Source organism: Zingiber officinale, chromosome 1A (genome assembly GCF_018446385.1).
Source record: "Zingiber officinale cultivar Zhangliang chromosome 1A, Zo_v1.1, whole genome shotgun sequence".
NCBI lineage: Eukaryota > Viridiplantae > Streptophyta > Magnoliopsida > Zingiberales > Zingiberaceae > Zingiber > Zingiber officinale.
This window is the reverse complement of record NC_055987.1, coordinates 174,354,481-174,426,569: the sequence shown is the minus strand read 5'-3', so window position 1 is coordinate 174,426,569 and position 72,089 is coordinate 174,354,481. Positions and strand designations below refer to the sequence as shown.

The window sequence follows — 72,089 nt, the reverse complement described above, 5'->3', positions numbered from 1 at the left end:
TAACATGTAGAAAGTTGTCGGTTCTCTCTTGCAATAGACAACCGGCTAAGGACTGAGAAATGTATCTAAATAGGATTAATTAGACATGAACCTATGTTGTCCTTACACAGAAGTGCACCTATTATTATGCCTTCCTCGGATATCAACGTAGAAGCCCACGACTTATTAATCTATCAAGATACAAGAAACTAATCACAAAATCCATCCTACTCTCTTGAATATTCCTATTTCCTCTTCAAGATTATCTCTCAAACGTCCTTACACGGGCTTGCACCTGTCACGTGGATCCCTCGGATGATCGAGTGAGAGTTTATCTTTACAAAGTCCATAAGAAATCCAAACAATTAATCAAGAATGAGAATTAAGCACGAATCACCATTAATCATTCAAGATCTAATCGATACAAGCAAGATAATGTCATTGAAACAAGAAAATGGCAAATCCATAAGAGATTACATCAATCCATCATACAAATACTCCCTTCATCCTAGAATACAAGATCTACTCCATGAATCGAGGAAGAAAACCCGAAGAAATAGAGAATACAAGCATTTCTTAAATCTCCAATCCAAGAAACCAAGAAAAGGGGGAAAGAGAAAACTTATCTACGAAGAAGCTTCGTCTTCGGATCCAATCCTCGCTCCGGAGCCGGAATCGTCAAGAACTCCCCTTGAATCGCCCAGAAATCCTCCCAAGAATGGGAGGAAACCACCAAATCTTGCCATCTCCCAAAGGGGGAGAGATCCCCTTTCAATTCATGAAGGAGGGTTTAAATAGAGGAGGGAATCGGGCGCCACACGGCCCCGTGACACGGCCGTGTGAGATTCACACGGCCATGTCCAGTTCCTTCTTTGCCAAAGCTGCACGGCCGTGTGGTGCACACGGCCACAGCCTGCTTAGTCTCTGGAAATGCTACACGGTCGTGTGGTGCACACGGCCACAGCCTGCTTAGTCTCTGGAAATGCTACACGGCCGTGTGGTGCACACGGCCACAGCCTGCTTAGTCTCTGGAAATGCTACACGGCTGTGTAGATCCATACGGCCATATAAGGCTTCTGCTCTGGTTGGCTTCAAATCTTGACACGGCCGTGTGAAGTTCACACGGCCATGTCATTCTCCACTTCTGTTGGTGCCAAACTCCACACGGCCCGAGCTCCATAGCAGTGCAGGGCCGTGTGAGGTACACGGCCCGGTGCTTTCTCCCTTTGTTTCCTCCAATGCTTTCCCAAAGATGTAGATTCTTCACCAAATCGACTCCTGTGTACAGAAAATGCACAAAAAGCAGATCTCCGAATCAAAAGAGTAAATATGCTAAAAGGAAAGCTGGAAGTATAAAAATGCATAGATCAAGCATGCTCAAAGTATGTAAATGTGCGTAAAAACATGCATAAAAGAGTATATAATCTACGCACATCACACCCCCAGACTTAAACCTTTGCTTGTCCTCAAGCAAAATGCCGCAGTCTAAATTCATATGTTCAACAACACATTCATAAAACTTAGTGCACTTTCCTAACTCTATCAAAAAGTTTCATTAGAAAGCATGATCATAGAAACAAGTAAAGTATGGTTCAAGCATAAGAATCTTGTGCACAGTGTAAAAGTAACTCAACACTCTTCAAGTTTCAATCCATGTCCTAGTCAAGTCGTCATCAAATTTGAATTCCTAGTGTTTCCAGTGAAAGACAAGTAACCAGTGATAGGCACTTACTCACCATTCACTTGGTTCATATTTCTCAACTAATCCAAGGTCTCAAAGGTGTGCTCAATCTCAAGGGAAGCTAAGCAGTCATTTCCCCAGTAACCTAACTCGGTCTCAAAGGGGTGACTTGCTAGATTCCACTCTTGACAACTGTTTTTTATATCCCTTATTTTTTTTTTATAAGTGTTTGCATTGTGCAAAACTTATTCACAAATGTACTTTTTAGCACACATGTTGGGATATTTTGATTTTTCCAAATGAGCTTTAATGATTTGAGCCTCATCCAGTAACCAAAATGAAAGTTGAGAAATCACCATGGAAACCAAGTACTAAGCAAACAAGATGAATCATGACTATTTCAATGACATCAACTATTCAAGCATCAAGCACAAGTGTAGTGAAGATAAAATCCTTAAGGTTAAATCAAAACTAAAACTCATCACCATAAGATTCTCAGCTTATTAATGCTTCCCAAGATAGAAAAAAGAACTACACAAAGTTTACTACTAGCATCATTCGAACACCATGAATCAAGACAATAATCGTGCTAACATTTCACTTGAATCCAAGAAAGCATATAAGTGAAGATTTGATGTTCTCCAAAATTTTTTGCCATGATTATTTCAAAAGCAAGCAAAATAAATCAACAAGCAATGAAAATAAGAACCAACATGAAAAACTAACAAAAACTAAAAACTGAAAACCAAACCATGACAGTAACACCCCCCGACTTAAACTTTTCATTGTCCCAATGAAAACTAAAAACAATGTGGAGAAGATTTATGAAATTTAGAGAAGTTACCAAGTGATGAGCTCCAAATGGTTGACATTCATATTTTAAAAATACTCCTCTATCCAATGCTCACATTCCTCTACAACTTTGAATTCTATAAAAATAAGATAGACAAGAAAAATTAAGTAGAGGATACATGTTTATTATAAAGAAAGAACTAAAGACATAAAAGAAAATAAGGAAAATGAACTTGGGTTGCCTCCCAAGAAGCTCTTGTTTAAGGTCATTAGCTCGACCACCTCATTAGATTCATCGAAATCTCTCTCTTGGAGGAGTAAGATATTTTAGAACCTTCTTACCAAGGGTTCTTATTATGGAGGGAACTTTCAATATTGGAGTTAAAAAGTGAAGTATCGCCCTCTCCATCTTTGCCTTCTTTAAAGTTCTTTCAGGTGGTCGAAGACGGTTCAGTATGAGCTTCCAATTATTGGCTTCTTGAAAACCTTCACACCAAAAAGAAAAACAAACCTCCCACAAGCATGTTATATAAGAAGGAACTAAAACCATATTAGTATGAATTGAGTATGTATCAAAAAATGAATCACATCCAACAAAATCAATTATAGGTACATCTATGAAATTTTCTAAAAGATCACTAAGAATACTAACCTTGCATTGTTGAGATGTACCTGAAAGTTCTAAATAATGGGATGTGACTTCTTCAGAATTATATAGTGTCTCTAGCTCAGACTCAAATGGTGGTGCTGCTGAAAATGGTGATTCTTGGCACTTTGCTTCCATTGCATAAGTCCCTACACAATTATCATCAACCAATTCTATTCTTACACATTCCATAGTATCAATTGGTTGTGTGACCAAAGGAGGTGATCCTTGGGACATATCCTCCATAGTACATGTCCCTACACTTTTATCCACCACATCATCATCATAAGTAGTGAAGAGTCCACTGACATCAATATCATCAATAGAGGAATCAACAACTTTATTGGAATTTTGTAGTAGTAGTCGTAAAGCTAAGATTCCCCGTTGTACCATTAGCTCTTCAGAATCTTGTGTTGTGGCCTTCATCTGATTGGGAGCAAGAGTATTTGAGTTTTGGGAGTCCTCCTAAACAATTGGCTCATCAAATTGTGAACGATGTGGTCCATCTAATGAAGAATCATCCTGAAATTTTGACAAACTCTGATTTACTTGGGAAGTATACTCAACATTTTGTATGTAGTTGTAGTCCGAATTTTGTTGATTCATCCAAAAGTGATTATAATGTTGAGGAGGGTCAGAGATCTGCTGCTGGAATAATGACTGCTCACTCTGCTCTGAATTTAGCTGGGGTTGAAGGTACTGAATTTGATGATCTTCCCAGTCATAGCCATAAGTATCAGGAACTTGCTCATATGTATCTTGATATTGAGGTTGAACCAAACACTGAAGTTCCGGAGTTATAGCAGTCTTTTGAAAAAAATGGCAAATAGCAGCTGGATGAGATGTGCTACCACACACTCCACAAAGAAACTCAAATTGATCATCTTCTGAATCATAATATTCATCAATGGAAGATCTTGCGCTCATGGGTGTGAAAAATTCTCTTGAAGCCCTGCTTGACATGTTAGTGCTCAAGATATCTAAAAAAAAATTACAAGCAAAACTAAAAATGCAGAATTAAAGACAAGAAATAAAATGCATAATGAAAAGCAAGAAAGAAAATGCAGAATTTAAATTGCATGAAAGAAAGTGCATAATGAAAACAAGAAAGAAAAGATAAAAGGAAAAAGAAAAATGTCTAGAATAATTCATATGCTAAAGATTGCAAGATATGTTTACAAAAGAAAAGAAGAAAGAAACTAGATCAAAAGAGAAAACAGAGAAAAGTTAGATTAGAGCGCTAGAAATCAAGAATGCAAAGTTAGAATTAGAATTAGAATTGCAACAAAAAGAATTGTCAAGAATGTTATTCAAGAAAAGAAAAGCTTATAGAAACAGAATTCTAAAAAAAAAAAAAATAGTTACAACTATGGAAATGTAAAGAAAGAAAGAAAAGTTATGTTTAGTCTAACTCAATTGAAAATTCCTAATGTTATAGCGCAGTCCCCGGCAACGACGCCAAAAACTTGTTCGCTCTCCGCAAGTGTACGAAAATGTCGCAAGTAATATAAAAGATTATCGTATCCACAGGGACTGGAATAAGCACTAGAAATGTCTCAATGCAAATTAGCTAAACAACTATCCAATCGTTTCAAAAGCAAAGTAAAGGTAAACAAATCTAATCTTAAAGATCAACAAACAAGAATTTAGTGTTTTGGGTTATGATAAAGGGAGATTCTAGGAGTTTCGGTTTCTTTGTAGGATTTCTCGAATGTAAATGGTTCACCAATTCTTATCCCTCAATTGCCTAACATGTAGAAAGTTGTCGATTCTCTCTTGCAATAGACAACCGGCTAAGGACTGAGAAATGTATCTAAATAGGATTAATTAGACATGAACCTATGTTGTCCTTACACAGAAGTGCACCTATTACTATGCCTTCCTCGGATATCAACGTAGAAGCCCACGACTTATTAATCTATCAAGATACAAGAAACTAATCACAAAATCCATCCTACTCTCTTGAATATTCCTATTTCCTCTTCAAGATTATCTCTCAAACGTCCTTACACGGGCTTGCACCTGTCACGTGGATCCCTCGGATGATCGAGTGAGAGTTTATCTTTACAAAGTCCATAAGAAATCCAAACAATTAATCAAGAATGAGAATTAAGCACGAATCACCATTAATCATTCAAGATCTAATCGATACAAGCAAGATAATGTCATTGAAACAAGAAAATAGCAAATCCATAAGAGATTACATCAATCCATCATACAAATACTCCCTTCATCCTAGAATACAAGATCTACTCCATGAATCGAGGAAGAAAACCCGAATAAATAGAGAATACAAGCATTTCTTAAATCTCCAATCCAAGAAACCAAGAAAAGGGGGAAAGAGAAAACTTATCTACGAAGAAGCTTCGTCTTCGGATCCAATCCTCGCTCCGAGCCGAAATCGTCAAGAACTCCCTTGAATCGCGAAATCCTCCCAAGAATGGGAGAAACCACCAAATCTTGCCTTCTCCCAAAGGGAGAGATCTTTCAATTCATGAAGGAGGTTTAAATATAGGAGGAATCGGGCGCCACACGGCCCTGCCTGCACTGCCTTCACCTCTAGATACCTGGCACAGTAGTGTGGTGCACACGGCCATGCTTAGTCTCTGGAAATGCTACACGGTCGTGTGCACCACCTGCTTAGTCTCTGGAAATGCTACGGCCGTGTGGTGCACACGGCCACAACCTGCTTGCTCACGATAGTGTAGATCCACACGACCATATAAGGCTTCGCTCTGGTTGGAAGTCTTGACCGTGTGAAGTTCACACGGCCATGTCATTCTCCACTTCTGTTGGTGCCAAACTCCACTCGGCCCGAGCTCCATAGCAGTGCAGGGCCGTGTGAGGTACACGGCCCGGTGCTTTCTCCCTTTGTTTCCTCCAATGCTTTCCCAAAGATGTAGATTCTTCACCAAATCGACTCCTGTGTACAGAAAATGCACAAAAAGCAGATCTCCGAACCAAAAGAGTAAATATGCTAAAAGGAAAGCTGGAAGTATAAAAATGCATAGATCAAGCATGCTCAAAGTATGTAAATGTGCGTAAAAACATGCATAAAAGAGTATATAATCTACGCACATCACCCCCATTCTCATTAAATGTGGCAATTAAAGAGAATAGATTTGTAACCCCCATGAGGTGACATACTTTGATGATGTGGCACATCATCATTAGTCATTCTAATGCCAAATCACTAATGATGTGGCAAATAGTCAAGTCAAACTTGACTCTTCCTCTTCCTCTTCCTCTCAAGTCAAGTCAAACTTGACTTAATCTCTCTCATGGTTGATCTAATCCAACCATTTAATTCAAGCCAATTTAATATAATGAATCTAATTCATTTAATTAAATTGATTCAATGAGTCATAATCTAAATTAGACTCATTGAACACATGAATCAACTTGAGTCCAACTCAATTAGCCCACTTAGGATTACTCTTAATCCAATTTGATTCATCACATGAATCTAATTCTCTTGGTTCATCATATGAACCTAATCTCCATCCACTTGTTCTTTGTGTGTGACCCAATAGGTTCTTGTAACGTTGGCAATGCCCCTAAACCCATTTAGGACCTTAAGTAATGAGCGGTATCTAACAACACATCATTACTAACCAAGTTACAAGAATGTTGAGATCCAACATCACTTTGTGACTACTAATTGTGACTCCTCACAATATATGACAAGTGTCCTTCTATCCTAGATATCTAGATTGATTAATGTGAGGCATAGACCGTGTCATCCTCTAATCAATCTAAATCTTGAACTCCAAGTAGACTCACTAAAACAAATGAGCTCAATATCTCATATTGACTCATTTGGGCATGACCATGCACTTCGTGGTCTCACTCTATCAAGAATACCGATGTCTCTCCCGTCATATAGGAGGGATAGATCCCATCTACATCACTCACATCCCTCTGCATAATTCGTTACATACCCAGTAATCGCCTTCATAGTCCACCCAGTTACGAGTGACATTTGACGAAACCAAAGTACATAATTCCTTATGTAGGGAACTATGGTGACTTCAGGTCTAAGGACTAGTAGTCATACTAATAGCCACATGAGAAAGTATATGACACTCATATAACGATCCATGATACTTTCTCATGGTGGGTCATTCAGTATACATTCTCCAATGCATACTCATATGTCAACTTGATATCTCCATATCCATAACTTGTGAGATCGAGTCATCGAGTTGACCTACATGCTAGTCTTATTGCATTAACATTGTCCCTGAATGTTAATACTCGACTAGGAATGATTAAGAGTCGTGTTCCCTATATCATCTCACTATCGATTCAACCAATCGATTGATATAGGTAAGAACCTTCTACTCAAGAACGTTATTATACTTAGTTTATTTGGCACTAATACAAGTAAGTATAATAACCAAAAATCAAATGCCTTTATTTATATAGAATATGATACAACAAGTCCAAAATACAATCATCAAATGATTGACTCTAGGGCTCTAGCTAACAGAAAGTATGTGGACATGGAGTGGCAACATTTCTAGATGCCATGTTTCTTGAGTTTCAACTCGCTCTGATACCAATTGATGGAGGAAGAAGATAATATAGTTGGGAATAGAAGAGGAGTGTAACAATTTAGAGGAGAAATATAGCTAAGAAAGAAATGTAACCTTTTTTCTCTATATATTTTTCATGATACAATTTGGCTTATATAGCCATGACAAAGGAAGTCCATAAACAATTTGGTTCTTCCTACATTAAATACATTATTATATCCAATGCATGTACTTGACAATTTAACTCATTATGCTAACTTAATTAGGCACTAGATAATTCAATCCAACCTGACTTGATGAAGACCAAATCAATTTGATTTTGAGTTCCAACAATACAATTTGGTTTAGTCTTCAAAGCATGCAATTTGGTTTAGACTTCCAACATTTTTTTCTCTCAAAAAATGTAGATCAGTTACATTGACCCCCTAGTGTCGATTCCACAGATATGAAGGGAGGTACATACAGGTACACAGATATCAAGTGCATAGTCATTTTTCTCTCTCAAACTTTTACAAATTATGATTCTCTAGATAATCTATTTTGTTAATTAGATCAGTATTCGATTTTATAGTCCCTATGAAATGAAATTGATAACTTTCATCAATATAACAACTATACACTTATGGTCTGTACACAGAGCAAAGTAGAGGCAAATTTGAAGTTTGAAAGGGCCATAGACTGGGCCTCCCATACCGGGTCAATGCATTAAAGAGGTGCCTAGATTCCTACTGGAATTGAGGAGTCGAGCTGTGCTTCAAGCCCAAAGCAGACTTAGCCGCCAACCCAACTTCATATTGCTGGACTGATGGACCTTGGATATCGACGAGTCTTAACTATTGGATCACAGACTAAACTACCCAGTTCAAATTGAAGTTGGAACTATTGTAATTCAAGATTCCATCACAGGACATCTCCGTTGTTCTATTTTAGATGAATAATTGAGAATGTGTTAAGTAATTAGGGATCATTAGGTGTGGGATCAGTTGTGTGGCTTTTTAAAAATAAGGGGGGCATTTTTGATGATATTATTAATTTGAGACGTAGTTTTTAGCCGAGGTAGAATATAAAATATAATAATCCTTGGATTCTTCGTAGTGTGTTGGCAATGAAGGCATTATACATGTCCGTGCCAGACAATCAAGAGCAGACTGTCAAAGTTGGCTCCGTCAACTATGCTACACAACGAAGAGATAAAGAGGTCAATTTATGTTGGCTATATCAACACCTTTGATTGACTCATTCAAACACAGGCTGGTCGATGCACGCGTTGGGTGAACGTTCAAACCAAAGAATAAGATAAATTCGAAAACTTAACAAGGGCCACCGGGATCATTGTCTCTTCCTCTCGGGACTCATGATGTACAACTCTAACTCGTCAAGAGGAACTAGCATAGATTATTCTCTAATAAGCAGAGAATTGCCTATGCAATCATAACCAAACAAGTAGGAGCAGTTGTAGAAATCAATCGATCAGATTAGAACAACTTAAGATGATTGAAAAGGGAAATTATGGAGGAGAAATTTCGTGTACAACAGACAATCTGCAATATGCGAACTGAAAATCTGGGGGATAAGAAATCACACCTATTACACCCTTCTTGACTGGTAAAGCTCCAACCTTGACTTGGCCTCCGGCAGCAATTCATCCAGCCTCTGGTCCTGCACAAGGTGCTGCTGCTTGGAAGCCCACGACAGCGCACTGAGCACCTCCGTTTCCGCGAGCTCATGGCTGTCCGGCACATGCTTAGCAATGTAGCACAGCAAGATCAAGGCCTCTGTCTGCACCTGCTCTCCCAAGTACACTAACTGAATCAGGTGCCTCGCCCCGCCGGCCTCAATCATGGCCTGTGAATGGCTGACGTGTAGGTAATTCTCCGTGCACGCGAACTTGGTCAGGGCCACCACGGCCTCCCTCATCACCGCCACATCCTTCTCGTCCAACAGCCGCACCAATGGCGCAATGATGCGCGTCTCAGTCGCCCGGAACGTCCGCGAGAGGCAACCGAACGCCGTGATGCTGGGGATGAGCAGGTCGTTGTACTCCCCCTCCTCGAGGATCTGCAGGAATTGGTCGATGACGGCCTTGGCCGCTGGTGAATTAGGCTTGAAAGCAGACTTCCTGAGGTCAGCATTGTGCTCCGCCACGCGAGTGATCTCCATCAATGCCATAGCGGAATTGTATCGAACATCTCCCGTGCCTTTCTCGAGGAGCACAGCGAAGCAGAGGAGGGCCCTGGATTCGGTGATGTTCCGGCATATGTCGGCGTTGCCCTTGGCGAGCTGCCAGAGGGCCTTAGCGGCCATGGCTTTCATGTTGGCTTTGGTGCTGGGATCCTCCATTTCGCGGGCCCTGTGGCCGGATACGAGCGTGGAGTGCTGTTGGGTTTTCCAGGGGACGGTTGCGCTGGAAGATCCAGCATTGTTTTGGTGGGCTAACTTGGCGGAGGCCACCGTCGACTGCACGACGGAATGGAATTGACTGCTTTTGGACAGGCCTCCGTCGGCGTGTGGATTCCGGAACAGCGCTTGCTCGCTGGCATCGTCGGCAGGGAAAGCAGAGCCAACAGCGGTATTGGTCGCAAGCACGACGGTGTGGATGGACATGGCCTTGCTAGGGATCGCGTACTTGCTGTGCTCTTGGACGGTCTCGAAGGCGAGGTGGCCTACGAGGAGGCGAACGACGTTGTTCTGGGCGAAGACGTCCTGGCATTTAGGGTTATTGGAAGCGAGCTCCGCGACTGCCCAAGCCACGACGGCTTGGACCTTCATGGGTCCGTCCTTAAGGACCTTGGCAAAGGCGGTGCAGGCGTTCGCCCCAACAAGAAAATCAACGCTCTCGGGATCGCGACCAAGGAGACCGAGGGCGCGCGCGGCGTTCTCCTGCGCCTCCGCCTTGCCCTCCTTGAGAAGGCGGAGCAGCGGCGGCACGCCGTCCTCTGTGATGATGAGCTGGGCGAAGTGCTGGTTGTCGCGGGCGAGCGAGATGAGAGCGGCGGCGGCCTCGGAGCGGGCGTCCGGATGCCCGGTGTGGAGCGCGGCGATGTTACCCCAGATGAGAGTCAGGATGGGCTCGTTCTGGGCGATAGGGCAGAGACCGTGGAAGTGGTCGTCGTCATCGTCTTCGCCGGCGGGGGTGGAGACACGGATGAGCCAGTGGACGTCGGCTATGGAATTGTCGATCTGGATGCCCATCTTGGTGAAGGCGGCGCCAGGGATGATGCTGAACAGGCGATGCATCAATCCGCTATGGAGGCACTTGTCGACGAGGGTGAGAGCCTTGCCGAGAACCTGCTCAGTGTCGTCCATGATCCGGCGGGCTGGCCGCTCGTAGACGTCAACGCGGGCGGCCTGGCGGAGGACGGCGGCCAATTTTTCGGCTTTCAGCTTCAACTCGAAGCAGTCCTGCTTGTTGGTCTGCGCATCGGCCGCCAACTTGCTCACCTGATCCGCGAGCTGGATCGGTTTAGCCAGGATCTGCTTCGTCCCGTCCGTCATCGCGTCTCCGATCACGTTATTGCTTCAGTTACTGACTTTCCTTGTTGGATCTGATGCAACAGCGCCCTGGATGTGTTCTTTCTCGGCGAACGGAAGAGGGGAAAGGTGGAAGATGAGATGAGAGCCAGGGCACCGCAGGCTCGTCTTCCTCTTGGTCCTCCCGAGTAGATCGACTCCAAGGTTTCATTCAACTCGGGAGGGAGACTGAACCAAGTCAATGATGCTCTGCTGGGTAATAAGACTTGTGTTTCTTTCTAATTTGTCCATCTAAACATCAGTAATTAAAAAGAACCACCTCTCCTTTTTTAATTAAAAAAAATCGATATTCCTTTTCAATATATCAATTTTTAAAAAGACCTCCTTATTTTTGTTCGCCAAATTTATTTCTCATTAGTCTGCCTTACGAAAAGAAAAAAAAAAAACAAACAAACGATAGCAACCCATTATTATCCGTCCAAAATTCACTTCCTTGTTGGCTACTGTTGACAAAATCTCCCCTAGACATGTCAACGAACTTTCATGGAGTAACACGTATTAACAGGAGTGGGAAGTATTCAGCAAAGCCCTTCAAAACTCAAGTCAGCTCCAAAATGAATGTGAGAAACGAGATGAGGGCTTAAAATGGAGCCCTCGATCAAAATGCCGAACAGAATGAAAAAGACAGAATCCCTTTAATGTATGTCATGGAGTTTACCTGTTATGAGCCTACCTTTAAGTTGTGCCGATAGCAAGATCCTGAGGTATACGAATGCCAATAAAAAGGATGTGTTCACGGATGGGGCAGGCAGGGAGGCCATGACTTGCTCTTGTACTACTGTTCCGGTCAAAAATTATGGATAATTAAATCATGTGAAAGAAATGAAAAGATTTGAACCATATTCTGAAAGAGAGTTAGATGACATCGAGAATGGATTCTGATAGATCACTTCGATACTCAAATTAAGATTTACTTCAGTATCAACTAGAGGAAGAATAAAAAGAAGAAGAAGAAGAATGAAGAAAACTTAGTGAAGCTGAAGAGAGTCCTCTACACTTATCTTCTTTAAGATTTATATAACTGTCAGAAGAGTATTTCCATGTCAAAAGTAGTATTTTTTCCATCATCCTCATATGATCCACTGAAGGAATTAGCTAGATTCGACAACTGTTAGTTGTTTCTTCATTTATCAAGTGCCACGTGTTTGAAGGAGGGCAACCAGAAACCAGAGATCTGGCAACCACTTAATGTTAGGATCTCGAGCGCAAAATAAACACAAGCGCAGCTGAATACATTTTTCGATTTCCTTCCAGAAGATCCAAGCGAAAGAAACCGTATACTAGTTGTGATAAGAGTTATACCTTTGTTGCATAAACACAAACTCCTGACGGAAACTTTGTCCTCATTGGATCTCAGCACGACAAGTGTTCACATATCTTTCGGTATCCACATGAATAAGTTCTGTCTGTCTTACGAACTCACAAATTTATAGAAGAAAAATCATCTAAGGTTATGCTAGCAACCTTCTTATGGAGTTTCGGTCAAAGATGGAAAAAGAAAAAGAAAAAGAAGAAGAGCAAGAACATAAGTATATTCATGAAATGAATCAAAACCTCTTTTGTGCCCATTCAATCAAATGCCTTAATATCAATTACCTTAATTGACATTAATATTTATCTTCATCCAATGCATGATCAATTCAAAATTAACCACCCTTTTGCTCTTCATCCAATGCATGATTAATTCTAAATTGAACACTCCTCTTCCTTGATGAATTCAAATTCATCAAGTCACTCAATGAGTCTAACTCATTAATCCTCATCAATCCAAATTGACTCAATGAGTCTAATTCGAATTGGACTCAATCCAATAGTTGGATCTAATTGAGTCTAACTTAATGAGTCTAATTAGGATTAAACTTAATCCAATGATTTATCATATGAACTCATCTCCAAATTAACATGTTCTTTGTATGTGTGATCCAATAGGTTCCCGCATTGGCAATGTCTCTAAAATCATGTTAGATACATACACAATGAATGACATCTAGTAAAACATCATTGTTGCCCAAGTGATGAGAATATTGAAATCTAATATAACTTTCCTGTGTCTATTGTCTTGTATGACTTAATCCTTCTATTCTTAATATCTAGATTGATCAATGAAGCATAGACCGTATTATCCTCTTATCAATCTTTGTATTTCTTGATATCTAAGTAGACACACTCAATCAAATAAGCTCAATATCGCATATTGACTCATTTGAGCATGTCCATGCACTCTTATGTCCTACTAATTAAGGAGCCCACAAATATCGCTTCCGTCATATAGAAGGGATATATCCCATCTACATCACTCACATCCGTCAGCATAACTTATTTTATACCAAGTGATCGACTTTATAGTTCACCTTATTACAGGTGACGTTTGCCAATATCAAAGTACATAACTCCTTATGTAGGGAATTATAGTGACTTCAGGTCTAAAGACTATTCATACTAATAGTCACTATGAGAATGTTTATGACACTCATATAACGATCCATGAAATATTCTCATGGCGGTCGTTCAATACATATTCTCTAATATATACCCATGTGTCAATATGATATTTCATATCTATGACTTGTGAGATTAAGTCATTCGTTGACCTACATGATAGTTTCAATATATTAATATTATCCTTATATATTAATGCTTGATTAGGAATAGTTTAGAGTAGCATTCTATATATATCTACAATATCTTATAATCAATTCAACCAATTGATATATTGTAGACTAGAATCTACTATCCTACGACATTATTATACTTATTCATTTGGAATTGAACTGAAGTAAATATAATAACAAACTTTACATTTTATTAATTAATGAAATATGATACAAAAATATCTTTATCAATCATATCATAATTAGTACTAGAGATAATACTAACACTTAATTGTAAGTACCCTGTGGTGATTTTGAAGTGATCAACCAAGTTAAGTTAGGTCTTGTTATATTTTGATACCCTGTGTCTAAGTGTATAGGAGCTTAGGAGCATAGAAAGTCGAGTGAAAGACGCAACTAGCGAGAAGGACGACACGGGAAAGAGTCGACAGGCTAGGTGCATCCGAGGGACGAGTTGTTGCAGAAGAGTACGCTGGTGGACGAGAAGGAGGCACCGACATTTCCAAGGGACAAGAAGCCGGAGCGGAAGACTATTCAAGAAGGCTGGAAAATGGGTTCGGGTGAGCCTTATTCCAGATGACCGAAATCACCAAGCGAGTAGAGTACGCTGGTAGACGAGAAGGAAGCACACGGAAGTTTCGAGGGACGAGAAGCTGGAGTGGAAGGTTACTCGAGAAGCCCAGAAAATGAGTTTGGGTGAGCCCTATTCCAGATGGCCAAAATCATCCAAGCAAGCAGAGTACACTGACGGACGAGAAAGAAGTGCGCGGCGGTTTCGATGGATGAGAAGCCGATGTGAAAGGTTGCTCGAGAAGATCAAAAATTGGTCCGGATGAGCTCTATTTCAAATGGCTGAAATCACCTAAGTAAGCGAAGCCGGAGTAAAAGACCCAAACCCAAGCGAGCAGAGCCGGAGCGAGAACCCGGACTGAAAAGTCAACAGGGGAAGGATTAATTGTTAAAAATTATTTTCTTTGTAAAACAATTTCGATAAAATGGCACATTCCTAAATAATATGATTAAAACCCCTAGAAATTTTTTCTAATTTTTTCTATATTTTTCCTTATTTTCCTTTATATTTTTTTTGATATGATCAAAGGGGAAATTAGAGGAGTTATGTTAAGGGGGAGTTTAAAATATTTAATGTTTTTAATTATAATTTTCTAAATTTTCTATCTTGTACGTAATTGCATAAATCTAAATTATGATCATTTTAAATTTAAATTTATTATTTGTTACCCTACCTTAACTCGGATTGATGCACATCAAAAGGGAGAGATTATAAGTACCCTGGGTTTGTTTTGATATGATCAGCCGAGTTAATTAGATCCTTTGTGGTTGATGTCTTGTGTCTGAGTGTATAGAGACTTAGGAACATAAGAAGTCTGCAGCTCCTCGTCCTTTGGATGTACTGAGCCCATCGATTCGCTTCTCATACCATCATGTGTGTTTGATGTCTTGTGTCTAAGTGTGTAGGGACTTAAGAACACAAGAAGTTGAGCGGAAGATGTGGCGAGAGAGAAGGATGGCACGAGAAACGAGTTGACGGACTCAGTGCATCCAAAGAACAAGGAGTTGTGGAAGAGTACACCGATGGAGTGAGAAGGACATGCATGATGCATCCAAGGGACAAGAAGCTGGGGAGGAAGCCTGCTCGAGGAGAAGGTCGAAGTTGGGTTCAGATGAGTTCAACTCTGGACGACCAGAACATCACTCAAGCGAGCGGAGTGAAAAATGGTCAATAATGGAAGTTAATCATTTTCTGATGAACAATGCTAGAGGTGCCTCGGATTGGATTGGAAGCGCCTTAGATGAATAGTGATGAAGGTGCTTTCGATGAACTGGAGGTGCCTCTGATGAACAGTAGTTGAGGCGTCTTCAGATGTTTGGAGGTGTCTCCAACGAAGCAAAGCTTGCATAGATGTTGCAACGTGGATAAAACTTTATCCACTTGAAGACGCTCTAGTTTCCTTTGGAGGCGTCTCCAAACCACATCAACCAACGATAACTTTTACTAGAATGCTATAAATAGTATCCTGGAGCTAAGAGTTTAATAACACAACTTGTATTTCATTTCTACATTCTATTTTGAGCTTCCAACGTCTGTAAGAGGCTACTCCGCATTAAACAAAGGAGAACTTTAGTGCACTTTACTTGGCTTAGATTAACAACTACCTAGATTACAACCAAGTAATTGTTGGCCTCTTATTTTATTTAATATTGTTTATTATTTTGATTAATTAATGTTTCAATGTCCTTGCTAAATATCAAGCAAGAGAATTATCTAACTTAAATGGTAGGCTATTCACCTTCCTCTAGTCGGTCCACGACGGTCCAACACAATCCACATCTCCACCTCGTCTTTAGGTGGTATTCCATTAGGCCTTCCAATAACAGAAATCTTCACTTTAAAAAGAGGTGGTTTGACAGTATTGTACCCTTCTTGATGGACCATTAAATAAAACTTACACAAAATAAAATGAGATGAAATGTTTCAAGATTTAGTCTTAGATTAGTAGTGCTAGAGAAAAGAGAATAAATGAAAAGAAATAAAGAAAATGAAAAAAAATGCTCGACTGGTGGTTATACCAATTTAGAGTACCCCCGCTCTAATACTAATTGAAGATCAATGAAATTTGGTTTGGGGGGGGGGGGGGGGGGGGGTGAATAACATTCATTCGCTTTTCTATAATAATAATGTAGCGAAAACAAAACTGAAAAAATAAAGACTTTTATTTTTTACTTAGTTCACAACCCGCACTGTTAGTCCAATGCCCGCTATCCTTGACCACTTCAGATAGATAATTCACTATTAGTCTATTTCTTGAACGAGAAAGAGACTCAAGTTTTCACAAAGATTGGGGTATGGTAACACGTTTACTGCCCCTTTACAAGTACAATGTAATAGAACCAAATCAAAACAAAGTAAGATGATAAATACAGCTATAACAAATAAAGTGGTCGATGTAGCTTAAGTCAAAGTTGTAAAATGTCGTCACTTAAATGTATGTGCATAGAATAAGAGATTGGAAGGAAGATGGATGATCAGAAGTTCTGTATTGAAGCCTTTATTCATAGGGCTTTTACAGTGTTCTCTAGGCACCTGGACTAGCCCCAAGCACCACCAGCTCAGCCTCATCTGATCTGATTGTGGCATAGTTTATCTATCTCCGAGTACCTGGATCTCATTCGGGCACCTAAATGCCGACATGGTATCTACTGACGAAACTTTATCTGACTCATTTTGGTGTTATTTATTCCATCCTAGGCACCCGGACCCTGTTTGGATACCTAGATGTTGATGTGTCATACCATATTGCAGACCAACTAGGCTCTGCATTGTCATCTGCGCACATGGCTAGATTACCTCTTGATTTCAAGTCCCTACACTATAGAGTTAGCACAATAATATCATAAGTAAGTTGGACAATAATACAACTATCTGATTTCGACTCAGGATTTCCAGTAAAATCTTTATTCGGACCAATGCCTAGCTATTGTTCCCTTAAAGGGAACTCATCCTTACCTATTCTTCTTTTTAGATGAACATCTCCTCTCAAGAGAATTTACTTGATGCCAAACATTTAGTTCTTTAGACTTATTTACATTTGATCCTTGACCCCAAGGTCTTCCTTTGATGTTCGGTCCTTGCTGATCTATCGACTTGCTAGACGTCTGGTGCGTTAACCCGTTTAGTCTTTCTGCCCAGTGTTCTCAATCTTCTAAGACTTCCACTTTACTTAGTATTTAATCTACCTGACCTATTAGGGCTTTCAGCTGCCTAGTATCTGGTCTAGCAAACCTACTAGGACTTACACTTGCCTTAACTCATATGACTTCACTTGTTTAGTCTTACTGGGATTTTCTGATTGTGCTACCTGCACACTTGATCGACCTTCTTTAGATCACAATTGTAACGTCCCAACTCCTGGGAACTAAGCTGTGAGCCGGATCGCTACATTAACTATTGAAGCTACTGTGCTGTACTGTGCGGAAACTGGATAAAATAAAATTTCACTAACTGACTCTATTAAACTGACAACTGGTACACCCATGCTGTTATAAGGAAGGGTTCAAGACCTTTCCGGTTGGGGTATATGTACTAAGGAGGATACTTGACCTCCCATCTGGGCTAGAACTCAAAGCTGACTTCCCAGCTAGCTGCTATTCGATCCACGGATCGATCAAACTTGTCGCGATTCTGTGCCCTGCTGGATCGGTCTGCGGACCGATCCAGGTGTGTCTGCCGCGATTCTGTGCCCTGCTGGATCGGTCTGCAGACCGATCCAGCAGAGGCTGGATCGGTCTGCAGACCGATCCAGCAGAGGCTGGATCGGTCGGAAGACTGATCCAGGTGTGTCTGGATCGGTCTGCAGATCGATCCAGGCACCTGGAGACGCTGGGATGCCTACTGTTCGATGCTGGGTCGGTCGGTTGACCGATCCAGGGAGATACAGTAGGCTACTGTATCCATCTGGATCGGTCGGCTGACCGATCCAGGAAGAGGAGTAGCACTGGATCGGTCTGCTGACCGATCCAGGTTCTGATAGTCTGAAACGGAATCAGAATTTCTGATTTCCAACACTGATTCATGCCAAAAATCTCATACACAAGCTCTAGATACATGAAAACCACTCTAGCATGTAAATACTAACATTCTAAACATGATAAACTAAACAAGACATAGTTTACTAAGCTATAACACCTAGTAACAAGACTAAGTCATAAAACTAGACATGTTAAGTACTAAAACTGAAATAAAAGCGTATAGATCCCAAGGATCTTTATTCCAGACCCCTTGCACACACACATCATCGTAGCATCGCCCTCCAGCCTCCGCTAGTCCACTTTTCTTTTACCGGTATCTGCAGTATAAGAAAAGTAGCATCTGTAAGCTAAGAAGCTTAGTAAGAAACCATCTATCTCACAAAAACATGCAACAATGCGATTATGTTTTTAAAACATGCTGTTTGAAAACTGAACTGAGCATGGCAACATGGCATGACATACAAACATGTACTGAACTGATCATGGCATACAAACAAGCGGAGTATAGCATACTGTATCTAAAACTAAGCATGAATACTGAACTGGTCATGCATATACATCTAACTGGTCATGAACTCAAATCATGAAACGTAACTGAGATAATTTAACTGAAACTGAAACTAAGTTAGTGTTTCCATCCCTGATTACATATTTGGAAAACTATATATAATAATAGATGAAAATACTAAACATGATGCTGGGGCCCTGGCAACTGTGCTTACTGTGCGCGCATCCCTACGAGACCCGGGATTGCAAGTTCTGAATCCAGCAGGGTTACTAGGTTATCTGAACCTAGGGACGACTGTGGGAGTCCAGCCCATGGATATCTGAGCCAAGCACAGTGCCATCTGAATAAAAGTAAAATACTGAATACTGTTTTATTTTACTTTGTTGTTCTAGGTTATCTGAACCTAGAGCTAGGTTATCTGAACCTAGAGGCTACTGTGGGAGCCCACCCAATGGATATCTGATCCATATAGCTGTAATAACTGATAATAAGCTGAATAAAATATTTCTAATACATTTTACATGCTGTTAGGACGCCTACTGGTGCATCCTTCTGAACTGGGCATTCTATCGAATACTTGGTGTGCACTACAAGCACACCCTAAAACTGAAAACTGTAGAACTACTGAACTAACGCCAAAACTAATAAGAGAGAGCAATTATACTGCAGGTGAGGGGTTTCTTACCTCCTGTTCGTAATTTCTTACGATTCTATTCGCTAGGATTCCGGTGGAGATGATCTTCTCGACGATCCGCTCGCGTGTTCGCGTTCCTCTCACGGAGTAGAACCTTTTTCGTGTTGGAGTCGTCGCCGGAAGATGTTCCCTTGACCCTTGGCTTGGTGTGTCGTGCGTGAGGAAGAGGGGAAGAAGGAAGAAGCGGCGGTGGTGTTGGGAGTGTTTCGGTGGAGAAGGATGTGCCGAACCAAAATAATATAACCCAACCCCAACTTAAGTTTATATTTATATTAAGTGGGTAACTAGGCCCAACTCAAATATAAATATAAATGTTTCCCTTCACTTTCAGCACGGTCCTACTGGGTTCAACTGGTTACTAGCATTATCCCTTAAACCATAGGTCTCGGGTTCGATTCCCGCCTAAGCTATTTTGCAACTTATTTGTTTTTGCTACTTCCGGTACTCCAAAAATTATGTAAAAATATCCTAAAAATCTAGAGAAATCATAGGATATTTCTAAAATAAATTCGGGAATTTTTCGGGCTTTACAATCCCCCATACCTTATAAAAAGTTCGTCCCCGAACTTAAAACAATTCTGGGTACTTCTGCATCGGTCGGTCCTCCAGATGCGAACAGAACGCAGCTGAAGCACGGAGGCTCATTGATCGGTCTCCCGACCGATCCAGAGGTGCATCCGAGCCAGTATCATCTGGAACGATCTGGGGCTCAATCACTGGGTGGCGTCTGGAATATGCTTCTTCAGGATGGAGACATGAAATACGTTGTGGACAGTGACATCTCCTGAGGTAGCTCTAGCTCATATGCTACCTTGCCCACTCTTTTCGTGATAAGGTATGGTCCCACATATCCGGGAGCTAGCTTGCCCTTCTTCCCAAAACGCATGACTCCCTTCATAGGAGCTGCTCGAGGAAAACGTATCCCCAACGAAAACTCTAGGGGTCTCATGGCTGTATCAAGATAGCTCTTCCGACGGCTGGTCTTGTCTCTATCCTCCGCGAATCTGTGATGGGCTGTGGTATCCGCTACTAGATCCTGCTGAAACTCTAGTTCCTTCTGCTCACCACTCTCATACCAGCAAATTGGTGATCTGCACCTCCGCCCATAGAGTGCCTCATAAGGTGCCATGCCGATAGTGGCCTGATAACTGTTGTTGTATGCAAATTCTGCTAGACTCAGATATTTGCACCAACTTCCCTTGAAATCTAGGGCACAAGCCCGGAGCATATCTTCGAGTACCTGATTTACTCGCTCCGTCTGACCATCTGTCTGAGGATGGAAAGCTGTGCTGAATTTTAACTGGGTGCACACTTCCAGAAGTGTGATGTAAATCTGCTGTCTTTGTCTGATATAATGGTTCGTGGGACTCCATGCAGCCTGACTACCTCCTTGAGATACAGCTGAGCTAGCTGCTCCATGGAATAGGATATTCTAATGGCTAAGAAGTGGGCTAATTTAGTCAACCTGTCGACTATTACCCAAATGGCATCAAAACCATTCGTGGTTCTGGGTAATCCCACTATGAAGTCCATAGAGATATCCTCCCACTTCCATTCTGGAATCTGGATCGGCTGCAGAACTCCTCCTGGTCGCTGATGTTCTGCCTTAACCCTCTGACAGGTTAGACAGATGCTGACGTATCTGGCGATATCTCGCTTCATCCCAGGCCACCAAAATCGTTTCTTTAGATCCTGATACATTTTGGTGGAACCAGGATGCATCGCATAGGGAGTCCTGTGAGCCTCGTCTAGAATCTGTTTTCGTAGTTCCTCCTGATCTGGAACACAAAGTCTGTCACCACAGTACACTACCCCACTGGCGGACACTCTGAACTCTCCATTTTCTGATTCTGCTAACCCTTGCTTGATTTTCTGGATTTCAGGATCCTGCTCCTGAGCTGTCTGGATATCATCAAGCAAGGTAGATGCTAAGGACATAGTGGAAAGCTGCCCGACTATAAGCTCGAGACTAAAAGCTGTAATCTCCTTCCTTAGGGGTGGTGACATAGTTGCTAAAGATAATAAGGTAGCACTGGACTTCCTGCTGAGTGCGTCTGCTACCTTATTAGCTTTCCCCGGATGGTAGAGGATATCTATGTCATAATCCTTGACCAGCTCGAACCATCTGTGCTGTCGCATATCAGATCCTTCCGAGTAAAGAAATACTTCAGACTTTGATGATCTCATACACTCTGCGAGCTCCGTACAAATAATATCTCCAAATCTTGAGAGCGAACACCACCACCGCAAGCTCAAGGTCGTGAGTAGGATAGTTCCTCTCATAATCCTTGAGTTGTCTGAGGCATAGGCGATCACCTTGCCTTCTTCAGTACCGCTCCTAATCCCAATTTAGAGGCGTCCCTATAAGCTGTCTATGTTTTCTGGTATAGCTAAAATAGAGCACCGGTCAATCTCCGTTTAGTTATTTTTCTCATGATCCTCATCCGAAATTTCTTGTTCTTCCGGTGAGAGTCAGCTGGGGAGGCTATCTGGAGAAGTCCTCTACGAATTTCTGTAGTATACCAGAAAGCTTCGATTTCACCGGCGTTCCTAGGTCTCTTCCAGTTACTTACTCTATCTTGTGGGATCTACCATAACACCATCCTTGGAGATGATGTGACCGAGAAAGGCTACCTGGTCTAGCCAAAATTCACATTTCGTGAATTTGGCGTACAGCTGGTTCTGCTGAAGGATCTGCAAAACTGTCTTCAGATGCTCTGCATGGTCCTCCTGAGTACCTGAATAGATAAGAATGTCATCGATGAACACGATGACAAACTTGTCTAAGTATTCTCTGAATACTCTGTTCATGAGGTCCATGAAAGTAGCTGGAGCATTTGTCACGCCGAAAGGCATGACTACGAACTCATAATGTCCGTATCTGGTCCTGAAAGCTGTTTTAGGTATATCACCTTTCTTGACTCTAACCTGGTGATATCCTGATCTAAGGTCAATTTTAGAGAACACTGTGGCTCCCTTTAGCTGATCAAACAGGTCATCTATCCTGGAGAGAGGGTACCTGTTTTTAATTGTGACCTGGTTCAAGGCACGGTAGTCTATGCATAGGCGCATGCTTCCATCCTTCTTCTTCACGAACAACACAGGTGCTCCCCATGGTGAGTGACTAGGGCGTATGAAACCCTTGTCAAGAAGCTCCTGAAGTTCCTTCAGTTCTGCTGGAGCCATGCGATACGGTGCCTTGGAAATTGGATTTGTGCCGGGAATGAGCTCTATCTCAAATTCAATCTCCCTGTCTGGTGCTAAGCCTGGTAGCTCTTCAGGGAAAACTGCTGGGTAGTCACAAACGACTCGAACCTCTGATAGCTGTTGGTTCTTGTCCTGGCTGGTGTTGACTACATTTGCTAAAAATCCCATGCATCCTGAATCCATTAGCTGCTGTGCTTTCAGTGCTGAGAGAAACTTCCTGGCTTTTCTCTTTAGTTTTCCCACGTACTCAAACTGTACTCCTGCTTCAGGTTGGAATATGACCTTCTGTTTATGGCACTCTATAGAAGCGCCGTATTTGATCAGAAAATCCATTCCAAAGATGACATTGTAGTCAGTCATTTCTAGCACTATCAGATCACCAAAAAGTTCTCTGTCTGCTATAATGACTGGCACTGCTCTGATCCAGTGCGTAGATGTCATAATGTCTCCTGAGGGTAGTGTTGTCAGAAACTGACTATTGAGTAACTCTGGAGGTGTTGCTAATTTCTCGGCAAACGCCCTGGATACATAAGAGTGGGTTGCCCCAGTATCGAATAAGACAGTTGCATTATGCTGTAAAATACTGATCTGACCTGTGACAACTGTCGAGGCATTTGCTACGTCCTCTCTGGTCAGTGAGAAAATCCTGGCATTCGTGTTAGCTGTGGGGGCTTCTAATCTGCCCTGACTGATCTGTGGACCATCTAAGGCAGCATACATCTGGTGTAGCTGCGCTGGCTGAGCTCCATACTGTATCGGCTGAGGTTGAGGAAGACTGTTCTTGTTCGGGCACTGCTTAGCCATGTGCCCTTCCTGTCCACATTCAAAACAACCTCGCGTACCCTTGCGGCAAACTCCTGGATGATGTTTCCCACAAATAGCACACTTGGGATGTCTGGAATGTTTTCCAGCCGGTCCCCCTTTTGGGTCACTGCCTGCCTTGCGTTTCCCCTTCCAGTTGGAGTTATGTCCCTGTTGTTTCTGCTAAGTACCTGTGCCAGCTTGTCCCTTGGCCTCTGTGGAAACCTGCTTCTGCTGGGTGATGCTGTGCTGATAGTGCTCAGTGATCAAAGCACTACTCACTAGCTCCTCTGTGGTTTGTGGCCTATGAACGCCACCAGCCACATTCATTGCGATCTCTGGTCTGAGCATCTTCAGCATCAACCGTACTCGTTCCTTCTCTGTGCTGACTAGTTCTGGACACAGACGGGCCAACCTGTTGAATTTCTTCACGGCTTCCTGAATTGATAGGTTGCCCTGACGAAATTCTGTAAACTCGTCATAGTGTCGGTTCATGACTTGCATGTGAAAGAATTCCTCGAAGAATTCTTTCTCGAAGTTGGCCCATGTCATCTGGTTTACTGGCCACTTCGATTTAATCCGCTCCCACCACATGCGTGAGTCTCCTGTTAAACAGAATGAGGCACACTTCACCTTTTCGTGCTCTGGCCAGTCTAGAAGCTCCATCGTGCTTTCCAGTGTTTTAAACCATGTCTGAGCATCCCATGGTTCGCTGGTGCCTGAGAAGTTCTCGGGCTTAATTCTCTGCCACTGGATAAGGTAAGCTTCTCTCTTAGCCCCTGTTACTGGGATTAGTACTGCAGGTGAGCTGGCACAACCACCGTGATTACTGGAGTCGTGAGGTTCAGTATTGGAGTGACGGGGAGTAGTCTGGTGGTTAGCCTTTAAGGAGGCTATCTCCTGCTGCTGTTCAGCTAACTGCTCTGGGGGAGGCACTGAACTGCCTGCCTCTTGCTGGGGCTCAGCCGCTGATGCTTTCTTAGCCGGACGTCCTCGTACCATTTTCTAAATAGCAGAGAATACATATATATAACTAGGCTATCATGTTATAGTTAACTACTGGTAACATGTTAAATACTATTACTGTAAACATGAATTAATTAACTACCAACATGAGAGCAAACATGAAAGCACATATAACTGATATGAAAGCTGAAAACAAAACTGAGTGAGAGATGTTCTTACTTGGAAGCTGTAGGCACAATGCTGATGTGTGTGTAGGAAGTGAGGAACTTGCTCTGATACCACTCTGTAACGTCCCGACTCCTGGGAACTAAGCTGTGAGCCGGATCGCTACATTAACTATTGAAGCTACTGTGCTGTACTGTGCGGAAACTGGGTAAAATAAAATTTCACTAACTGACTCTATTAAACTGACAACTGGTACACCCATGCTGTTATAAGGAAGGGTTCAAGACCTTTCCGGTTGGGGTATATGTACTAAGGAGGATACTTGACCTCCCATCTGGGCTAGAACTCAAAGCTGACTTCCCAGCTAGCTGCTGTTCGATCCACGGATCGATCAAACTTGCCGCGATTCTGTGCCCTGCTGGATCGGTCTGCGGACCGATCCAGCAGAGGCTGGATCGGTCGGAAGACCGATCCAGGTGTGTCTGCCGCGATTCTGTGCCCTGCTGGATCGGTCTGCGGACCGATCCAGCAGAGGCTGGATCGGTCGGAAGACCGATCCAGGTGTGTCTGGATCGGTCTGCAGACCGATCCAGGCACCTGGAGACGCTGGGATGCCTACTGTTCGATGCTGGGTCGGTCGGCTGACCGATCCAGGGAGATACAGTAGGCTACTGTATCCATCTGGATCGGTCGGCTGACCGATCCAGGAAGAGGAGTAGCACTGGATCGGTCTGCTGACCGATCCAGGTTCTGATAGTCTGAAACGAAATCAGAATTTCTGATTTCCAGCACTGATTCGTGCCAAAAATCCCATACACAAGCTCTAGATACATGAAAACCACTCTAGCATGTAAATACTAACATTCTAAACATGATAAACTAAACAAGACATAGTTTACTAAGCTATAACACCTAGTAACAAGACTAAGTCATAAAACTAGACATGTTAAGTACTAAAACTGAAATAAAAGCGTATAGATCCCAAGGATCTTTATTCCAGACCCCTTGCACACACACATCATCGTAGCATCGCCCTCCAGCCTCCGCTAGTCCACTTTTCTTTTACCGGTATCTGCAGTATAAGAAAAGTAGCATCTGTAAGCTAAGAAGCTTAGTAAGAAACCATCTATCTCACAAAAACATGCAACAATGCGATTATATTTTTAAAACATGCTGTTTGAAAACTGAACTGAGCATGACAACATGGCATGGCATACAAACATGTACTGAACTGATCATGGCATACAAACAAGCGGAGCATAGCATACTGTATCTAAAACTAAGCATGAATACTGAACTGGTCATGCATATACATCTAATTGGTCATGAACTCAAATCATGAAACTTAACTGAGATAATTTAACTGAAACTGAAACTAAGTTAGTGTTTCCATCCCTGATTACATATTTGGAAAACTATATATAATAATAGATGAAAATACTAAACATGCTGCTGGGGCCCTGGCAACTGTGCTTACTGTGCGCGCATCCCTACTAGACCCGGGATTGCAAGTTTCGAATTCAGCAGGGTTACTAGGTTATCTGAACCTAGGGACGACTGTGGGAGTCCAGCCCATGGATATCTGATCCAAGCACAGTGCCATCTGAATAAAAGTAAAATACTGAATACTGTTTTATTTTACTTTGCTGTTCTAGGTTATCTGAACCTAGAGCTAGGTTATCTGAACCTAGAGGCTACTGTGGGAGCCCACCCAATGGATATCTGATCCATATAGCTGTAATAACTGATAATAAGCTGAATAAAATGTTTCTAATACATTTTACATGCTGTTAGGATGCCTACTGGTGCATCCTTCTGAACTGGGCATTCTACCGAATACTTGGTGTGCACTACAAGCACACCCTAAAACTGAAAACTGTAGAACTACTGAACTAACGCCAAAACTAACAAGCGAGAGCAATTATACTGCAGGTGAGGGGTTTCTTACCTCCTGTTCGTAATTTCTTACGATTCTATTCGCTAGGATTCCGGTGGAGATGATCTTCTCGACGATCCGCTCGCGTCTTCGCGTTCCTCTCGCGGAGAAGAACCTTTTTCGTGTTGGAGTCGTCGCCGGAAGATGTTCCCTTGACCCTTGGCTTGGTGTGCCGTGCGTGAGGAAGAGGGGAAGAAGGAAGAAGCGGCGGTGGTGTTGGGAGGGTTTCGGTGGAGAAGGATGTGCCGAACCAAAATAATATAACCCAACCCCAACTTAAGTTTATATTTATATTAAGTGGGTAACTAGGCCCAACTCAAATATAAATATAAATGTTTCCCTTCTCTTTCAGCACAGCCCTGCTGGGTTCAACTGGTTACTAGCATTATCCCTTAAACCATAGGTCTCGGGTTCGATTCCCGCCTAAGCTATTTTGCGACTTATTTGTTTTTGCTACTTCCGGTACTCCAAAAATTATGTAAAAATATCCTAAAAATCTAGAGAAATCATAGGATATTTCTAAAATAAATTCGGGAATTTTTCGGGTTTTACAACAATTAACCTTAACTTTGAATCTTTACCAATATTAAAATTATATTCGATTATCTAGTGCTCCCTGCACCTTCATACCTCACCATACATCATTCCTAACATAGGTTGTAGGTCTCTAGAGGAGGTGCAAGTAGTTGTTAACTGTCATCAATGCAAGTTGCACATTATTTTTGTAGGATGGATTTGTGGTCACTACCCATTATTATTATTATTTATATTATTATTATTATTATTATTATTATTATTATTATTATTATTATTATTTATTTATTTATTTGTGTCTTGATATTCGCGTACAGTGTACGTTGAATATTCAAGGACATGAACTTACATTACATGCCTTCTTAGATAGTTGTGCTACTATTTCTACTATTGATAAAGTCTTACTCACCTCTTTTATCCCTCCATCTTTGATTAAAACTACTAATACACCGTTGTTAAGTACCCAATTCGACTACCAACAACTTAGTTGCCATTAGTTTGTGAAAAATGTTCATCTACGCTTCTATACCAATTCTGGTGTTTTCAGTAACCCCCTTACCCTTTCTCAACTTTAGGCTCGTCCGATGCCTCATAAATCAATTTCTCTTATTTTAGGTCTTAATTTCATTATTTCTCCAAAACGTGCTCTTTTACTTACTAAGGATTATGTGATTTTTCTCTCTACGCCGATTACTTCCCCTATCCTTTCCGCCTACCCATTTGAGGTTAGTGCTGGCCAACATGGTGGAACCCCTCCACCGCCTATTTCTTACAACCCTATGTCTAATGCTTGTCCCTGTCTGATACCCAATCAATGTAAAACCAAAAAACCCACAGTTAATATATCCCTACAGGAAAACTAGATATACTTAGCGAAAGCCCAAATGATGACTTATCCCTTGCTGAGTTTTGGAATTCTGACTCAGACGTAGATACTTATTATCAGGACTATTTTAAAGTCACATACTTATACACTTTACTAAGTTAACAAGATAATCTTGAAGCTGTCATTTCTAGACTAGAAAAAATAGAAATCATAGGTGAAAATCCAACCAAATACTGGGAAAAAGATAAGGTGTATTGTAAATTAAATATTATCAATCCTAACATAACCATCAAGGAGCAAGACCTCAAATACACTAATTGGGAAATGGAGGAATGTAAAATGCATATTACTCAACTCCTGGCTTTAAAAGCAATACAACAATCTGACTCTCTAAGTATGACTCAAAAAATGCAGAGCAACTTTGGCGATATGCTTCAGAGAAATATAAAGAAAAATGTCATCTTACTTCTCTTGACTATGAATTATTAGCAATCGTTTACTGTCTCGCTGGTGGAGTTTTAGGAAGTGGGTTTCCTAAGGATAACTGATTTAAATCTTTAGTAATATTAGTAAAAGCATCTTTGATATCACTAGAATAAAATTTTCTAGAAGTATGTTATTCTAACTGTAACAGTTTTGTTTCAATTAAAGGTAAGTGATAATGAAGGGAAGTGACAAGAGTTATAATCGTATTGTTTTGTTGGACCTATATTTGATCCCCTTTTTTAGGAAGTTCAAGATGATAATATTCGTCATCTTTTGTGGTAGAGAAGTGTTTCTACAGCTTCCTCATAATGTGAATTTTCATATTTTAGTTTGTTCATTTATATTTCAATTCTTCTAGTAATTGTTGTAGAGTATCTAGTTTGTCATATAATTGAGTTTTGTTGCTTACAATTAATTCTTTTGATTAAAGTAGTACTTGTTTAGAGTCAGATTCTAAGTTTTAGTTTTCTTTAACTGGTACTTTTGTAAGTAAAATTTGGGAGACTTTTATGTAATCTTGATTGTGTAAGAATTCTACTAAAAGTTTTTGCTATTGAAGTTGATTAGTAAGGACAATTTCTATTTTTAGTTCGAGTAGTTGGCAGTGGGATTCTACTGCTAACCCTAGACTTAAGAGTAAGTCAGTTACAGAGTTAAGATGTGCTTGGTCAGAGTGTAAAGTATGCACCAGTAATTTGCTTCTAATATAACACGTATGTTTGTTATTATCTAAAGTTACTACAGTTCTTGGTTGGATAGCAAAATCTAAATAATCTAGTTTTCTAGTAGTCATACAAAAGTTTCTATAGCCAAAAATCATATGGGCTATGATACCACAATTTTCCTTAAATTTAATGTTAAACGTCAATTTATACTTCAATGTCAAACTTTTAAGGTCTCAAGTTAATGCCTTAAGTTATGTTGCAAAGAGGTTGCTCTGCTGTTGGAAGGAAACTCTAAACCATACGGGTGTTTGTTTCTATTCTCTCAATCTCACCAGTGAGCCTCACTTAGTAGAGAGTCTCTAGAATGGTTTAGTAGTTCTATGGCTTCTTATCCTGGCTTTCTTCAGATCTTATGATAGTCATCCGCTGATTGCCTTACTTAGCTTGCACAAGTTTTACATAGCTACAGGCTACAATTTCGTCTTCTCTTTTAGCTAGTTATGTTTCTAGAAAGGTATACTCTAAAAAGGACCGAGGACTTTTAATTAAGAGAAGCAGAAAACAAAGCCCGAAGGCTTAGAGTTAATCTCTTTATTCAACCATAAAAAGAGAGCACACAAACATAGTAAAATTTATAATAACTTACATGTAGTTACACTACTACTTTAAGCAAAGGAGATATAGGAAACTTGAGTACTACTACTTACAAGATGAGTAGAGCCTATACAGTCGGAGAGAGAGAAGAATAGAAGAAAGAGAACTTGGGAGAGCTTAGGAGAGCATTGCTTCACTGGTAGTTGGTTGCTTGCCTTTGAATATGGGAGGAAGGAGGTTTTTATAGAAGGGAGAAGAGTATTCTGGATGTTGAGTCAGACTGGTGGTGAGTGGTTTGGTTCGTCATGCATGACGTCTTTATTCAAGAAGTGCTTGCTGATGCCATTGCTTACGTTTTCTTCTTGTTGTTGTTATTGCTTCCGTAAGCTTTCCATCATATTGATTAAATTAGCCTCCTCAACTGAGCCCATGGAGTGCGGTATAGTGGAGGTAGAGGCCGCTGATGGTATTTTTGTCTTCTGTTTTTCAAACCAAGCTAAATTTTTTCTTTTGGTAAAATTGGCAGAGGTTTGCATGTTGAGTAGAGTACATGAATGGGAAAAAGTCTGTGCCAAATATTTTTGGCCAATAGATCTTTTCTATGAATGCTCCACTGGCCAAAGTATACTCAATATGATCTTGATAAGGATCTTGGAGCCAAGAACTACCTTAAAGAGAGGCTCTTCAATGTTTAAGTTGTTCTTCTATTATTTTTGAAGAAACTCATTCTTTGTCAGTATTTGAAGGATAATTTTCAAATGAAAGTAATTGAACATTAAAGGACTTGTACGCCCAGCCTAATTAAGTGTTTGGCAGGTTCAGAACATGAGGGTCTCCATTCTGGAGGAGAACTAGCAAAAGTATATAAGACAAAAGTTTCTTTTTCTTCAAGAAATGTTTTAATATTTTTTCAAGTAATTTTGAAAAATCTTGTAAAGAATCTAAGTCATGTACCCATAGTTGTTGTAGAAAACCATAAGTCATTAAAGTAAATGATGTAATAATTCGGCCACGGTAATTCTTTTGTTGAAGCTTTTCATAATGAATATTTGCTTTTCGGAAGGAGTAAAGTAGCTGACATCTGTAGCCTAAGTCGATCAAGTCCTATTTAGAACACTATGGAAAAGCTTTAGTACAAGTAATTTTGTATGTATATTCTTCTTCATAAGTGATTGTAATGCTTGGTGTTGAATTTTGATGAAACAAGTTAAGTGCTTCTTCTAACTCTAGAAAATGTTTGAAAGTAGAAGTATTACCAAAGCTTTGGATGTAAGTTTTTACATCCTCTGGCAAAGTATTTACTGAGAATAAAGTATCTTTTCTTCCTTTTGTAGCTTGAAGTACTTCGAGTGATTGGTAAGTCATCGATTTTTATAGAATCGATAATAAGTTTGTATCCAATCTAGGAGGAAGTGTAGCTGCTGACATCAAGTAAGTTTTATCTTCTTGGATTTTGCCATATGTTTGAAGTAATGGGATTATAATAAAGTTAGGGCCCACAGTAGTTCTCAAGAGATCATATGATTCTTCTATTGAGTAAAAGCCTTTATAAGAAGGCTTATTTTCTTCTGGGAGAAGTACTTTTACTTCATCCCAATTGGCATATAGGCCAGCATAAGGACCAGACAGAATAGTATAACAAGAGAACTTTTCCCCCAATGGTTTTTGTAAGATGGTCAAGAAGTAATTTGATAGAGCATTAATAATGGCAATTTTCTGACTAGATATGTCTGAAGAAGTAGGTATGTTCCAAATATTGTCAATCAGACATTGTTGTATTGGATTAAGTTGAGTTCTTACAGAGAACTGAAAAGTATCCTCTTTTTTAGTGAATTGGGGAAGTTCATGTATGCCGAATTTCATTGTGTGGAAACCATAAGTACGAACTTTCTTTTATTTATCCATCCTAAAAAGAAATCAATTGAGTAAATGGAATAATGTATCAGCTAAGGAATTATCAGTTCCTTTAATATGTTCTCATTTAATGTGTAATCCTTTGTGAAGAATATCATCAATGAATTTGATCCATCTTTTGGATCCAAGTTCTTTTCGAGTATCTTTTGTTTGCTGACGATATTTTACTATAACTTCACAATATGTTCTCAGAGTAATTTCTGGTTTACTGCAGATAAAAAGCACAAAAGGCTTTGAGATAGTAAATGATTGCTAATAATTCATAGTCAAGAGGAGTAAGATGACATTTTTATTTATATTTTCCTAAAGCATATCAGCAAAGTTGCTATACATTTTTTGAGTCATACTTAAAGGGTTTACTAAACAAAGCTCCACCCTAGTCAGTTTCACAACCATCTGTTTCTATAACTAAATAGTTTGAATCTAAGGTGACATTTGGTTTAGGGGTTTGGAAATGAGGGAATGGATTCATTTCCAAATCTTATGTTTGGTTGATAGGAATGGAATCAAGATTTTATAATGAAACCCAAAAATTTGGGTATGGATGAAACCCACCCTCTCTTTTGGGTTTTGATGGAATGACAATAAGAATTAAGTTTTGGACGAAAATACCCTTAGTATATTTGTTTAATTCTTCTTTCATTTCACTCTCTTTCTCTTTGTTCTCTCTCATCATACTTTCTCTTTCCTCATTCTATCATCACACTTTCTCTCTCAATATACTTTCTCTCTTCTTATTCTCTCTTATCACACATTCTCTATCATTTTCTCTTTGTATTCTTTCCCATCACACACACTCTCTCTCCTTATTTTCTCTCTCTTCATTCTCTCCTCATTTTTCTCATCATAATTTTTCTCTCCTCAATCTCTCTTACCATACTCTTTCTCCATGTTTTTTCTCATCACACTTTCTCTCTCTTTATTCTCTTCCATCACACTCTCTCTCCTCATTTTCTCTCATCATACTTTCTCTCTCTTCATTTTTCTCATCACACTTTCTCTTTCCTCAATCTCTCATTTTCTCTTATTACACTTTCTCTCTCTCCATTTTTTTCTCATTACTTTTTCTCTCTCAACACACTTTCTCTCTTCTCAATCTCTCCTATCACGCCCTCTCTCCTCAATTTCTCTCATCACACTTTTCCTCTCTTTATTTTTTCCCATTACACTTTCTCTCTCATCACACTTTCTCTCTCATCATTCTCTCTCATCATATGGTTCTCTCACATTCAACTTTCTCTCTTATCTAATTTTTTTTTCTTATTTTCCTCTAAGTGTAAAAAAGAAAATTTAGGTTCATTCCGATTGAAAATATTCAACTAACCAAACATTATTTTTAAGAATGATACCCCAAGCTCATACTCATTCTTATTCCACAATACTATGATACTTATTCTCATTCTGATTCCTAAGAAAGAACCAAACGCCACATAAGGGAGAGTTAACATTGGTAAGTGCTGAACCATATTTTTAATTTGCCTAACAAGCTCTAGGTCTTGTTGATTAAAGCTCATGACAATTGTCATTAAATCTTTTGTAATTAAACACCATTCTAGATTGATCTCGTTTTTATTATGCTCTTTTATTGGCAATGAAAGTAGGACTCCTATGCCTAGAATCAGATCGTTGTATTGCCTTTAAAGCCAGGAGTTGAGTAATATGTATTTTGTATTCTTCCATTTTCCAATTGGTGTATTTGAGGTCTTGTGTCTTGATGATTAAGTTGGGATTGATAATATTTAATTTGCAATTATCTTATCTTTTTTCCAGTATTTGATTGGGGTTTTACCTATGATTTCAACTTTTTCTAGTCTAGAAATGACAACATCAAGATTATCCTATTGACTTAGTAAAGTGTGTGAGTATGTGGGTTTAAAATAGTCCGAGATTGAACGAAAAAATAAAATTTATCATGGTTCAATATTAACGGTTCAATGGTTGAAAACCATCATTTTGAAAAATTTCAACCCAGAATCTTAACATTAAAAAATGATTACATCTTATAGTTTAAAAGGGTCAATTATGTTCAATTCGTGATTCACAGCGATTCAACGATTTTGTTTATATTTTAATTTAAAAAATTCATAAATTAGAAAAAAAAAAAAAGTTCTTAAACTTTTTTAAGTTGACTATATATCCTCTTGGGATATAGGAAAATCAAATATCAGATAGTTTGCTAACTTTTTAACCTTTATTATCTTACTCACTTTCATTTCATGATCGTTCCAATAATGGTAGTTTCTTTTGTATCAAAATCTTCTACTTGTCCTCTATAAGTTACATTCTTTGTATTATTTCAGTAGCTCTCATCCAATCATTAAATAACACTTTGATTTTTAAAGAGTTAGGCGACAAAGTAGATCATTTTCATCGAAAATATTAAGTAACACTTTGATTTTCTAAGAGTTAGGCGACAAAGTAGATCATTTTCATCCAAAATATTACCTTTGGAGTTAAATATTTGTCTATAGTAATGATTGGCAGTAGATAAGTTAAAATCTTTTTGATATAATAGAAAGAATGTGATAACTTTGATTCTTCTGTGATCATCATCATAAATTATTAAAATTAAATTAGCTACCTATTTTACTGAAATAAAAAGAAGTCATAAAATCTCAAATTTCTATTTGAAACTTAAGATCCTCGTAGACATTTCTTCCATTCTCATAATAAAAGTTATGCTTCTATGACTTTTAATTTACTTAGTACTAATTTTTTATGTTTTAGCCATATTATTTTTTAATCTGTATTTTTAAACTATAATATTTGTAAATATTATATAAATTATTTCTATTAGTTTTGTACTATAAAAAGAAGAAAAAAAAGGAAAAATAATAATTCCAGTTAATCTCATTGACTATCTCTGGGGTGATCGATCCGACCCCATGAAATTTTTCCACCGGCCACCAGGATAAATCGGGAAGTGCACGCGGCGGTCAGCCTAGAAGCGCAACATCCTTTTGGTTACATCCCCATTTGGAGGAAAAATGTCATGCCCCGAGGGAGTCCCTGCTAGAGGAAATTTCAGCAGCATCTCCCATGTACGAGTGACAATATGAAACTTCCTATAATGCCCTCAGTGCCACATATTCTTCGGTCAACACGACCGGAACAATAACAATATATATAAAGCAAACATCCATACAGTTTAATAGTAAAGAAAACAAACATAAGCAACGATAAGAAAAACATCTCAAATATCCTACTCCACTACACTCATAAAACTCAAATCATATTCCTACTCAACTACACCCATAAAACTCAAATCACAATGACGCAAATAAAATCAACTCACCTCTTCTGCCGTCCAGGCAGGCATGTAGCAGAACATATCCAAATAAAACGCAACGGTAATAAAAGATCATACAAGATCCAAGTGTCAAAACCAGAACAAGTCTAAAACACAGTCTAGATAGTATAATAAGAAAAAACAAAACAAACATCCTTGCGATCTACAGGGGGACTAGCGACTGGAGATCTCCGGACAATCTCAACCTGAAATAATAATATCAATGGGGTGAGTCAACTCCTCAGCGGGTAACTACTGACATGCATAGTAAAAAATAAATAACAAATAACACTAATTATGCTTATAATCTCCTGATATAAGAATGATAAATGCAAACTGAAAGAAATCGGGAGTATCTGTACTAACCAGGACCTGGTGTATGGATAACATGGTCGTCAGACCGAGAGTATCAAAAACCTTGTATGCATGTCAAACATATGCATCCACCAAATATGCAGCAAATAAGTGCAACAAACACAAGTAATAAATGCATCACTGCGTATGATGCCAATAAAAGTCCTGGTCACCCCTACTGCCAGTCAGTCGTCTCACACACGATGGTGAGACCGAGTGGGTAGGGCTGTGACAACCGTGCACTCTACCATCACTGCTCTTGATGGGTGACCGAGTGGATGGGATGTTGTCGGAGTACACCTATCCTCCTTACCCCAAATCATAAGTGGAGGAGCACAATGCTCTCATCTCCCTGAGCCAGTCCAGAGGAGGGATCCTTGTCCTGCTACAACACTGCGTCACACTACCCATTAGTGGACCAACGGAGCCCTTGACAGAGCAACCTACTGCAACACATCCTGCCTGATAAAAACCACTAACCCATGAGTAGTTGTGTGTGCAAATCCATGTAACTGGCGATGTGCTCAACAATAATGAAGCCAACAATCGCACAACATGCAATCATGCGAGATGATGCATGCCACTAAGCATGGAAATATTCTGATCATATCTATCTCTACCAAAATGTGTACCAACAATATATGGATCAAATAATATGATCTAGATACACCGGTCAGGTATGGTAAAATAAATTAATGTCCTGAACATAATAAGACATGGTATGTCATTACCTTAAGGTCATATATAATCAAAGGAACATGAATGCAATAACAAGAAATAAATACAGCATGCTTAGGTAATAGATAATGACATATCGATGCAAAAATGAACATAAATATTACTATTTGTTAACTATTACTGAGCATATCAATATGACATATCAAAATAGATAAGTCAAGGTACCCGCCTCCAAAAGAAAGGTCCAATCCGGTCCAAATCCTACGTCGAGATGCTTGTCTCGCGTCAAAGTCTTGTGTCACCAGTATATATACATTTTTATTTAGCTACAACTCAAATGAATAGTTAAATAAAAATCCTTAAGAATAATTTAGGGAAAAACCCTAAACCATAAACCTCAATCTACCTAAATTAAATCCAACGGTTAATTAGGATTAGTTACCTAATCCCCAATCAACCCATTAGATTAATAATCCAAACCTAAATAAATCTACCCACAAACCTAATTCATCTAGTATAATTCACCTACAACAAAGAACAAGTTCTTACACCTTACCTCACTGCTCTAAAGCTTCTGTCGATAGCTACCTACGGAACAACCAAACGTCCATTCCTCTTAGAATCAGTCCAGACAACTAAATTACAGCAAGAAATTTCTGAAACCCGAACCTTACCTCAATTCATAGTCCCTCTTGATGCTGGAACAAGGGGAGCTGCTGATTGGAGTGCTGCCGGAACCAAACGAAGACCCCACAGAACAGAATTTTGGATCCACAAAAGACAACCTTGTTGAATTTCTTCCCTACTGTTCAGTTCAAAGTGAGTTCAGAAGATCACTAATCCAACCAACAACCTAATTAATCGCCTACCTTCAAGATCACCATGACCACAATCCACTGCGTTGATCAGAGCAGAGATGGGGAAGAACTAGGGTTTGGCGTCGATCCACTAGCACTAGAGGAATGGTTGCGGTCGACCGTCAGTGTGAGGAGGTGCGACGAGGTCAGCGGGGTTGGCGATCTAGATCAAAGGGGAGGCGCTCGGCACTGTGGCTCGCGGCAAGAAGGAAGACTAGGGCACGAGCGACTGCAGCTAGGGCACAGTAAGACCGGCAAGCGAGAGGTAGCGCAGTGCGGATGTCGATCGGCGCAAGGAGGAGACGACGCGATCGAAATCTAGGGAGAGGAGGAAGCTTCGGGCAGTGGCGAGAAGAAAGAACAAGACCCTTGGGCGAGAGGTTTTGTATGCGAGGGGAGGAGAAACCATCGCGTTGCCATCGGTTGAGGAAGAGGAAGAGGTGGTTGGCGCCGATAAGAAGGGAAACAATGTCGGGTTGGGGGAAGAATCGGGCGGAGAGTACTTAGGACGCGGGGTGCAGGTCAGGGAAAGGAAACAGTGAAGAGAGGAAAATGAAAAAGAAAAAGAAAATTCAATTTTTCCTTATTAAAATGTGGTAATCTAAACAGATTTTCCGTGACATAATATTTATCCTCGTAACTTATATTATACCGTCTCCGAACAAAATTTCAGAAAATTTTTAAAAATTCTGAAAAATTTCCTTATGGTTATTCGGCCTTTTCGATATTTTTATAAAAATTTCTACAAATACGTCGTAATTGTGGTTCGAACTATGTGTACTTAAGTGATAACTTGAATACTTACTGTGCCACCATGACCCTGAGAATTTATACTATAAAAGAAGGATTAAGCAAAGAAGAATCATTTAATGATAGTAAATCATCATACTATATAACTGATATTTCATGTAAAATATCTAATTTAAGTGAAAGATCTAAAACATATACATCTAAATTAATATCATGAATATAATAAAAATATTTCTTCCATTTTTATTTCATTGCTAACACGTAGAAAGGAAATTATTCGCTTATGCTATATTCGTTTAAAGTTAAAGTTATACTATACAAATTTATTACAATTTAATGAGAAATAGAAAATAAACACTAGATAATTATTTATTTGCATTATTAATTTTTTAAAAATTTCACAAATATTAGTATATATATTTCATTAGTTCAAAATAAATATATATTAATATTATTATATTTTATAAAAAATAAATCAATAATTCTCTATATTTCAATGAACCTGGTAATAATTTTTAGGTTGAATTTTGACTTATTTGAATATCACATGGAAATATTTTTTAGTCTAGTTTTATTAATTTTATAAAAACTACCATATCATTTTATTATATTAGGATGCGACCATATATAAAAAAACAAGTAGTAATTTTAATTGCTCTAATTCAATTTTCTAAAATTTTCAATCTAGCAGTATAAATTTTAAACAAGATATATACATCGAATATAGAAATATAAACGACAAATAATATTAGAAATATTTTAGAAAATCGATATTTTTATAAATTTAAGCCATCAATGGAGATATTTTATTAGTCATATGTACTTCAGGACGGATCTAGAAATTAAAATTACACTGAGCTATAACTTTAAATAAAATCTTTATCTTAATATGTATAATTTGCTCTCAAATAATTAAAATGAAAAGTGTTGACTAAAAAAATTATAGAGCACTCAGTTTAACTTTTAATTTTTCCTTCATTTTAATCTTATTAGATACATATCAATATTAACTCATATTTAATATCAATTGTATACCCTTTTTTAAAATAATGATACAAAATATATATATATATATATATATATATATATATATATATATATATATATATATATATATATATATATATATATATATATATATATATATATATATATATATATATATATATATATATATAATTTAATTAGATATTAAAATAGATATAAAAAAAGATAAATACACTTGTTTTATATGTGTAGAATTATCTACTATCGATTTTTTTTGAGTTCATAAAAAAAATATTTTATCATTTTAATAGAATCCTAAATAACACGAATAATTAATTTTTAAAATTATTTAAATTAATTAAATAATTTAATCAATTTAAATCATTTAATTTTATTATTATTAAATCTTTTACAATTTACACTCTTAATTACTTGACAACTTAAATTCATATTTTAATTGTTTTTCTAATTACCAATAAATTAAAATTATTCTTAATCAATCAAAACTTTTCTTTGACATTTTGAATTACAATACTTAATTATTTAATCTGTATTTTTTTTTTTACCAGCAAAAATTTATTTGTACTCATATTTAATTAAACTTTTCTTCTTTACCCTTCATTTTTCCCATCGCGATGCAAACCAGTGGAAACTCTTGTTGCTTTTTTGCTTTCCCTTTGTCTTCTCCCTCAACATAAACTTCAAAACCTCGGAGAAAGGAAAACTTCCGTTACTTTTTCTTCTTTCCCCTTCATATTCTCCCTCGCAATGCAAAACTAACGTAAACTTCAGAACATTGGAGGACGGAAAATTTTCGTTGCTTTTTCTTCTTTCCCTTTCATCCTCTCCCACGTTTTAGCGGATGGTGATCGCTCAATAGAGACAACCAAGGAATGATCCAAGAAGGGATGGGCTATAGCCCAGGACAACCCTTGCTTGGATCCGTCTCTGCTTCATCAAATACCCGATATGTTAGTAAATATTTTTGGATTAACTAAGAGTTATCAATCCGTTAGTTACACTTTTATATATATATATATATATATATATGAATTTGATAATTCTCACTCCAAATACCAAAATATAAATATATTTTATTATTTAATTTACTAAATTCTTTAATTATATTTTTTTACTTCGTTTTTCTAATTTTTAAATTATATAAGTGAGTGTCTAGTTCAGGGAAAGACATGTTTAACAATTGGGCATTTAATTTACAACCAAAACTAAAATAAATATAATTGAGAGAAATAATTAAATCTAGTTAATAATTCTCTTAATTTAGTATAAAAATATTTAAATAAATTAGAATCGATACCTCTATTAGTCAATAAAAATATGAATAATTGTGTTTGAAAATAATTAACTCCAAACTCCACCGTGCTCAGTTTTAATATGTTCTATAACCATTCTCCGATTGAAATTTGTAAGATGCATTATAATATTTGCATTTTGGACATAATACAGTTTGTTTAATTTGTTTTCAACAAACAACAACGAATTTTTATTGTTAAAAACACAAGTCTTGACTGGCGCACAAAAGTAGGAATTAATATGCTTATCGTGCTTCTCCTACTCCCCTTGCGAGCGCACCAGTGCCAAACAGGTTCAGTTGAATCACCAAACACACTAAGAACAATAATAGTGAGATCACAGAGGGGAGGACCTTCTCCAAATCCATTAGATCTACATCTAATCTACCAATTGCTTATTAACTACTCTCCTTAATTCTCATGCCTTAGCTTGGTATATAAATCTACCTCCCCTCATCAGTCATGCATCTCATCGCAGCTGTCATCACCAAACCACACACCACACTCTTCTCACTGCCCTCCACCCAACCATTGCAGCCATGGCTTTCCTACGTTACCTCTTTCTCTCCCTCGCCGTCTCCTCTCTCCTCCTGCAATCCGCAGCGCAACTCGCCGATACGGAGGACGAGGTAACCGCCGATGCCACTGTGCCGGCACCTGTCCCAGCTACCGAGGTAAGCACCGACACAGCCTCCGCGCCGTCCCCTGTTCCGACTACTGAGGTAAGCACCGATACCGCCTCTGCGACAGCCGCTGTCTCAGTCGTCGCCGCCGCACCTGGAACAATCCAGAGGACGACCAAGGAGCAAATCCTTGCTAGTATCCCACCTAACCCAACGGAGAACACGGTTCCCTTTCTCACCTCCCCTTCCGGCAAGTACACTGCGTCTCTCCTCCGCCGTGAGACCGCCCCTGGTGCCGGCGGCTTCGGGAATGATTTCTGCTACATCCAGGTGGTGGAAACCAGCACGGGGCACAGCATGTGGGAGTCGATGTGCGGTCCGGTGAGCTCTGAGAATACGTGCTCGGTGGTGTTCACCGCGTACGGACTGCAGGTGTTCGACGGTAGCAAGCCCGTGTGGGACACCGGCGCGCAGTCCGCCGGCGACAACTACCTTTCCACGCTGGAGCTGGTCGACCAGGGTGATATGCGCATACGCGATAAGGATGGTGAGCTGGCGTGGAAGGCGAGTCAGGACGTGCGCGCCAACCAGAATTGCGGCCTCCCGGGATCTCCAGGGCTCTCTCCCGTCCTGCCTCCCTTTGCGCAGCCCATCGGCGGGAACGACAAGAACCTTCCCTTCGGGCAGCCGGCCGGGGCAGGGGCAGGGTCTGTCAATACAGCATACGGTTCAGGACTGCCGGAGCAGCACACGGTGGACGGGGCGACTCCAGTGTTCGGCTTCACCGGCCATCCGCTGGTGGACAACTCGCCGTATGACAGTGGGTGCACCGGCGGGACGATCGGGCTTTTGGTCAGAATTGGAGTTTCCCTGTTTATCGGTGCTGCAATGGCTTAAGGATTTAAATCATTCTGCTTCATGCTTCTCATCCTCTATACTGTGTGCGTGCTAGCTCCATGCTTTTTTTACGTGTTGATCGATGTTGTGCTGTTATTATTCTTGTTAGACGACATGTACTCACTCGATGATGATGATAATTAATTTCTCTTTGCTTCTTGTTAGAGATAATGCCAAAGTGCTTTAATTTCCTTGATAATTCTCATCAAAGCTACTTTGGTTAATTAATTTCCGATCGCTCGTTTTAAAATTTTAATGGATTTCCAGGAAGCTCGAGCAAAGTTTGAAATGATATAGAGACTCTAACTTCCTTTCCAACGAGCTGCTGCCCCACAAAGGATCAACTGATAGTTCTTGAAAAAATTTAAGCCACATGAATTCTAGACAATCAAAATAAAAATTGTCATTATTTTTCGTGTAGAGCTTGTCGATCCAACAATCCTACGGAAGAAGAAGAAGGAGGTTGGCCTTCCGGAGGAGTTATGATTGATGGCGCCGAATCCTCTTCGTCAACAGGGAACGAAGAGACGTCTCAAAGATGCCTTAATCCTCTGGGGACCAACCCATTATATAGTACACATCTATTATCAGCCCATAGATAATTATAGATGTGGGACTATAAGTCCATATATATACTGAACATCTATTATCAGCAAATAGATGATAATAGATGCGGGACTATAGGTTCTACACATATGAGATCCACATTCAATTATCCGAAACCCACTAGACATAACTTAGATCACTTTAAAGGGTTAAGATCGTATTCACGTGTATAACTTACAAATAAGCCCACCTAATAGATATAATTATATCCAATAATCTCCCACTCGGGCTATATGTGAGTTGTGTTGGATCACTGTGGATGTTTTGATGTGATCAACCAAGTTGGTTAGGTCATGTTTTGTGTTTGATCCCTGTGTCTGAGTGTGCAGGAGCTTAGGAGCGCAGGAAGTCGAGCGGAAGACGCAGCTAGCGAGAAGGACGGCACGGGAATGGAGCCGACGGGCTCGGTGCGTCCGAAGGACGAGAGAGCTGCTGAAGAGTACACCGGTGGGCGAGAAGAACGTGCACGACGTTCGAGGGACGTTAAGCCGGGGAGGAAGACTGCTTGAGGAAAAGGCTGGGAATTGGGTTCGGGTGAGCTCTATTCCGGTTGGCCGCAATCACCCAAGTTATCGGAGCATCGGAAGCTGAAACAAAGTCAAAAGGAGCTAAAGAGCAAGTTGTAGGCGCCTTAAAGGAAGTGCTGGAGGCGCCTGCGCAGTCCTCCACATTGGAGGTGCCGTCAACAAGTGTTGAAGGCGCCTTCAACAATAGAGGCCCCTTCAACACTGTTGGAGGCGCCTCCAAACTAGTCAAACTGACCGTTCGAGCACAGGATAGAATTTTATCCACTCACCGAGCTGGAGGCGCCTTAAACCTTATTGGAGGCGTCTTGGACCCTCGGGATAGACTTTCTAGGAGCTATATAAAGGCCCCTGGAGCTAGGAAATAAACAACAACTCAAGCAATCAACTGTGTAGTCTTTCCTAGCAATAGTTCTAAGCTTCCAAAGTGTAAAAGGCTTCCCCGCCTTCAGAGAAGGAGATTCTTCAGTGCGCTTTTTCTTACTGCCTTGGATTAACAACCTTCTTGGTTGTAACCAAGTAAATAGCTGAGTCTCTTTTTCGTTTCTGTTAATTTATCTGTTATTATTTTACTATTGCATTTTTGAGTTGAAAGCACGAGGAGGGTATACTTTATTTTTTTCAGGCAATTCACCCCCTCTTGCCCGCCTCCGCTGCACTAACAATTGGTATCAGAACCGGACCGCCTCAGAAGGACTAACCGCCGACTGAAGCACAACGATCAAGACAATGGCCGGAGCGAATATTCATCCCCCCAAAGTTTGACGGAGACTTCGCGACGTGGAAACGCCGGATGGAGGTATTCTTTAAAACCGACTTCGATATTTTACTAACTATGAAATATGGTTTTGAAGTTCTGAAAGACAAAGAAGAGCATCAGTGGAGCAAGCTGAATTTGTCGCCAACGGAAAGGCAGAGTTCCACCTGCTTAACGTGCTACCACCATAAGAGGTAAGTCGGATCGGAAGCTACGACTCCGCGAAAGACCTCTGGGAAAAATTCCTGGAGCTTCATGAAGGTACCTCGGAAGCTAAGCTAGCGAGACATGACATCCTCCGAACCCAGTTAACGAACCTTCAGATGCACCAAACCGAGAAGGTAGCGCAACTCCAAGCAAGGATTAAGGAGTTAATAACTCAACTAAGCAACCTTGGAGAAGAAGTAACGAACCGGGACTCGATTCGGTACGCGCTCAACGCTTTCCCAAGAACTCCAGAATGTGCGTCCTTAGTAGATGCGTACTACATTTCTAAGGACTTCGAGGTAAGTACTTTAGAAAATTTATTTTCTACTTTTGAACTTCACGAATCTCGAGTTACAGAGCCCAATGAAGTAGAGAAAGCAAGTCAGAACATTACCTTAAAGACAAGAACAAACGATTCTGACTCTGAAACCTCGATCGACCAATCGAAAGCGGCACTACTGGTAAAGCGTTTTAATAAGTTTTTTAATTCTAATAAATTTAGATCGCAAACACAGAGGCATGAGCGAAAGAGAAGAATAGTTCGTTGCTACAACTGCAACGAAGAAGGACACATCAAGAATGACTGTCCAAAATTAAAGAAAAAGGAGAAAGAGAAGAAAAAGACAAAATACAAGAAACCAGAATCTTCCAAGTACAAGAATCTGAAGGCGACTTGGTCAGATTCATCTTCTTCCGAATCAGACATCGAAGCCTTCTCCGGATTAGCACTGATGGCCAACCATCTTCCCGTAGATGACTCAAGCTCAGAGATGAGCATAGATGAAGGGGGAGGATCATCAGAAGAAGAAAGCGACGATGAAGGGGGAGAATCACCAAGTCAAGTAAGTAGGGTACGTAATCTAACCCCGACTCAATCTTTTCAATTTATTAAGTCTTTTTCCAAAGATTTATTCAAATTAGAAAAAGAAAACCCTGAATTGAAATTGAACCTAGCAAAAACATGCCCACTAGAAATGTATGATAATCTAAAATTAGAAAATGAAAAACTAAAAGTTGAAATTGAGAAATTGAAGAATAAAGATGCATACTTAAATAAATTTCCAAAATCAAAATTGAGAATTTATGAAAAATTAAATTGGTATATTAGAAAACATCAGGGATAACTTAGGAAAGTCCCCAGAAATTATGTACTTCCTAAATTTTTGAATAACCTAGTAGGAAGGAATCTATACTGGATTCCAAAATCTTTGCTAGATTAAATTTTTTTTAATTTTATTAAGACTTCAGAAGAAAAATTAAACGTTAAAATTTCTTTATGAGGCTTTGTCTAAGAAAAGTGGTTGTTGCTCCAATAACCAAGAAGGCCTAGTGCCTCGCCACAACCTGTAAACTGAAATATTGAAATAAAATATTTAATTAACTTTCTGAAAAAGCATTAAAACTAGAATTAAGTAATACTTTAAAAGTTTTCAAATATTTTTCTTAAAAATAAAAAAAAAAAATTCTATTTGCTTAGATTTTTTTTTTCAATTTACTTAGAATTTTTTTAAAAAAAAGTCATTTCACTTAGATTTTTTTTTTCAAAAAAAGTCAACTAACTTAGATTTTTTTTTTTGAAAAAGTCAATTTAGTTAGAAATTTCTTAAAAAGTCATTTTACTTATAATTTTTTTCCAGAAAAAGTCATCTTATTTAGACATTTTTTTCAAAAATTCTATAAATTCAGTTTACTTAGAAATTTTTGGTAAATAATTTTTCATACTCTTATCCCGTTTTTGCTGTGATCAAAGAAGGAGAGAAAAGTACAAGTTTAGGGGGAGAGAATTTTTCAAAACTCTTAGTTCTTAATTAAATAGTTGTAATTTTATTAATTGTAAATTTATGCTTAACTTGTTAATTTAGTAATTTTCTTTAATAATTACTGTTTGTCTATTTTTGAGCCCTAACTTGAACTTGGGATGATGCACATCAAAAAGGGGGAGATTGTTGGATCCCTGTGGATGTTTCGATGTGATCAACCAAGTTGGTTAGGTCCTGCTTTATGTTTGATCCCTGTGTCTGAGTGTGCGGGAGCTTAGGAGCGCAGGAAGTCGAGCGGAAGACGTAGCTAGAGAGAAGGACGGCACGGGAAGGGAGCCGACGGGCTCTGTGCGTTCGAAGGACGAGAGAGCTGTGGAAGAGTACACCGGTGGGTGAGAAGAACGTGCGTGGCGTTCGAGGGACGTTAAGCCGGGGAGGAAGACTGCTCGAGGAAAAGGCTGGGAATTGAGTTCGGGTGAGCCATATTCCGGTTGGCCGCAATCACCCAAGTTATCGGAGCATCGGAAGCTGAAACAAAGTCAAAAGGAGCTAAAGAGCAATTTGTAGGTGCCTTAAAGGAAGTGCTGGAGGTGCCTGCGCAATCCTCCACATTGGAGGCGCCTTCAACAAGTGTTGAAGGTGCCTTCAACAATGTAGGCGCCTTCAACACTGTTGGAGGCACCTCTAAGCAGGTCAAACTGACCGTTCGACCAAAAGATAGAATTCTATCCACTCACCGAGCTGGAGACACCTTAAATCTTATTAGAGGTGCCTTGGACCATCGGGATAGACTTTCCAGGAGCTATATAAAGGCCCCTGGAGCTAGGAAATAAACAACAACTCAATCAATCAACTGTGTAGTTTTTCCTAGCAATAGTTATAAGCTTACAAAGTGTAAAAGGCTTCTCCGCCTTTAGAGAAGGAGATTCTTTAGTGCGCTTTTTCTTACTGCCTTGGATTAACAACTTTCTTGGTTGTAACCAAGTAAATAGCTGAGTCCCTTTTTCGTTTCTATTAATTTATCTGTTATTATTTTACTATTGCATTTTTGAGTTGAAAGCACGAGGAGGGTATACTTTATTTTTTTCAGGCAATTCACCCCTCTCTTGCCGGCCTCCGCTGCACCAACAAGTTGTATGTGAAATACAAGTAAAACTTTAATTGATATCAAACTTTATTGATACAAAATACCCCTGTAAATAATCTGATCCATTAACTTCATTGGTATAGGATTAAAGAGAACATAACTACTGTATATGATCATAACAAGCCCAATAGTAATCACAATACCAATATCATTAATGACATAGATCAAGATATGGATGTATAGAGTGAAAATTACATGAAATGTGATCAATACATGTCAATTTCCTACTGGTCCTAAGATGACCTCAAAAGAGGTCATATCATATTTGTAAAATACTTTATGTTAAACTGCAATAGCAAATCATGATCAACTTTATGATTCTAAAAGGAATCTTTATCATATTTACAAACACCAAATGCTAAATAGCAGTAGTAAATGATGATATCACAGTCAGAGTGTCAAATAAACATATAAATTCTCATTAATGTTTTGAGTTTTAAGTACGTACAATAATCAAAATAAATGTTTGTCTTTATTAATCAACATAGAGCAATAAAAATAAATACAGACTCTTACTAGATGAGTTCTTCTTCCATAAGAAGAACTCCCATATCCACAATATGCGCATGAAACACCTTAGGTACCAAGCCTTTGGTGAGTGGATCAGCTAACATGGAATCTGTTCTGATGTGCTCTACCATAATCTGACAACTCTGAACTCTTTATTTAACTGTTAGAAACTTGATGTCGATGTGTTTAGACTTCGACGAACTGCGGTTGTTCTTGGCATAAAGTTCTGCGGCTTTATTATCACAGTAGATCCTCAGTGGTCTGTCAATCCCATCAACAATCTGTAATGTTGTGATGAAGTTTCGCAGCTAAATCTCGTGATTGGATGCTTTGTAGCATGCTACTAACTCTGCCTCCATAGTAGAAGTGACTACTAGCGTCTGCTTGACGCTCTTCCAAGATATAGCCCTCTAGCAAGCATGAAAATATAGCCTGAAGTGGACCTCCTGCTATCCAAGCATCCAGCAAAATTAGAGTTTGAATATCTAATCACCTCCAAGTGATCTGATCTCCGATACGTGAGCATATGTCCTTTAGTTCTTTGTAAATACTGCATCACTCTCTTTACCGCTTTCTAGTGTGATGGTCCTAGGTTACTAATATATCTACCTAACATCTCCACTATAAATGTTATATCTGGTCAAGTACAAACTCATGCATACATGAGACTTCCCACTGCTGACGCATATGAGAATTGCTCTATCTCCTTTATTTCAAGTTCAAGCCGTGGGCACTGCTGCAAGCTGAACTTGTCACCTCTTGACACAAGTGTGTCACCGGGTGTACAATTCTGCATATCATACCTTATAAGCACCTTTTCAATATATGTCTGTTGTGAAAGTCCAAGAATGCTTCTTGAACGATTACGATAAATCTGTATGCCTAAAACAAATGACGCTTCACCAAGATCTTTCATTTCAAAATTACCAGATAAAATGACTTAGTTTGAAACAGCAGATCCTTATTATTGCTCGCAAGCAATATATCATCCACATACAAAATAAGTATAACAAACTTGCTCCCACTGAACTTGACATATATGTACTGATCAACGAGGTTTTCTTTAAATCCAAATGAGCTAACCACTTGATAAAATTTCCGGTCCTACTGACGGGACGCCTGCTTTAAACCATAAATGGACTTCTTTAATCTACATACTAGGTGTTTTGAGTCCTTAGACTCAAAGTTATCTGGTTGCACCATATATATAGATTCCTCTATGTCTCCATTGAGGAATGCATTTTTTATGTCTATTTGATGTAACTCCAAATCATAATGAGTTATAAGTGTCATGATTACCCTAAGGGAGTATTTTGTCGACACAGGTGAGAAAGTCTCCTTATAATCAATGTCTTCTTTTTGAGTGAATCTCTTGGTAATAAGACGAGCCTTATACTTTTCGACATTTCCCCTTGAATCTCACTTGGTTTTAAATATTCATTTACAACCAACGGGCTTCTTTCCTTTAGGAAATTCGACAAATTCCCAAACATCATTGTCTGCCATAGACTTCAACTCTTCTTGCATGACGTTAATCCACCTTTCAGGGTTAGAGCATTGTTTGACTTCTTGGAAAGATGTAGGATTACTCTCGCACCTTATATCAAAATCATGCTCTTGGAGATAAACATAATCACGAGAATTCGTGGTTCTCCGTTCTCTTGTGGATCGCCTTAAAGGCACTTGTGTTTGAAGTGGTTGAGGTACTTGCTTATCAATATGAGGCAATACTTCAGTTTCAGTGGCAGGTTCCTTCAATTGTGATCCGGCAGTAAGGACGGGGGACCCCCTTCGAGGGAGTCAATGACACGTAGAGGTCAAAAGTCAAAAGGGTCAGCATGAGGTCCGGCCGATCCGAGAAGGGTTGGGTCGACCGACCGAACGGGTCCGAGCGGAATCAAAGACAACCCGACGGGGAGTCGGGTTTCCGACGCTCATGGTGAAAAGGGTCGCCGGGCCGAGCGGGTAGCCCGCTCGGCCGAGGCATAGAGCAGCAATGCTGTGAAGGAACAGTCTCAGCCGAGCACGCGACCGGGAATCTTTCCGGTCGGACCAATATCTAAGCCGGTCGGACGTGATGTGCCTGCTGAGCGGCCGGACGCTCGGCGCGGGGAGAGAAGAAACAAAAGGACAAGGGGACATTGAGGAACATCTTCTGACAACAGGCATGTTTGATGACCAAGCCATACGCAGAATTCTATGACGGAAGGTTCTGCTGTCCCATCAGAGAGGTGCTCGGACTGCAACAGTATGGTGTCAGGCATGCTCCTCTGGTAAGCCCATACTAAGGTATGGTAAAGGACACGTGTACGCCTCGGTAGGTGTGCATAAGCCTCCCCACAGCTCTATATAAGAGCCCGCAGACTTCGCCGGAGGTACGCGATCTCGCATCTTTGGAGCCACTTCATCGTTTTCCTCTTGCCTGACTTGAGCGGCAGAGGGTCGTCGCCGAGAACCCCTTCCTGGCCCGACTTCCTTGCAGGTTCGCAGGAGATCCATACGGTCGGTTAGAGATCCACGTCATCAGTTCGGAGAGCGCCACGTGCCCAGCGTCCATCGACTCAGCGTTCGGACAGGATCAAATTGGCGCCGTCTGTAGGAACGCACCTGCATCTGAGTGGAAGAGATGGACGAAGCTGGACGACCTCACACCGTGATGCTCTCCCAGGAGGAACTCGATGCTCTAACAGAAACAGAAGGCGCGAGCCGAGCGACTAGAGCAACAAGCGACGTTAGCGTCAGGAGGCCGAGATAAGGATCCGATCGGCATTCAAGGAGAAGCACCGCCTGCCCCGATTCCATTTCATCGGGCCCTATTCCGTACGCCTCCTGAAGTCACACCAGCTAACCTTGATCAAGGATCTTCATCCGACGAGGCGCCCAGGCGAGACTACAGAAAAGGCAAGGCTCCTCGAATGGACACCTCCCCCGAGCGGATCAACCGGCAGTTTTCAGAGGTCATCTTGCGGGACCCTCTGTCAAAGCATTAAGTGCCCCCGGCGATCGGGGAATACAATGGAACCACCGACCCGGACGACCATCTAGGTAAGTTCGACAACACAGCTACACTACATCAATTCACAGATGGAGTGAAATGTCGGGTGTTCCTTACCACCCTCTCGGGATCAGCGCAACGATGGTTCCGGAGGCTGCCGGACGGATCCATCACCAGCTTTAAAGAGTTTCGCATCGCTTTTCTCCATCATTTTGCTAGCAGCCGGCGTTACCAGAAGACCAGTGTCAGTCTATTTGCCATCAAGCAAGAGCCCAGGGAGCCGCTCAGAGCTTACATCCAACGATTCAACCGAGTGGCCATGGATATTCCAACGGCCACCTCAGAAACAATGATGAATGCGTTCACGCAAGGCCTCGTGGACAGTGACTTCTTCCGACCGGAAGACCGTCGAGCTATGACGTTAAATATCGAGAGTCGCACCGGCGACTATAAACCCCCCCCCCCCTCCGCCGAAAGACTGTCGAGCTCCGACGTTAAATATCGAGAGTCGGACCGACGACTATATACCCTCCGGCCGGAAGACCGTCGAGCTCCGACGTTAAATATCGAGAGTCGGACCGGCGACTATAAACCCCCTGGCCGGAAGGCCGTCGAGCTCCGACGTTAAATATTGAGAGTCGCACCGGCGACTATAAACCCCCCGGCCGGAAGGCCGTCGAGCTCCGACGTTAAATATTGAGAGGCAACAGGTGACGTCAGCATCAGCAGGCTGAGCGGAAGGAGAATATCTCAACATGGAGCGCGAACCACCTCCAGCCGGACCGGGCGAGGTGAAAAGTGCGCCAATGTAATATAGACTGTATACTTTCCGTTTGGCTATATATTTGAAATACAGGAGTAAAAAAGCCGAAAATTAGCGCAAGAATAAGGCATCGTCAGCCGAACCGGAAGACCGTCGAGCTCCGACGTTAAATATCGAGAGTCGAACCGGCGACTATAAACCCTCCGGGCGGAAGACCGTCGAGCTCCGACGTTAAATATCGAGAGTCGCGGCGGCGACTATAAACCCTCCGGCCGGAAGACCGTCGAGCTCCGACGTTAAATATCGAGAGTCGCACCGGCGACTATAAACCCTCTGGTCGGAAAACCGTCGAGCTCCGACGTTAAATATCGAGAGTCGCACCGGCGACTATAAACCCTCCGGTCGGAAAACCGTCGAGCTCCGACGTTAAATATCGAGAGTCGGACCGGCGACTATAAACCCTCCGGCCAGAAGACCGTCGAACTCCGACGTTAAATATCGAGAGTCAAACCGGCGACTATAAACCCCCCGGCCGGAACGAAAGACGCTTGAAGATAAGCGGCAAGGGAAAGTAGTGACAAGTCGTATGCCACTTACGCCCGCTCGGGAGGCCTAGTTGGCCGAGTTGTGTGTCATAGGCCCCGACCAATCACCCACAAGTATGCAAAGTAAAAACGAAGTTGCACAGAGATAAATTTTTCATTGAAATTAGAGGAATCAAGGTCGAGCGGCCGAATTACAAAAACTGAAGTTTGTGGCCGAATGGCCGAATTACATAAAGACTTCTATTCCAGAAAATCATAAAGGTCCTTAGGGATGTTGCTAAGGAGCGCTGCGTAGTCTTGGGCCGGGATGCTGGCGGAGTCAGGGAGCTGACCCTTGGACTTCAGATAGTCCGTCGTGGCGGTGATGGCAAGTTCAAAAGCAGTATACATCCGCTCGCATACTTTTTCTGAAAATTCGGTCGAGCGGATGTGCTTCAGCCTCAGGGCTGCGACTCGGCCGGGTTCCTCCTCTTGATATTCTTTGAAGGCAGCTTGGGAAGCTTCGAGAGACTCCTGCAAAGTCTTCAGTTCATCCTTATGTTTAGTCGCCTCGGCCGAGCGGCTCGCTTTCTCGCCATCCAGCTGCTCCATCAGCTCTTTGACTCGTTGCTCCAGGCCCCGGGCCTCGACATTTTTCTTCTCCAGATCGGCGATATCCGTTTTCTTCCGATCGGTTGCCGGGCTTATTTTGCGGTCCAGTGATTTGACCTGTCGTTCGGGTTCGGCTAGAGTATGGGCCTGGCCGACCGTCTTCTTTTGCTCAGCCGCCAACAGATCTTGGGTCTTCTTGAGCTCTTTCTGTAGCTCGGCGTATGAAGGACCCTAGGATGGTGCACCGCCCGAACTCCTTAACATTTTTAACTCTTCGTCCACCATGGCCAGGCGGTTGGAGACAGCGATCTCTTCTACCCACCTCTGACATAAACAAGATCATTAATAGCCGATCGGAGAAAGTACGTAGAAGACTTCAAAGAAAACATACTTACCCCAGTGGCCTGCTGCATATGACTATTGGCCAGATTGCTGAGTGGAATCATTGCGACACGTGCCCGAGCGTCGGCCCACATTTCGGCTAGGGGCCCCTTCATGGTGATCATGTGCTCGGGCGCGGTTGGCCGATCGGACTCGGGCATCAACTCTTCGGTGGGGAGATACAGGGAGACCCTGATGGTACGGTGCCGACCGAGAGTAGTCTGGGCGGAAGCTGGGGAAGGATCGGAGGCCGGTGCAGAAAGCTGGGACAAAATGGCCGAGCGTTGGACTCGGCGGGGAGAGGGTGGAAGAGCGCTGACAGGTATGGCCTCGAGCGGATCCGCGGACGCGCCCAATTGGGATGGGGTCCGATCGGACGAGATCGCCTCAACCGCTGGGGCTTTGCCGCGAGAATCGGCGGTGCTCTGCTCGGATGGCTGGACCGCGGAAGTGGCCGATCAAAGTGGTGTCTCCGCTCGGCGCCTCTTTTGTCGAAGAGGGCGCTCTTCCTCTTGAGCGGAGCCTTTCTCCCGAACGGAAGGCCCTCGACTAGAAGTTATGCCAACCGCTAGCTTCGGGAGAGAAGCCTGAGCGGCCGACTCCCCCGCATTCGTTTCTCTCTCTCCTTCGTTAGAGCCGACCGGGGTGATGCCCAGTTGCTCCATCTCTTTGGCAGCTGCGGCCTCGAGCGCTGCCGCTTTCCTCTTCAAAATCCCGGTCATCACGGACTCCATGACAATGTCCGTTGCAAAGGAAAAAGGAGAAAATCAGTTAGCAATCAAGGCGAATGCACAAGTAAAATTCTTACCGAAGCCGCTCGGGAGGGGAGTCCGGATCGGACTCAGGCCAAATATATACATCACCCCTTCAGGTAAGAATTTGTTGATGTCAAACTTCAGACCGGCTAGCATGTTGGCAGCGTGAAGATAGTCCGGTCGGGTCTTGAACCTCCTTAGCTCAAGGGAGGTTGGCGGTCCGACCTGCCACTGGGTTCGGAAAGAGGCCCATTCGGGAAGACGAAGATAGAAGTAGTACTCTTTCCAATGTTTATTGGAAGAGGACAGTTTATTAAAGAAGACTAAACCGGGCTGAGCCTGGAATATGTAAGTACCCAGCTCGGACTGTTTAGGGTAATAAAAATAGTAGAAGACCTCCGGTCGGAGGGGAATGTTGTGGATTTTGAACAAGACAACAACGCCACATAGAAGGCGGAAAGTGTTAGGGACTAAGCTTCCAATCGAAATCCTGAAAAAATTACAGACTTCTATGATAAAGGGATGGAGTGGAAAGCGCAGACCGGCTATGAACTGGTCGCGGAAAAAACAGATAGCTCCGCGCGGCGGTCTGTGTGGCCGAGCGGAGGGGGTGGGTAATGTTAGGACCAAAAGTAGCTAGAGGGGGGGGGGGTGAATAGCTCGTCGCGTTCTCTCGGCGCTCGGCGTTGCTTGGCGTTGCTTGTTTCTTCAAGAATATGCAGCGGAAAATAAAGAAACAAACTACAACAATGCTAACAATAGGATTTTACTTGGTATCCACCTCACAAGAGGTGACTAGTCCAAGGATCCACGCACACACACACACCTCCACTAATAAACACTCCTTTTCGGTAACTACCGAAGGCGGAGAAGCCCTACAAGACTCTCAATACAAGTAGAAGAAAGGGTAGTAAAGAATAAGCAAAAGCTTACAAGAGATACAGTAAAAACCCTAGCTTCTTCTTCTTCTCGTTGCAACTCGCCTCTTGACTTGGATGAACCTCCAAGAACCTTCAAGAACTGGCGGTGAGGAGCTTAGAGAGTGCTGGGGAGGAGCTGTGATGAATCTGGAATGAATCGGTGAAGTTCTTGCCGCAGCCATCGAACGCCTGCACGCCAACGGTCGGATCCCGATCGATTCGAATGTTCCCAATCGATCGGGAGGCTTTGGATCGATCCACGGATCGATCCGGAGCGCCTGCGATAAGCGCTGGATCGATCCACGGATCGATCCAACTTATCGCAAGCAGCGTCCCAATCGATCCATCGATCGATTGGGACCTCGATCGATCCACGGATCGATCCAAGCTGCTGACAATGGCCGGATCGATCCATCGATCGATCCAAGACTTGGTTTTTGTCCAAAACCAAGTCCTAAACCTCCCAAACCAACATCCGGTCAACCTTGACCTGTTGGTATGTCATGCCTAGCATCTAGTCACTCCCTTGACCTGCTAGGACTCCCTTACCAAGTGTCCAATACCCACTTGGACTTTTCTCTGTGCCAAGTATCCGGTCAATCCTTTGACCTACTTGGACTTTTCTTTCATGCCAAGTATCCAACAATCCTTTGACCTACTTGGACTTCTCAACACCGGATGTCCGATCATCCTCGATCCATCCGGATTTTCCCTTGGCTTCACTCACTGGGACTTTCACCTAGCTTCACTCACTAGGGTTTTCATCCGCCTAGCTTCACTCACTAGGACTTTCACCGGCTTCACTCACCGTGACTTTCACCTAGCTTCACTCACTAGGGTTTTCATCCGCCAGCTTCACTCACTAGGACTTTCACCGGCTTCACTCACCAGGATTCCATCCGCCTAGCTTCACCACTAGGACTTCCTACCTGGCTTCACTCACCAGACTTCCTTTGCCTCACCTCCACTCAGGACTTTCTCCTGCCTCGCTTCACCAGGACTTTCATTTTGCCTAACATCCAGTTAGGACTTCCCATCAAGTATCCAATCAACCTTGACCTACTTGACTCTTCTTCAATCAATATCTTATTGTCAAACATCTAAACCCAAACCAAGACTCACCTTGGTTACCTGGTCAACCTTGACCTGAGGGATATTGCACCAACAATCTCCCCCTTTTTGATGTTTGACAATACCACAATAACACTTACAATCCCATATGTAAGTTAGGCTAATCCCATAGCCTCCTTCTTCATGCCACTAGGTAATGAAAGCATAAATTAAGCTCTTCATTCTCCCCCTAAGAGGGCAAACTCCCTCTAGGTAATGAAAGCCTAACTTACTCCCTTTCATGAGTCCTTTCATTCTCCCCCTATGAGCTTCCCATAGGTAATGAAGGACTAAGCTTAACCATACATTCTCCCCCTATTGGCACACATCAACCCATCGTTGGACACACATCAACCCATGCTCCAATTCTGGGCACACTTCAACAAATTCATTTGTTGAAGACTCTCCCCCTGAAGAGTTGCTCATCGTTGTTCACAACATCACTCGTTGTGATCAACACGATAATGAAGGTCCCATACCCTTCATTTATCCTTAACTTCTCCCTCAATGTAGACAACTACCCAACCTTGAGCATTATCTACCACATGAGTGTCCACTTGAAATAATGAGGATATCCACTCCCCATTTCTCCCCATTTCAAGTTTAAATGCTCAACCTTGAGCAAGTTCACAACAGAAGGTTAACCAGCTTCCAAGGTTCATGAAAAATAACTTTCATGTCTTTAAAGAGTCCCTCCCCCTAAAGACATGGTGGTAACTTCTGTCATTGCACCAACAATGACTTGGAATCCCTAAAACATTAGGAAACCCAAATTTAGAAGTTTTGAGGTCAAATATTCAAAATTTGAAACAACCTCAACCTAAACTTCTACTTAGTCTTCGTTAACCAATCCATCCTTGTTTTCAACATGAAAACACCCTTTGTATGTATACAAATGTATTTAAGGGGTTTGAAATGGTTACCTAGACTCAAAGAGGTTCAAAGATGCTGAAATCAGGCATTCCCAGCCAAAATCAGCAACTTGGATCGATTGGAGTTGGGTTCCAATCGATACTGATCGAATCAGATCCCTGGATCGATCGGACTGATCGATCGGCTGATCGATCCAGCGAGCTTCTGCTCGCGGGAATTGCCGTTTGAATCGATCCATGGATCGATTCATGGAACTCCAATCGATCCATGGATCGATCGGAGCTCTGATAGTTGCTGAAATTCCTTTTCAGTCAACTTCAGAAACCCCTAGAAAATTCTACAAAAATCTAAAAATTATGAAATTTTGTGTAGACATTATTTAGGGCATACTTAATCATGGAAAAATAGCTTTCTATGAAAATACATCATATTTTCAAAGATTGACACAAACTTGAAAACTTGCAAAGACTTTAGTGTTTTTCTTCAAGTTTGTGTCTAACTATTCAATGGTGATTACTATCAAAAGATAGCCTTCACCAAGGTTTTCAAAAACATTTTAAAACCATTTTCAAAACCAATATCCCATCATGTTCCTTGGGCATAATGCACATGACTTGTACATTAGCTTTCCCAATGATGGGAAAACACACAACTATGTGTTTTGATGAATTTAAAACTCAAAGGAATGCACTAAATCAACATCTTGAGCTTTGTTCATCATCCTAACATCTCACTTGTATATAATATGCACTAAAACACATACAAGTCATCTTATAGGTCTTTGTGAGATGTAAGATTTTGGTTTTGCCCTATTCTAGGGATCATGCATATCTATCTAGGCATTTTGAGAGGTAGACATCCACAAAGGATGTTACTTGTTGATTTACTTGTTAAACAAATGTCACTTGTTTATTCCACTTGTTGTAAACAAATGCCACTTGTTTAACTAATGCCATATGTCCTTGATTTTTAAGGAAATAAACATAATGCATGATAATGTTATGGCATACATCAAAATAAATTAGCTTTCAAAAGAAAGATTTCTATAACTACATGATGTATGTATGGCATGACATGGTATTTTTGTATTTTTCATGATGAGTCATGAATGCAAAATACAAATAAGATAAAATATGATGTCATGGCATATTATGAGCAAACAATCATGGCAAGATTTAGCATAAATAAAATATACCTAGATTAACTATCTAAGTATCCTTAAAGTCTTAGCTAAACTTACACCTTAAACCTAGATTGCCCTAAAGTGCTTCAAGAAAATGCCAAAGCCTAAGTTTGCATTTCTTATTCCCTTGATTAATTTATGCCAATTAAAATAAACATGTCCTCAAATGTTGGCATATTCCATTTTTCCTCAAGAGTAGCACTTTTAAATTTAAGGCCCGGATTGCCTTAAATTGCCTAAGAACATACCAAAAACCCAACTTGATAGTTCTTATTAATTTTCCAATACGTGCCATTTAAGATTAAAATCAAATCTTCCACCATTAGGCACATTTTACTCTTTCAAGGAGTAATCAATAATTCCATTTTATTTTCAAAGGTTAACTAAAACCTTGAAAATGCTCCTTGAGTGTCAATTTCCTCAAAGTTGGGTTAACTACCCTTCTAATCGGAGTTGACACTCTCTAACCCATCTATGGGGTAGAGAAGATGCTCCTAGGAACCCAACACCTATTGGTGCTCCTTGGATGCTCTAGGTACTCACTAGGGATAACTTCCCTAGATACCTTCCTAGTGACCTTGTTGGGCTTCTTAGAAGCCTTGGTCACATTTTCTAGGTCAACTCTAGGGATAACCTCCCTTGTGACCTTGTTTGTGACTTTCTTAGACTTCTTAGAAGTCTTAGTCACATTTATTGCAAAAATACTCTTAGGGATGACTTCCCTAGTATTCTTGGCTTGACCACTAGACCTAGGGTTTGTTCCATAACTATATGGAACTCTATGGTAAGAGGGCACATCCTTCTTAGCCTTTGGTTTGTATCCCAAACCTCTATGGCCATTAGATGACCTTTGTGCTCCTAGACCTAGGTTATGCTCATTTTGCCCTAATAGGATATTTTCCATCCTTTTTAGGGTCTTTTCAATTTTATCAAGTCTTGACCTCAAGACTTGATTTTCCATCACTAAGTCCTTAGTTTTTGGTTTTCCATTAAGTTCATGAGCATTTTTGTTTCTAGGCTTGTATCTTACATCCTTAGAGTTATCGCCTAGGTTTTTACCTACATTCCTAGCCTTAGGGATAGTAGTTTTGGCATGTAGGGCCACATGCTTTTCCTTAAAGCCCTCATGCTTCCTATTCTTATGGTAAATCGCATTAAGATGATAAAAATTTGACCTAGCATGCTTTTTACCATTTTGCAAGGGAATAGGCTCAATGAATGTTACCTTTTTCTTTACCTTGGAGGCTCCCCCTTGACTAGTGCCTCCTTGAGCCTTGACCATCTTCTTCCCCTTGGGGCATTGACTTCGGTAATGCCCTTTTTGTTGACATAAGAAGCACACAATGTGCTCCTTGCTCTTCTTTGTTCCGGGGGTGGTCTCCTTGAGCTTCTCCTTGCCCTTTTGTGCCATTTGGCCCTTCTTCTTGGCCAAGTTGGGACACTTGCTCTTATAGTGCCCATGTTCCCTACACTCAAAACATATTATATGATTTTTATTATTAATTGAAATATTTATACCTTTGCTTGCAGGGGTGGCATCTTTTTCTTTGGATCCGGAGGTAGAAGCTTCCTCTTGATCGGACCTTGATTCTCCTCCATTTGATTTTTCTTGACTTGTGGAGGTAGAATCTACTTCCTCCTCTTCGTCTCTTGACCCGGATGTAGAAACTTCTTCTTCTTCTTGATCCGGTGTCACCAAGGATTGCTCCCCCTCAATTCTAGAGGTGGAGGCTTCATCATCTTGAATATGAAACAAGGAGTATGCTCCCTCCTTGTTCCCTTCGTTGCATTCTCTTGAGGATGAAGCTTCTTGGATTTCCTCTTCTTCGGAGGTTGAGTATCTCTCAACCTCGGAGTCCTCCTCTTGGTCTTGCTCCAAAGAGTCACCCTCTCTGGATTCTTCATGATCTTGTACAGTGGAGGGGATCTCTTCATGAAGCTTGGCCAATTTGCTCCATAGCTCCTTTGCATCTTCAAACTCTCCAATTTTGCAAAGGATGGTGCTTGGCAATAAATTGACCAAAAGCTTGGTCACTTTGTCATTTGCCTCGCACCTTTGGACTTGCTCCGGGCTCCATTTGCTTTTCTTTAGAACTTTTCCCTTTGAATTTCTTGGAGCCTTGAAGCCTTCCATTAGAGCAAACCATTGCTCTATCTCCATCATAAGAAAATTTTCGATTCTTGATTTCCAAGAATCGAAACTCGTAGAAGTGTATGGTGGAGCCACCCTTGTGTCAAATCCAAGCCCATCTTGGAATTCCATTGTAGAAGTTGAGCTTTTGAATTTCTTTGACTTTGACAACTTTGCTTCAACTTCTTCACCCTCTAGCTCTTCTTGTTATGCTTGACCCTTCCGGCGATGATTCCAGTGAAGAGCAACCTGACTCTGATACCACTTGTTAGGACCAAAAGTAGCTAGAGGGGGGGGGGGGGGTGAATAGCTCGTCGCGTTCTCTCGGCGCTCGGCGTTGCTTGGCGTTGCTTGTTTCTTCAAGAATATGCAGCGGAAAATAAAGAAACAAACTACAACAATGCTAACAATAGGATTTTACTTGGTATCCACCTCACAAGAGGTGACTAGTCCAAGGATCCACACACACACACATACCTCCACTAATAAACACTCCTTTTCGGTAACTACCGAAGGCGGAGAAGCCCTACAAGACTCTCAATACAAGTAGAAGAAAGGGTAGTAAAGAATAAGCAAAAGCTTACAAGAGATACAGTAAAAACCCTAGCTTCTTCTTCTTCTCGTTGCAACTCGCCTCTTGACTTGGATGAACCTCCAAGAACCTTCAAGAACTGGCGGTGAGGAGCTTAGAGAGTGCTGGGGAGGAGCTGTGATGAATCTGGAATGAATCGGTGAAGTTCTTACCGCAGCCATCGAACGCCTGCAGCTATAAACGACGCCAACGGTCGGATCCCGATCGATTCGAATGTTCCCAATCGATCGGGGAGGCTTTGGATCGATCCACGGATCGATCCAGAGCGCCTCTGTGCTCTGGAAACGCGCGAAGCAGCCGCGTCCCAATCGATCCACTGATCGATTGGGACCTCTGGATCGATCCACGGATCGATCCAGAAGCTTTCTGTTCGCTGGGACAGGTCTGGATCGATCCACTGATCGATCCAGCACTTGGTTTTTGTCCAAAACCAAGTCCTAAACCTCCCAAACCAACATCCGGTCAACCTTGACCTGTTGGTATGTCATGCCTAGCATCTAGTCACTCCCTTGACCTGCTAGGACTCCCTTACCAAGTGTCCGGTCAATCCCTTTGACCCACTTGGACTTTTCTCTGTGCCAAGTATCCGGTCAATCTCTTGACTTTTCTTTCATGCCAAGTATCCAGTCAATCCTTTGACCTACTTGGACTTCTCAGCACCAGATGTCCGATCATCCTTGATCCATCTGGATTTTCCCTTGCCTGGCTTCACTCACCAGGACTTTCACCTAGCTTCACTCACTAGGGTTTTCATCTGCCTAGCTTCACTCACTAGGACTTTCACCTGGCTTCACTCACCAGGACTTTCACCTAGCTTCACTCACTAGGGTTTTCATCTGCCTAGCTTCACTCACTAGGACTTTCACCTGGCTTCACTCACCAGGATTTCCATCTGCCTAGCTTCACTCACTAGGACTTCCTTCTGCCTGGCTTCACTCACCAGGACTTCCTTCTGCCTGGCTTCACTCACCAGGACTTTTCTTCTGCCTGGCTTCACTCACCAGGACTTTCATTTTGCCTAACATCCCAGTTAGGACTTCCCAGTCAAGTATCCAGTCAACCTTGACCTACTTGACTCTTCTTCAATCAATATCTTATTGTCAAACATCTAAACCCAAACCAAGACTCAGCTTGGTTACCCAGGTTAACCTTGACCTGAGGGATATTGCACCAACAGGTAAGATAAGTTCAAAGTCAGAGGGGATGTCAAAATTGTCCATCAGAACCTCGGCATCGCCCCGATCGAAGCGCGACTCCATGGTGGTATACCACAGGCCGAGGGGTGGGTCTTGAGGCTGAGAGGAACTGGCCATTGTCCGAATAGGCGAAACCACAAAAGGCGAGGAGAGGCAAATGATAGAAGGAAGAAGACGACAAACAATACAGCAACCAGAGAGCGAGAACTCAGCAAAAAACACGAGGATAACAGAGAAGGGGTAAGGACCTTACAAAGAAGCTGAGGATAGAAAGGAGAAGGCTAGAGATCGCCGGAAACGGAAAAGCGAGATCGCCAGAAGTCTGAAACGCCAGAGGAAGCTGTGGAGCATGAGAAGGCACATATGCGGCGAGGAGGGGGAGAAGGCGAAGGCTTTATAGGGTTAAGCCCGAGCGGCCTCCACCGTCGGATGCAGGTCACGAGAACCCAAGCACGCATCGGGTCGTCCATTTTAAACCGCCTCGGTCTCGTCGCCCGCGACGCCGCCGCCGTACAATGACGGCAGCAGCGCCACGTGGTATTCGGCCACTGGAGTGCATTTAATGAGCGCCTTCATGAGGCACAGAGCGCATGCCCGGCCTTAATGTCGAAGATTGGCGCAAATTTCGAAAAGATCCGAGGAAGGTTGGCGTTGACTGACATCATAGCTACCCCCCTGAAGGCCGAGCGGAGGATAGTTTCACAGAGACGCCGCTCGACGTAACTGGTGGTCCAGTCAGTTGAACTAATCGCCTCCTTCGACTGGACTTGAAGGGGAGGCAAGTGATCCGGCAGTAAGGACGGGGGACCCCCTTCGAGGGGAGTCAATGACACGTAGAGGTCAAAAGTCAAAAGGGTCAGCATGAGGTCCGGCCGATCGGAGAAGGGTTGGGTCGACCGGCCGAACGGGTCCAAACGGAATCAAAGACAACTCGACGGGGAGTCGGGTTTCCGACGCTCATGGTGAACAGGGTTGTCGGGCCGAGCGGGTAGCCCGCTCAGCCGAGGCATAAAGCAGCAATGCTGTGAAGGAACAGTCTCAGCCGAGCACCCGACCGGGAATCTTCCTAGTCGGACCAATATCTAAGCCGGTCGGACGTGATGTGCCTGCCGAGCGGCCGGACACTCGGCGCGGGGAGAGAAGAAACAAAAGGACAAGGGGACATTGGGGAACATCTTCTGACAATAGGCATGTTCGACGACCAAGCCATACGCAGAATCCTATGACGGAAGGTTCTGCTGTCCCATCAGAGAAGTGCTCGGACTGTAGCAGTATGGTGTCAGGCATGCTCCTCTGGTAAGCCCATACTAAGGTATGGTAAAGGACACGTGTACGCCTCGGTAGGTGTGCATAAGCCTCCCCATAGCTCTATATAAGAGCCCGCAGACTTCGTCGGAGGTACGCGATCTCGTATCTTTGGAGCCACTTCATCGTTTTCCTCTTGCCTGACTTGAGCGTCAGAGGGTCGTCACCGGGAACCCCTTTCCGGCCCGACTTCCTTGCAGCTTCGCCGGAGATCCATACGGCCGGTCAGAGATCCACGTCATCAGTTCGGAGAGCGTCACATGCCCAGCGTCCATCGACTCAGCGTTCGGACAGGATCAAATTACATTGGAGATGTCATGAGAATATCTTGGTTCACTACGCTCACTGGATGTGTGATACCCATAATGTGCGGTATGGTAACCATACAGCTACTGATCGCACTAGTAGTAACCACAAGAGGATCGTCAATGCTTTCCTCAAAAGATACTTCCCTGATTTTATTACTCCTGTTAGAGTGTATACTAAAAGCCTAACTTTTGGTATAAACATTTATCTAGAAATAAGAATCACATTGGTCAAATGTCTACATTTATGATAAATGTAGTTGCTCAATTAATTTATATTGTAGATAACATGGTGTGTGGTGTCACATACAGAAGATCATGTTATCGGTTCCTTATAAATTATAAACAGTAGCTCACGACCAAGATGGAAAGGAACAAACCATTGGAAGGTCGTAGTGTAATTAGGTATTAGTTTATCTTAACTATATAATTGCACTAGTACACTTAGAATGTATTGAGTAGGACCATTTGAGGTCGTTCCTTTTATACTGACTTTATAAAGGAACAAAGACCTCAGTTATTATGGAAGTGTGTGCTTTGAATCCTAATATAATAACAAGCACATATATTTGATATTTATTTCTTTAATTTATCAATGGGTGAGATTTAGTTCGATAAATCAATAAGCCCGATAAGTTGGGAAATGATATCACTTATAGTGTGTGTTGTTGATTATAGAAGGAAACTGTGTCCTAGTGATCTAGGTTGAGAATGTCCCCAAGAGGAGCTCATAAGGATTGTCATGTTAAACCCTGCAGGTGGACTTAGTCCAACATTTCGATGAAGTTGAGTGGTACTACTCTTGGAGCTAGATATTAATTAAGCGAGTTGTCAGTAACTTACTTAATTAGTGGACATTTGTTATCTTAAACACAGGGAGACTAACACACTCATAATAAGAAGGAGCCCAAAATGTAATTTGGGATTGGTGCGGTAGTTCAATAATAGTTCTTTAGTGGAATGAATTATTATTGATGAAATTAAGTTGTGTGTTCGGGGCGAACACGGGATGCTTAATTTCATCGGGAGACCAAAACCAATTCCTCCTCTCGGTCCCTATCGTAGCCTCTTATTTATAGAGTACTATACCCACCTATACCCACCTTCTATACCCACATAAAGGGGGCCGGCCAAGCTAGCTTGGGAACTAAGCTAGGGCCGGCCTAAGTATAAATTGGGGTGGCCGACCCTAGCTTGAACCCAAGCTAGTGGGGGTCGGCCAAATTAAATTAAAAAAAAATTTTAATTTTAATTTTTATTATGTGGAAGAAATAATTTATTAAAGAGAATTAAAATTAAAATATCTCTCTTGTAAAAGATTTACAAAAGATTAAAGAAAGAGATTAGATCTCTTTCCTTATTTGTAGATTGGTGAGATATTTTATTTTCTCTTTAAAATTATCCACATGTTGATAAAATTAAAATTATAAAAATTTCTTTTTATCAACCATGAAGAGATTTTTAAAGAGAAATTTTAATTTTTAAAATTTCCATAAACAAATTAGGAAGTTTTAATTGTTGATTAAAACTTGTCTAATTTATCTCTTTTGATGTGGCCGGCCATTAGAGATTAATTGGGGAAATTTTATTTTATTTTTCTCAATTAAATCATGTCAAGGGAATTAAGGAAATTTTATTGTAATTAAATTTCCTAATTTGCCTAGGCCAAGGAATATAAAAGAAGGGGTGAGGGTGCCTTCATGAGACATAACCTCTATTATTTTCTCTCCCTCTTTTATTCCTTGGAGTGGCCGGCCATCCTCTTCCTCTCTTCCTCTTTGTGGTGGCCGAAACTCTCAAAGGCTTGGAGCTCTTGTGGCGGCCGGATACTACTTGGAGAAGAAGAAGAAGAAGAAGGAGAGAAAGCTAGCATCTCTTGGAGCTTGGTTGGTGTTTTGTTCTTCATCCTTGGTAAAGCTTTTTGTGGCCGAACCTAGCTAGGAGGAGAAGAAGGTGGTTGGTGGTTTCTCATCTCGGAAGATCGTTGCCCACACAACGTCCGAGGTTAGAAGAGGAATATGGTAGAAGATCAAGAGGTCTTTCTAAAAGGTATAACTAGTAGTTTTTCCTTTTCTGCATCATACTAGTTATTTATGGAAATAATACCAAATACAAGAGGCTTACGTTCTAGTATTTCGAATATGTTTTTCGAACTTGTGTTCTTTTGTTTTATTTTTCCTTGTGATTTGATTGTTCTTTTCGGTTAACCTAAAGTTATTTTAGGAAATTAAATATTAGATTTCTATAAAAGGTTTTGTCTAGTCGGTGGTGGTTGCTCCCATATCCAAGAAGGCCATGTGCCTCGCCGCGTCAGTACTGAGAACCAATTATGGAAATTAATATTTAATGGAATTAATTGTTAGGACCAAAAGTAGCTAGAGGGGGGGAGGGTGAATAGCTCGTCGCGCTTCGCTCGTTGCTCAGCGTTGCTTGTTCCTTCAAAGATGTGCAGCGAAAAATACAGAAACAAACACACAACGCTAACACGATTGGTTTTACTTGGTATCCACCTCACAAGAGGTGACTAATCCAAGGATCCACACCAACACACACACCCTCCACTAAATAAAACTCTCCTTTGTGGTAACTACCAAGGGCGGAGAAGCCCTACAATACTCAATACAAGAAGAGAGGGAAAGGATACAAGAAATACAAGCTTACAAGCTTACAATGAGTACAAAACCCTAACACTAGCTTCTCTTCTTGGCTTTGATCCGCCTCTTGACTTGGAGAGCTTCCAAGATCCTTCAAGAACTGGCGATCTGAGCTTTGTGAGCGCTGTGGAGGAGTTGGTTAGAGCTCTGGAGTGAATCGGAGAAGTGATTGCCGCAGCCATCGAACGCCTGCAGCTATAAACGATGTCAACGGTCGGATCCCGATCGATTCGAATGTTCCCAATCGATCGGAGGCTTTGATCGATCCACGGATCGATCCAGCGCCTATCGCGGACTCACCGGATCGATCCACGGATCGATCCAGCCAATAGCAGCTGGCCCCCAATCGATCCATCGATCGATTGACCTCGATCGATCCACGGATCGATCCGTAAGCTCTGATCAGAGAGTCCGATCGATCCACCGATCGATCGGAGCTGGATCGATCCATCGATCGATCCAAAGACTTGATTTTGTCCAAAACCAAGTCCCAAACCTCCCAAACCAACATCCGGTCAACCTTGACTGTATATGTCATGCCTAGCATCTAGTCACCCTTGACTGCTAGGACTCCTTACCAAGTGTCCGGTCAATCCCTTGACTTTCCTCGTGCCAAGTATCCGTCAATCCTTTGACCTACTTGGACTTTTCTCTCGTGCCATCCGGTCAATCCCTTCGACCTACTTGGACTTTTCTTTCATGCTAGGTATCCGGTCAATCCTTTGACCTACTTGGACTTCCCAGCACCGGATGTCCGATCATCCTTGATCCATCTGGATTTTCCTTGCCCGGCTTCACTCACCGGGCTTTCACCAGCTTCACTCACTAGGGTTTTCCATCCGCCTAGCTTCACTCACTAGGACTTTCACCGGCTTCACTCACCGGACTTTCACCTAGCTTCACTCACTAGGGTTTTCCATCCGCCTAGCTTCACTCACTAGGACTTTCACCGGCTTCACTCACCAGGATTTCCATCCGCCTAGCTTCACCACTAGGACTTTCACCGGCTTCACTCACCGGATTTCCATCCGCCTACTTCACTCACTAGGACTTCCTCCACCCTCACCAGGACTTTTCTTCTGCCTAGCTTCACTCACCAGGACTTTCATACTGCCTAGCTTCACTCACTAGGACTTTCACCTGGCTTCACTCACCAGGATTTCCATCTGCCTAGCTTCACTCACTAGGACTTTCACCTGGCTTCACTCATCAGGATTTCCATCTGCCTAGCTTCACTCACTAGGACTTCCTTCTGCCTGGCTTCACTCACCAGGACTTTTCTTCTGCCTGGCTTCACTCACCAGGACTTTCATACTGCCTAGCTTCACTCACTAGGTCTTTCATTTTGCCTAATATCCCAGTTAGGACTTCCCAGTCAAGTATCCAGTCAACCTTGACCTACTTGACTCTTCTTCAATCAATATCTTATTGTCAAACATCTAAACCCAAACCAAGACTCAGCTTGGTTACCCAGGTCAACCTTGACCTGAGGGATATTGCACCAACAATCTCCCCCTTTTTGATGTTTGACAATACCACAATAACACTTACAATCCCATATGTAAGTTAGGCTAATCCCATAGCCTCCTTCTTCATGCCACTAGGTAATGAAAGCATAAATTAAGCTCTTCATTCTCCCCTAAGAGGGCAACCTCCAGGTAATGAAAGCCTAACTTACTCCCTTTCATGAGTTCTTTCATTCTCCCCTATGACTTTCCCATAGGTAATGAAGGACTAAGCTTAACCATACATTCTCCCCTATTGGCACACATCAACCCATCGTTGGACACACATCAACCTATGCTCCACTCTGGGCACACTTCAACAAATCCATTTGTTGAAGACTCTCCCCGAAGAGTTGCTCATCGTTGTTCACAACATCACTCGTTGTGATCAACACGATAATGAAGGTCCCATACCCTTCATTTATCCTTAACTTCTCCTCAATGTAGACAACTACCCAACCTTGAGCATTATCTACCACTTGAGTGTCCACTTGAAATAATGAGGATATCCACTCCCCATTTCTCCCCATTTCAAGTTTAAATGCTCAACCTTGAGCAAGTTCACAACAGAAGGTTAACCACCTTCCAAGGTTCATGAAAAATAATTTTCATGTCTTTAAAGAGTCCCTCCCCCTAAAGACATGGTGGTAACTTCTGTCATTGCACCAACAATGACTTGGAATCCCTAAACCTTTAGGAAACCCAAATTTAGAAGTTTTGAGGTTCAAATATCCAAAATTTGAAACAACCTCAACCTAAACTTCTACTTAGTCTTCGTTAACCAATCCATCCTTGTTTTCAACATGAAAACACCCTTTGTATGTATACAAATGTATTTAAGGGGTTTGGAATGGTTACCTAGACTCAAAGAGGTTCAAAGATGCTGAAATCAAGCCTTCCCACCCAAAATCAGCAACTTGGATCGATTGGAGTTGGGTTCCAATCGATTGAACCTTTCTGAATCGATCCACTGATCGATTCAGACTCCCTGGATCGATCGGCTGATCGATCCAGCGAGCTTCTGCTCGCAAGAATTGCCGTTTGAATCGATCCACGGATCGAATCGATCCATGGATCGATCGGAGCTCTGATAGTTGCTGAAATTCCATTTCAGTCAACTTCAGAAACCCCTAGAAAATTCTACAAAAATCTAAAAATTATGAAATTTTGTGTAGACATTATTTAGGGCATACTTAATCATGGAAAAATAGCTTTCTATGAAAATACATCATATTTTCAAAGATTGACACAAACTTGAAAACTTACAAAAACTTTAGTGTTTTTCTTCAAGTTTGTGTCTAACTATTCAATGGTGATTACTATCAAAAGATAGCCTTCACCAAGGTTTTCCAAAAACATTTTAAAAACATTTTCAAAACCAATATCCCATCATGTTCCTTGGGCATAATGCACATGACTTGTACATTAGCTTTCCCAATGATGGGAAAACACATAACTATGTGTTTTGATGAATTTAAAACTCAAAGGAATGCACTAAATCAACATCTTGAGCTTTGTTCATCATCCTAACATCTCACTTGTATATAATATGCACTAAAACACATACAAGTCACCTTATAGTCTTTGTGAGATGTAGATTTTGGTTTTTGCCCTAATCTAGGGATCATGCATATTTATCTAGGCATTTTAGAAATGTTAGACATCCACCTAGGATGTCACTTGTCAATAAGTGTCGTTAAATGCCATTTGTCCTTAATTACAAGGAATTAAACTTAATGCATGATTATGTTATGGCATACATCAAACGAAAATAATTTTCAAAAGAAAATATCCTATTACTACATGATGTATGAATGTCATGACATGGTATTTTTGGATTTTCCATAATAACACATGAATGCAAAAACTAGACATGTTGTCATGGCATATGATGGGCAAACAATCATGGCAAGATTTAGCATAAATAAAATACACCTAGATTAACTATCTAAGTATCCTTAAAGTCTTAGCTAAACTTACACCTTAAACCTAGATTGCCCTAAAGTGCTACAAGAGAATGCCAAAACCTAAATTGGCATTTCTAATTTCCTTGATTTAATGTATGCCAATTGAAAATAAACATGTCCTCAAATGTTGGCATATTCCATGTTTCCTCAAGAGTAGCACTTTTAAATTAAGGCTTAGTTTGCCTTTAATTTCCTAAGAACATACCAAAATCCCAACTTGGTAGTTCTTGTGTTTTCTCAAATTTGTGCCACTTTAAAATAAAATCAATACTTCTCCAATTTGGCACATTTACTCTTTCAAGGAGTAATCAAAAGGTCCATTTCATTTTCAAAGGTTAACTAAAACCTTGAAAATGCTCCTTGAGTGTCAATTTCCTCAAAGTTGGGTTAACTACCCTTCTAATCGGAGTTGACACTCTCTAACCCATCTATGGGGTAGAGAAGATGCTCCTAGGAACCCAACACCTATTGGTGCTCCTTGGATGCTCTAGGTACTCACTAGGGATAACTTCCCTAGATACCTTCCTAGTGACCTTGTTGGGCTTCTTAGAAGCCTTGGTCACATTTTCTAGGTCAACTCTAGGGATAACCTCCCTTGTGACCTTGTTTGTGACTTTCTTAGACTTCTTAGAAGTCTTAGTCACATTTATTGCAAAAATACTCTTAGGGATGACTTCCCTAGCATTTTTGGCTTGACCACTAGACCTAGGGTTTGTTCCATAACTATATGGAACTCTATGGTAAGAGGGCACATCCTTCTTAGCCTTTGGTTTGTATCCCAAACCTCTATGGCCATTGGATGGCTTTTGTACCCCTAAACCTAGGTTATGCTCATTTTGCCCTAATAGGATATTTTCCATCCTTTTTAGGGTCTTTTCCATTTTATCAAGCCTTGATCTCAAGACTTGATTTTCTATCACTAAGTCCTTAGTTTTTGGTTTTTCATTTGATCCATGAGCATTTTTATTCTTGGGCTTGTATCTATTATCCTTAGTGTTCTTGCCTAGGTTTTTACCTACATTCCTAGCCTTAGGGATAGTAGTTTTGGCATGTAGGGCCACATGCTTTTCCTTAAAGCCCTCATGCTTCCTATTCTTATGGTAAATCGCATTAAAATGATAAAAATTTGACCTAGCATGCTTTTTACCATTTTGCAAGGGAATAGGCTCAATGAAAGTTACCTTCCTTTTTACCTTGGAGGCTCCCCCTTGACTAGTGCCTCCTTGAGCCTTGACCATCTTCTTCCCCTTGGGGCATTGACTTCGGTAATGCCCTTTTTGTTGACAAGAAGCACACAATGCTCCTTGCTCTTCTTTGTCCCGGGGGTGGTCTCCTTGGGCTTCTCCTTGCCCTTTTGTGCCACTTGGCCCTTCTTCTTGGCCAATTTAGGGCATTTGCTCTTGTAGTGCCCACTTTCCCTACACTCAAAACATATTATATGATTTTTATTTTTAATTGAAACATTTATACCTTCTTGTATAGGGATGGCACTTGCTCCTCCATTTGATATTTCTTGAATTTCGGAGGTGGCACAATCTTCTTCTTCTTCACTTGACCCGGATGTAGAAGCTTCTCCTTCTTCTTGATCCGGCGTCACCAAGAATTGCTCCCCCTCAATCCTAGAGGTGGAGGCTTCATCATTTTGAATGTGAAACAAGGAGTATGCTCCCTCCTTGTTCCCTTCGGTGCATTCCCTTGAGGATGAAGCTTCTTGGATTTCCTCTTCTTCGGAGGTTGAGCATCTCTCAACCTCGGAGTCCTCCTTTTGGTCTTGATCCAATGAGTCGCCCTCTTTGGATCCTCCTTGATTTGATACAGTGGAGGGGATCTCATGAATTCTTGCCAATTTTCTCCAAAGCTCCTTGGCATCTTCAAACTCTCCAATTTGTTCCAAGATGTTGCTTGGCAATAAATTGACCAAAAGCTTGGTCACTTTGTCATTGGCCTCACATCTTTGGATTTGGTCTTTGCTCCATTTGCTCCTTTTGAGTACTTTGCTCTTGGAATTTGTGGGAGCTTCAAAACCTTCCATGAGAGCAAACCATTGCTCTATCTCCATCATGAGAAAATTTTCGATTCTTGATTTCCAAGAATCGAAGCTTGTAGATGAATATGGTGGAGCCACCCTTGTGTCAAATCCAAGTCCATCTTGGAATTGCATCTTGAAGTTGAGCTTGATAAAGTCTTGAACTTGAAAAATTTGCTTCAACTTTTTCACCCTCTAGCTTTTCTTGTTATGCTTGACCCTTCCGGCGATGATTCCGGTGAAGAGCGGCCTCGCTCTGATACCACTTGTTAGGACCAAAAGTAGCTAGAGGGGGGGGGTGAATAGCTGGTCGCGCTTCGCTCGTTGCTCAGCGTTGCTTGTTCCTTCAAAGATGTGCAGCGGAAAATACAGAAACAAACACACAACGCTAACACGGTTGGTTTTACTTGGTATCCACCTCACAAGAGGTGACTAATCCAAGGATCCACACCAACACACACACCCTCCACTAAATAAAACTCTCCTTTGTGGTAACTACCAAGGGCGGAGAAGCCCTACAATACTCAATACAAGAAGAGAGGGAAAGGATACAAGAAATACAAGCTTACAAGCTTACAATGAGTACAAAACCCTAACCCTAGCTTCTCTTCTTGGCTTTGATCCGCCTCTTGACTTGGAGAGCTTCCAAGATCCTTCAAGAACTGGCGATCTGAGCTTTGTGAGCGCTGTGGAGGAGTTGGTTAGAGCTCTGGAGTGAATCGAAGAAGTGATTGCCGCAGCCATCGAACGCCTGCAGCTATAAACGATGTCAACGGTCGGATCCCGATCGATTCGAATGTTCCCAATCGATCGGGGAGGCTTTGGATCGATCCACGGATCGATCCAGAGCGCCTCTGTGCTCTGGAAACGCGCCTGGATCGATCCACGGATCGATCCAGCGCTTATCGCGCGAAGCAGCCGCGTCCCAATCGATCCACTGATCGATTGGGACCTCTGGATCGATCCACGGATCGATCCAGAAGCTCTCTGTTCGCTGGGACAGGTCTGGATCGATCCACTGATCGATCCAGCACTTGATTTTTGTCCAAAACCAAGTCCCAAACCTCCCAAACCAACATCCGGTCAACCTTGACCTGTTGGTATGTCATGCCTAGCATCTAGTCACTCCCTTGACCTGCTAGGACTCCCTTACCAAGTGTCCGGTCAATCCCTTTGACCCACTTGGACTTTTCTCTGTGCCAAGTATCCGGTCAATCCCTTTGACCTACTTGGACTTTCCTCCAGATGTCAGGTCAACCTTGACCCATTTGGACTTTCTTTCTTGCCGAGTATCCAGTCAATCCTTTGACCTACTTGGACTTCCCAGCACCAGATGTCCGATCATCCTTGATCCATCTGGATTTTCCCTTGCCTGGCTTCACTCACCAGGGCTTTCACCTAGCTTCACTC

At 41.5% G+C, this 72,089-nt stretch overlaps 2 protein-coding genes across 2 annotated transcripts; one reads left to right on the top strand and one right to left on the bottom strand.

The window, feature by feature from the left end:
* Positions 1 to 9,127: 9,127 nt before the first annotated feature.
* LOC122038456 lies at positions 9,128 to 11,347 on the bottom strand. Its single transcript, XM_042598213.1, has one exon. It carries the CDS (start codon positions 11,129 to 11,131, stop codon positions 9,224 to 9,226), a length of 1,908 nt encoding a protein of 635 aa, XP_042454147.1. The 5' UTR covers positions 11,132 to 11,347; the 3' UTR covers positions 9,128 to 9,223.
* A 28,981-nt stretch (positions 11,348 to 40,328) lies between these two features.
* Positions 40,329 to 41,530, top strand: LOC122012541. Its single transcript, XM_042569115.1, has one exon. It carries the CDS (start codon positions 40,391 to 40,393, stop codon positions 41,369 to 41,371), a length of 981 nt encoding a protein of 326 aa, XP_042425049.1. The 5' UTR covers positions 40,329 to 40,390; the 3' UTR covers positions 41,372 to 41,530.
* Positions 41,531 to 72,089: the final 30,559 nt, after the last annotated feature.

What these genes read in the sequence shown, in the direction of transcription:
- LOC122038456 (XM_042598213.1), bottom strand. Translation starts at nt 11,131, where the DNA reads ATGACGGACGGGACGAAGCAGATCCTGGCTAAACCGATCCAGCTCGCG.
- LOC122012541 (XM_042569115.1), top strand. Translation starts at nt 40,391, where the DNA reads ATGGCTTTCCTACGTTACCTCTTTCTCTCCCTCGCCGTCTCCTCTCTC.